The sequence below is a fragment of the Arachis hypogaea genome, chromosome 2 (genome assembly GCF_003086295.3).
Source record: "Arachis hypogaea cultivar Tifrunner chromosome 2, arahy.Tifrunner.gnm2.J5K5, whole genome shotgun sequence".
Lineage (NCBI taxonomy): Eukaryota > Viridiplantae > Streptophyta > Magnoliopsida > Fabales > Fabaceae > Arachis > Arachis hypogaea.
The window spans coordinates 70,688,865-70,760,953 of NC_092037.1; the positions used below are offsets into that span (position 1 = coordinate 70,688,865).

The 72,089-nt window shown below is 34.5% G+C and overlaps 2 protein-coding genes across 2 annotated transcripts; both read left to right on the plus strand.

The window, feature by feature from the left end:
• Positions 1 to 11,544: 11,544 nt before the first annotated feature.
• On the plus strand, positions 11,545 to 14,489 carry LOC112726770 (uncharacterized). The gene is made up of 4 exons (XM_025776292.1): positions 11,545 to 12,354; positions 12,766 to 13,357; positions 13,550 to 14,136; positions 14,304 to 14,489. Exons 1-4 carry the CDS (start codon positions 11,545 to 11,547, stop codon positions 14,487 to 14,489), a joined length of 2,175 nt encoding a protein of 724 aa, XP_025632077.1.
• Positions 14,490 to 41,632: 27,143 nt separating this feature from the next.
• Positions 41,633 to 58,299, plus strand: LOC112747626 (alcohol dehydrogenase 2). Its single transcript, XM_025795754.3, has 10 exons — positions 41,633 to 42,409; positions 42,513 to 42,649; positions 44,491 to 44,537; positions 55,542 to 55,873; positions 56,391 to 56,473; positions 56,717 to 56,792; positions 56,884 to 56,945; positions 57,060 to 57,155; positions 57,808 to 57,969; positions 58,053 to 58,299. Exons 1-10 carry the CDS (start codon positions 42,244 to 42,246, stop codon positions 58,167 to 58,169), a joined length of 1,278 nt encoding a protein of 425 aa, XP_025651539.1. The 5' UTR covers positions 41,633 to 42,243; the 3' UTR covers positions 58,170 to 58,299.
• The last annotated feature ends 13,790 nt before the right edge of the window (positions 58,300 to 72,089 follow it).

The following is a 72,089-nucleotide window of genomic DNA, read 5'->3' on the forward strand; positions in this document are numbered from 1 at the left end:
GCATATATACAAAATTGTATTACAAAATAAATAAAGTCAATAACTAAAAGAAGAATAAAAAATAAAAAAAGTGTATAAAAATTATATAATTATTAATTTTGTAGTAGTAATCACTCTTTTATTTAATAAAAAATAAAAAAATAAAAATCTTGGGCCAGACAGGCCGGCCCGCCCCGCTCCGCCAAAACCCACAAATTTAACGATGTGTGTTTGATGAATTTTTTTTAATTTGGCAGGTTTCAAAATCTAGATTGACCCGCTTTTTTTTTTAGTTTGTTCGACCTGTTTTATCATCCGTGACCAAATTTTTTTGTTAGACTGACTGATTTGATAACACTAATTTTAATATTGAATTCCATGTGAATATTAAAATACACTTGTCACAAATAAGAATATGAAAGAGGAAGCACTACAATTTAGGATCAACATAAGAAATAATATAGGTTATGTTACGTGTACACCAAAATCAACCTCTAGTATAAATATATATTAAAATATAAATACACATTGAAAATAAATTAAACCACACATGTATTTATACACAAATATATTGATAATTAATTTTAGTGACTAATTTTGATGTACAAATAGCATTTTTAATAAAATAATACTCTAAAAATATTCTCAAGGAATTTAATATTGGACATAGACATCCTTAAAAATTTAATTAGGTCTCAGTTCCTAAACTGATTCTGCCATAAGACCATTTTCAATAGAAAATCCATCCCAATTTTTATTTATGACCCACCTGTCATAAAAAATAACTTCACATCAGTTTTGCGTCATAAACAATAAACAGGAACTTAAAGCATCTCTCTCTTCTCCATTAGGAGGAACTAACTTTAATCCCTATTGTAGTCTTACTTAATTAATTAAGATAATTAAAATTAATATAATTATTTTTTATAATAATATTATTTAAATTTATAAATTTAAAAATAATCCACTGTTAAAAAATATTAATATTCAGAAAAATATATATATAACAATAATACACAATAACAGCTAATTTTTAACGACTAATTTGGTAACAACTAGTTTTGTAATGGCTAATTTTTTAATGTGGTTAACATTTTAAAATTTATAAATAAAAATAAATAATTCAACAAAAATTTATTTTATAATATGTAAAAATTAAATTTATTATTTTATATAAATAAATTTAATTAATTATAATTTAATATAATAATATAAATAATTATTCAATATTGATTAAATATAATTATTTATATTAATAAATTATTAGTCACATGTGTTTAACTATGGTTGGCTCTTTTTTTTCTTTTTTTTTTGAAGAAGCTTAGTTTCTTTGAATAGGGCTTTATTTGCCTCAAAAACTGTGAAGAAACTCAACTTCATTTTCTTCCCACGCTCGATTTCCACTTTTTGTAAGAGAAATAATGATTGGAGCTTTCACTTTATCACATTGGACATTCTCTAAAACAAATATATCCCTTCATTACTTTGACCTGTTAACAATTAATGGAGAAATTTTATGTGGTCGTTGACTAAGTGATGTAGTTATAACGATAACACGTGTCACTTAAGAGACAAATGATCATTTTACAATACAGTAAAAATGACGTTCTTTTTACGTAGCTCAAAATAACATATTTTTTAAGACATAATTGTCCCAAAAAGACCTCCCAAATTATTGAAATGGTGCGATTTCTCCTATTTGAGTATTACAAAAATAAATTATCATCTTCAATTTCCAAGCTTTTGTGTTTGAGAGAGCTACTTGTAAACATTACTAATAACGAATTGTAAATATTGCTAATAACGAGTGGGATAGCATGTTTAATTCCTAGCTATCAAAAAGTATGAGATGTTTTGGTGATAATTTGAGGGTTGACAATACTGCTAGTGTTAATAGAGGTGAAATAAAAAAAAAAAGAAAATATCCTAATTGCAAGTGCAAAACCTACTATAATCTTTAAGTCTTTCATTTTGAAAAATCTCAATAGTCTATTTTTTTTTGCTGTCTTTACTTCAAGGTAAGGTAATGATTTTTTTTTATGTAATTAGGTTGTGACAATGGTATTAAATTGATATTAGTGTATATATGTTGTTGCATTTGCAGATATAGTTACCATAATGTGATTTCTTTGTTTGGTTTGATGAAATTTTTGGTATGGAAGATAGTGTAGTTGAAAAGAGTGTTTTTTTTTTTCTTTACATATATGGATGAAGAGGTTAACACGGTTGTTCCTGATATGCATGTTAATAAAGAATTTGGTGCTGTTTTAAGTAAGGGAATGAAAGACGGAATGAATGAAACACTTGGACAAACTACCAGAAAAGAAAACCCACAATAAAGTTATCAAGATAGATGAATTTTTAGGAAATTTAGTGGTTTATTTATCAGTGCATTTATAATAGTTGTTGTAGTCATTCGCACCTAGCTTCGACTGGATTATCCACGAAGTTAAAGAATAATTCCTTCTCTAAACGGTTGTACTCCTCTTGATATCCAAAAAACACATACACACACACACAAATTTCAATAATAGAAAATACACAATTTTGTGAAGCTAAACCCTAGGAGTGTATATGGGTCAAGCCACACCGGGTTTGGCTTAACCTAGATTTGACCCGAAATATAGACTGGGTCTAATTTTTAGACCCTAACCCGATTTTAGACCCGATGAAACATACGCACGTTCGGGCCGGGTGAAAACTACTGGGTAAAAACTGGGTGAAAACCGAGTTTTTAGCATGTAAAAATTACCTAATCTCCAACCATTATTTCACAATTCACATAGTAAAATTCACTTAAAAAAATATAACAAGAACCAATCCTTCTCTAAAATTAAAGCATAACCATAATCAATACTAATATTGTCTAATAACACCAAATATTTAAATCAATACAAATAACACTATTATGCATTAGTCTAAAATCTTATGCATTTAAAACATAAAACATTAACTTATAATCTTATCATAACTAATAACACAAAATATTAAGATTTACAATATTTAAATTCCACATAAGAATAGCCATCATCCATCACTAATAACACAAAATATTAATTGTGTATGATGACCGGGCCACTGGGCCGAATTCGGGTGACCCGAGCTATGACCCGAACCCGACCCGAAATAATGACCGGGTCTATTTTTGAGACTCTTACCCGACCTTAGACCCGATGAAATCACACTAAATTAGTCCTTAAAGTGTTTGGGGCCAGATCGGGTCTTTAGGCCGGGCCGTGTACACCCCTACTAAACCCAAAATATTTATATAAACAAAATGAAAAGCACGAGAATTCTCAGTCAGATTTATTGTCGAATTTTTTCGTTAGTATTTCTATCAGATTTTTCATAAGAATTTCCATGGGAGAAACACCAATAATGAAATGTGAGATTTTTTGTTGGATTCTAAAATCTTCCGTAAAATCAAATGAAAATTTTCGCAAGAATAGCATTCGTCTTTGGCGTGAGTATTAGAGTAGGTATTACCATCGGAATTGGTAGAAGAAAACTGAAGACCAACACTTTTTTTGGTATGACTATTAGTGCTGGATTGGATCTGATGGTAATATAAACGTAGTATTTTATTAATAAATGAAATTTAAGTTACTATTTGAATTTTCCGATTGAAAATCCAACGTAATTTTAGGACTAAATAAATGAGCACAACTGTCTTCTTTCCCATTTTAGAATATTCTCTTCAACCTTAAACACTCCAAAAACACTCCCATTTTAGAACCTTCTTCCTCAATTATCCCTGGTGTCGCCTCCCCCATCCCTACTTAGTGTTGCAATCTACAAGCACTCCGGTGTGACCGTCATTACCGTGTTGTTTGGAGCAAATTTTTTTTCATCTACCACCACAAAAGGGTTCTCTTAGTGCTTGCTATGTTCTTCTTCCCCTCCTTTCCAAAAATAAACCCATCCTTTATGTTCTGCATTGCTGCTATTGCAGCTCCTCTGCCATTTGCACCTCCGTGAGCCTCTCTTCTACCTCTTCAACTCGAATTAAGGTAGGTTAGTTAGGGTTTCTTTTTTTCAAGATTTATTTTTTTTCTAAAATATTAGTTATTTTTATAAATTTTTATTATTTTCTATAATTTTAATTTTTTGTTCAATGTTTTTGGCCATCTTTCCTATCTCGTCAAGTTAATAATTTTTTTTACATTTTTATTTTTTATTTGTAATTTGAGTGTATTTTATTTAAGTTAGTTTAAGTTTTTTTTATTGGTTCTATCAAAAAAATTTTATTAGTTATGAAAAAGTTATAACAATAGTCATTGTGATTATTTAGTTTATGTTAATTTGATTTAACTAGGGTTTAAGAGTTGTTAGGTCTGTATGGGATAATTAATTAATTAGTTAGTTGGCTAGGGTGAATATGTTAATTAGGTCAAATATGTTAAGTTTGGTTATTTTTCTTAATGAAATTAATTGTAATGAAATTAATTAGTTAGTTTGTAGAACGGAAGTTGGAGAAGGTCTAGTGGCACCTACTTCTCGATTCTTTGTTTGCTAGAAATTTCATAGTAAAAAAGGGTTGCACAATAAAATAATTAGGACTCATTAATTGTTGAGAACTATTCAGATAAAGACACTTAAAATGTCTTTTTTTAAAGATTTTTTCAGTAATTAAAATTTAATACATGTAATCAATTAAATCATGTTATTTTTGTTAAAATTAGACTAGACAAATTGATTTAATCGAAAAAATGGTGAATCAAATCTTGAACTGGTCTAAATTAATATTATTTTTTTATAAAAAATGGCTACAATACTCTTATAATAGAGAATTATTAAAATACTCTTATTATATATATATATATATATATATATATATATATATATTAATTTTAAAAATTTTAAATTCTAATCCTACGATAGAAAAATAAAGGACTAAAATTTAGGATTCTCAAAATTAATATATATAATAGAAGTATTTTAGTCATTTTCTATAATAGAGTATTATAGTCATTTTTTATAAAAAAATAATATTAATTTAGACCAATTCAAGATTTGATTTACCTTTTTTCGGTCAAATCAATTTGTCTAAACTAATTTTGACAAAAATTAACACGATTTAATCGATTATATGTGTTAAATTTTAATTATTAATAACCTAATTTGTTTGGATTAACTTTTTGTGAAAAATGCAAATGTTGTTCGGTGGAGATATCTAATTTAAGGGGATACTCTACTGAATTATTATGGAATAAATTTAAAGTTCTAATGTCATTATTGTGTTGTTGAACTTTACCCTGTTTAGATTAGAAAAATTGATAACATTATTTGGTGAAGGTCTCTTATTTAAGAGAAAATTCTATTGAAATTTTGTTAAAACAATTTCCTTTTTATTTTGCACAAGACCAATATAAGACAGAATTGCAGATTTGGACCCTGGCATCCCAGCAGAGTGTCGAGGAAGGCAACGAGTCAAATAGTGTTGTTGTGGTGGATCAGAATGCGATATGGCATAACATTGTTTGGAAGTCATACAAGAATACATTTACAGAGTCTGATCCTACTTTGCCTGTACTCTTTAATCCAGTCTTTTAGCTTCATCCTCCTCGGCTTCAAGTGCTCCTCTAGCATCTCTAGAGACCATGTCGAGTTGTGTTCGCATGTATGCGATCTCACCCAGAGCCTGAACGAGTGAGGATGACAGATCAACAAGGATGAGGACCATATTCGTGAGTTGCTTGCTCACCTTGATCAACCCGAGTTAGTCTGGCGTGAGAAAGAAGAGACAATGGAGGCGGCCCATTCGAAGATTCTAAAGGACGAAAGGAGATTCGCAAGAAGAGGTAGGAGATAGCCGCCTACTACGAGATTATGCGAGCCAGACCAAGCTCAGAGGTGGAGTCGTTATCAGCAGTAGTGTCGCTACCACAGCGCAGCAGCATGATGATCAGGATTGGCAGGAAGACGACGTCGATGACTATGTTGACCCATAGGATGTTTATTTTGAATAACTAACATTGTTAGTTTTATCTGTATGCTTTAGAATAGTTGACATTGTTATATGTGTGGTTTACAATAATTTAGATCTTATATTTGTGTTATTCGTATTATTAGTTACTGTTTTGATAAAAAATACAATCGATTTTTAGATTCATTTAAATTGGATCTACAATTATGTTCAGGTCACAGGAACATTAAATTATAATGAAGTGAAGAAGGATGAAAACCCTTCACCGAATAGGACAGGTACCATAACTACCAGCCAATAGAGGCTCAGGTAGTCATTGAAATCAGTTCAAAATGTGTTCCGAAGCCAAGGTTCAAATCAATTCCTCCTTCGAGCCTAACCCAGTGTCGGCGCCGCCTAAAATTTTTCTAGCTCTGTCAGAGCTGCTGTCAATTGTCTGCGAGTCTTTTCCACACGTTAGAGTAGTATCTAATTCTGAAATTTTCTTGGGAGTGGGAGTTTCGGTCTCTATCTTTGTCTTAGTGAGGAAGCTTCGTCTGCCTTCCTTGTCGAATCTTCTCTGCTCGTCGCCGCCGTATGGTTGCAGCGCCAGTGTGCGAGTCAAAGTAGGGAGCACTTGACAGATTGGGCAGCTGAGGCCGAGAAGAAAGAAGAAGCTTGAAAGAAGATAAAGCTGTGAAAGGAACAATCATGACCGATACAAAATAAGAGTCACCGGAATGCGTTTGAGAAGGTGGAGCGCTTTGTATCTTCAATAGGGGTAGGTGAAGGAAGTTACGAGAGGAAAAGATTGGGTGAAAGGAGAACTGTTTGAATCTAAAATTAGGCTGGGTTATTTTTCTGTCGAGTCGGATTTGTCTGGCCTGCCCAAGATAAAAAAAATTGTGCATGCATGGACATAGCAAGTTTACTATTACGCATAATATATTATTGGAAGTCACTCGGATAAAGATGTCAAAAATATCTTTTTTTAAATATTTTTAATAATTAAAATTTAATCGATTAAATTGCATTATTTTTATTAAAATTACACTGAATAAATTAGTTTAACTAAAAAACTAATAAATAACATATTAAACTGGTCTAACTTAATATTTTTTAATAAAAAATGATTATAATATTTCTATTATAAAAAATAGTTAAAATATCCCTATTATATATATATTTTAAAAACACTAAATTCTAACCTTATGACAGCAGAGAAAAAAAATGCTAGAATTTATGACTCACAAAATTAATATATATAATAGGAGTATTTTAGTTATTTTCTATAATAGGGATATTGTAATCATTTTCTATAAAAAATAATATTAATTTAGACAAGTTCAAAATTTGATTCACTATTTTTTTGTCAAATTAGTTTGTTTGGCTTAATTTTAACAAAAATAACACAGATTAATCGATTATATGTGTTAAATTTTAATTATTAAAAAATATCTTTAAAAAAATGACGTTTTGAACGTCTTTATGTGAGTGGTTTCTTATATTTTTTATTAATCAACTTGAATTAGTCTGGTGATTAACTCACTCGTTTACTCAAGTAAGTGATAGATTTTTTTGGTGACTGAAATAAATTAAATAAAGAAAAAAACAAACAAAATGAGGAACTGCTTAAATAGAGGGATAGTCCCGTTTAAGACTACTCTTAAACTCCTCCCAAGGTGAAAGAAACTCCACATGCAAAAGTTGTAACTTCATCGCCATCTTTGCCATAGTATCTACCACCGTATTTACATCTCTCATAATCAAACGAAAGTCAACATGCCAATTCCAATGCATGATATCTCTTATTTTGAGCACCAATAGATTAATAAATCCAAAACCATCTTGAGTAACAAGATTAAATGGAGTTAATACTCAAATTGGCCCCTGAAATTTGACTCTCGACTCAATTTAGCCCTTTTGGTTTCAATTGACTCAAATTGTACCGTGAAATTTTGACCCGCGCCTCAAATTGGCCCTTCTTATGTTTTCCGTCACCGGAGAGCTGACCTGGCAATTTTAAATGACACCTGGCAGTATCAAAACAACGCCGTTTTACTATTGGCGCCGAAATGTTTAGAACGACGTCGTTGACATGAAAAAAGGGGTTAAATGAAATCCAAACAGTAACCACTTTTGAAGTGAAACCCCATTGACCCTTTCTCTTCCTTCTCTTCCCGTCGTATACGTTCCCTTCCCTTCAGAGAAGCACCATGGATGTCTCAGTAATGGAGGTTTGAAAATTTTCCTACTTGGTTCGCTTTCCATTGTGAAGATTAAATAACTGGGAGTCATCTTTTGAAAAACAGGTTAGTAACAAAAACGCTACTCTCAACTTTCATGCTCTGTTTTTTCTCAAAATGTTGGTTGTGGGTTGTTTTCAATTTTTTCAGTCCACTTCATCAGTGTAACTTTGGGAGAATATGGTTGATTATGGTTGTTGATGATAATAGAGTTTTTGTTTGTTAGGGTTTAATTTTTTTGCATGTGTGTGACTGTGATCAACTGAATCGTTCAGTTCTTTGTCCGTTTGAGCAGTCTTTGATTCTTCATATTCTATTTTAAAATAACAAATTTACTCCTTCATATCCCACTACTAATGAACACACCTGACAAGTTTGCTTTCGTGTGTTTCCTTGTTTCTTCTTGTACTATTGTTTACAAGAGTACTGATATAGTGTTAAGAGAGTACTGCATTATGTAATGATCATAACAAGAATATAATTTTGATTAAAAAATCATATTTTTATACATGTACTTTAAAGGTGTGATTACTAGTTGGAATCTTTGAGGGAATGAATGACTTCATAATTAAAGTGGAGTCTATTTTATTTATCAAGAACCCTTCCTTTAAAATAACAATTTTACTCCTTCATATCCCATTACTAATGAACACACCTGACAAGTTTGCTTTCATGTGTTTTCTTGTTCCTTCTTGAACTATTATTTATAAGAGTACTGATATAGTGGAAAGGGAGTACTGCATTATGTAATGATCATAACAAGAATATAATTTTGATAAAAAAAATTCTGTTTTAATACATGAACTTTGAAGGTGTGATTACTAGTTGGAATCTTTGAGGGAATGAATGACTTCATGATTAAAGTGTAGTCTATTTTATTTATCAAGAACCCTTCTCTTAAGCTGTTAAATGGGAAATGAAATGGATTTTTTTTACTTCTGGTGTCTGAATTACTCTGCCATTAATTATCCTTGTAAAAAGCATAATCCTTCATGTTTAGGTATTTCAGACACTTGTGACTGTTAGTTATGTAATTGATTGTGTGAAGATTTTAATTTTTTTGTTCTATTTTGGTAATCAGTTGTGAAAAATATTTGCCCTTTTATTTTCTTGTCATTTTTTTAGATAGGACAATGAGTTTCTCTTATTTGCTTTTCTACTTAAAGATTGAAAATAATGTTCATTGGTTTTAACAATAATTAAAACACAAATGAAAATAATATGTTTTGTTGAAAATTTCTCTGTTTATTATTATTATTATTATTATTATTATTATTATTATTATTATTATTATTATTATTATTATTATGGTTAAATATCTCTGGTCTCTTAGTCCCTATTCATTTTGGCCATTCATTTTTTTGTGAGAATTTTGATTTTAGTACTTTGTACATAGTTTTGTTTTGACTAGGATGAGTAATTCTTTTGGTATCTGTTGTTTGACCGATTCTTTCAGTGAACCTTGTAAAATAGCTCTATATTATTCTTGTTGTGTTGTTATTATTTTAATTTTACCTTGAATTTTGTGGATTGAAATGTTCTTATTATTGTTGTGTGGGTTTGTATGATTGTTGTATTCAATGTTCTTATTTTAATTTTGCCATTTCATTTGATTTCTTTTTTTATTCCTTGGATTGTTTTTTAACTCTAAATTAAAGTGAAAGTGCAGAGCTTTAGTTTTTTCCAAATTATGGATGAATTTTATGGTGTGCCTGGTTTTGTAACTGCTCCATTACAATGGAGATGAGATAGTTTCAATGATGAGCCTATGATGTGTAATGGGAATTCTTAATGCGTGTGATTACTTGGCCAAGTTTGGGGTTTAATGCATTTTGAACAGCAAAGTTGTAATTGTATCTAAATATTATTGATTTTACTTGTTTTATTCTTTCATGTTTAATGATTAAGTATTGTACGAGACAAATTGAAATTAAACCAAATATCTGTCTTTAATAAAATATTCATATTTTATAATGGTAGCCAAAACACTTTTAATTGATTAAGTTGTTTAATATATTAGAACTAAGCCCCAACTGAATTGTCTGTAATATTTTTTTATTATTTTCAATTTATTGAATTTAGTGTTGTTTTTAACCATTGTGTCTCCTGAATCTTATTTATAGATGGATGAAGGTATAACGATTGTGTATCATCATGGAGGCAGTTTTGTTACCAAACCAAATGGCAGTTTGGTTTATGACAATGATCATACTGATGAGTTGACTGGGCTGGATGAGGACGTATTAGATATATTTTCACTAAGAGACTACTACAAGATCTTAGGTTATGATAACATGGTTGAGTGTTGGTGGCTTGTTCCTGGTAGACCTATGAAGAGTGGACTGCGAGCACTAAGTCATGACAAAGAGTTAATAGAGATGTGTTTCTATGCAAAGAACAATGGGGGAACAGTGCACATATACTATGAGCATGGAGTTTCCCAACCCCTGGTAGAGGAAGAAGCACCTGAATTGATGGAGCTAACACCCAATGGCACTGGTGCAGAAAACGTTGTCAAGGAGACCACACCTAACCCAAAGAATGATACACCAACCATTCCATCCCATATCAAATCATCCATCAACAGCACAAGTGAAGGCCCTTCCAAAGAGGCATCCAAGTCCCTACCAGCATCTGCTTCCATCCCCCTGGTGAAGGAGAAACCCCAACCAAAACCGCACCTAAACCCACACCTAAGCCCAAGCCAGCACATATGGAGAAAACTAAGCCTACACCTAAGCCCAAACCTACACCTAAGGAGACACCTAAGCCCATACCCAAACCAACACCCAAATCAGCATCCAAGCCCAATCCAACACCCAAATCAGCCCGCAAATCTAAAGCCACTTCACCCAAATCAATTCATACTGCAACTAGATCCTCTGCTAGACTAAAAGGAAGAGTAGTGGGACAAAAACAAGATACTGGCAGCAAGAAAACCTATATAAGCCTCGATGACAACAATGATAGTGACAGTGATTCACATGACTCGTACGAATCTGCAGAAGACAGCCTATACAAGCCTGGACCACAAGACAGTTCTACTGAATCAGATATTGAAGGTGGTCTTTCGGCAGCTAGGTTGAGGGAATTTAAGTTGAAGCATGCTCCAGGTGCTGCCTGGAAGAAGGGCAAGGAGAAAATAGTAGAAGAAGATGACGGTTTGGTTGTGGAGAATTCCGATGAAGAAGTAGATTGGGCACAAGTGCTGGGCAACAGAGAAAACAACCAAGAATTTTATGATGCATATGATCCAATTCACGATGATTCTGATGGAAACGATTCTTGGAAGTCTGAAGAATTGAAAACCCCCCAAACTCAGATGAGGAGTGGAGTGATGACGATGATGCTGATGATGTGCACCCAATCTTCTCCGAGGGTGGCCGATTTGGTGAACTAAAGCTACAAGTTGGAATGAAGTTCAGTAACAAGAATGAGTTTATGGATGCTGTGAGAGAATTCACCATTCAAGAGGGTAGGGAGATTAAATTTAGAAGGAATGAGAGCTACAGAGTCAGAGCTATTTGCAAGTGGACAACTGGAGAAGATGAGGATATGGTTAGATGTCCATGGGTTGCTTACGCATCCAGGGATTCTGAGGAGACATGCTGGCAATTAAAAACATTTAAAAATGAACACATATGTCCTAGGATGAGCAAAAACAGGGCAGCCAACAGGAGATGGCTTGCTGGCAAGTTGGTAAAGAAATTGAGGAGGTATCCGAGCTTAAAGCATAGTGAAGCTAAAGCATATTTCAGGAGAAGGTGTGACCTGGATCTAAACAAATCATCACTAACCAGAGCTTTAATGGATGCAAGAAATATTGTTTACGGTGATGCAGCTGCCCAGTACGGTTTGGTTAGAGATTATGCAGAAACTCTACTGAAGAGTAATCCTGGTTCAACAGTAAAGATTGGTACATATCTTCAAGGGGATGATCCTATATTTGAAAAAATGTATGTATGCCTGGATGGATGTAAGAAGGGTTTTAAGGCTGGCTGCCGCCCACTAATCGGACTCGACGGAGCCTTCCTGAAGACTCGGTTTGGTGGACAAATACTCTCAGCAGTGGCTCAGGACGCCAACTACCATATATATCCAATTGCGTGGGCAATCGTTGATGTTGAGAATAAAGAGAATTGGAGGTGGTTTTTGGACCTGCTGCTTGATGACTTGGGTGACTACATGGCTAACAAATGGGCTTTTATGTCAGACATGCAAAAGGTAAATGAGTTAATGTATTTGTATAATCAATTCATATATGTTGTCACGATTGTGATTAAAAAAATTTATTTATATAATCAATTAAAATTGCTGTGAGGACCGTGATAAAAAAAAGATTTATTTGTCAAATCAATTTACCCTTGCTGTGAGGACTATGATTAGTAAATATATTTGTATAATCAATTCCTACTTGCTGCGAGGACTGTGATTAGTAAATTTATTTGTATAATCAGTTCATACTTGCTGTGAGGACTGTGATTAGTAAATGTATTTTTATAATCAGTTCGTACTTGCTGTGAGGACTGTGATTAGTAAATGTATTCGTTGCGAGGGTCTGTTTGATGTCACTTAATATATTTGGGGGGTCTGTTTGAGGCACGATAATGGAAATTTCATGTGTTACTTTTTCAGGGTTTGGCTTCAGCAGTAAAGGAGCTCATGCCCAATGTACACCATCGATTCTGTGTCTGGCATCTCTGGAAGAATTTTAATAAACAGTGGAAAGAGCAGGAGTACAGAGGACTATTATGGGACTGTGCTAGGGAAACAACTCGCCATGGTTTTGATCAGAAGATGGATAGGTTAAAGAGACTCAACGAGGGAGCTTGGGCATATTTGGATAAGTGGCCTAGAGAAGCATGGACTAGGGCATATTTCCGTCACGATCAAAAAATTGATAATATATGTAACAATGCCTGCGAGGTTTTTAACTCGAGGATCAAAGAATACAGAGCTAAGCCAATAATCACCTTGTTAGAGGAGGTTCGGATGTTTGCGATGCGGTCCATTGCAAAAAACAAGGTTAAGTTATCCCACCATGTTGGTAAGCTCCCACCAATCCAACATAGTAGATTGCAGAAAATCCGAAAAGAATCTCAAAAATGGACACCGATTTGGAGTGGAGATGAAGAGTATCAAAGATTTGAGATCCACGGTTGGCCTACCAACATGGCTGTTGACTTGGGAAAGTGCATATGCACCTGTAGATTTTGGCAAATAACAGGTACTGAGGTCTACAATAATTTCTTATTTCTATATGTTTGTATCATTTTATTAAACATAGTTTAGATTAGATAGTGACTGCTTTATATTCATTTAAGTGTTGTTATTTGTTTTACTATTTTATTTGTCTCTGGTGATTGATCTCTATTTAAATAGATTGTTGGATAATGTTTAACCACATCTGTCTTCGTAGGCATGCCATGTGTCCATGCATGTGCAGCCATCTCCAAGATAAATCGAAATTCTGAGGATTTTTGTCATCATTGGCTGACCATGGAAGCCTATAGAGAGACTTACAAGCACTCTCTCAATCCAATACCAGGACAAGATCTTTGGGAGAGAAGTGAACAAAATAGGCCTCATGCACCTAAAATGAAGCGAAAGCCAGGGCCGATAATCCAAAAAAGACGGAAGGATGCTGATGAAGAGCCATCTAGTGTTAAGAAATCAAAAACTGAAACCAAGTTGAAGAGGAAATACAAAGAATTCACATGTACTTACTGTGGTACGAGAGGGCATACAAAGAGAAGTTGCTCTCATAGGAAAGCTGATGACCTTGCTAGTGCCCTTGTTAGTGCAGCAGCGGCTGTAGTTGCAAAAGAAAAAGGTTCTAAGGCTGGAGAGACTAGAGATCCAGCAAATGCTGCTACTAGTAACACTCAACCTGCTGAGATTAATGAAAATGCTCCATTAGCACCAGGGGAAGGTGTTGATGATGCAAATGCTTCAGAGATTGATCTCACCCAACCCACTTACTCACAGCCAGAAAATCAGGAACAGGTAGTGATTGGTTTCTAATATTTGATTAACTGTTAACTGGTTTGTATTGGTTTATAATACATGAGTAAATGTTGGGTAGATCCAATTGATTGATGCTATTTTAATAATATATTGACTGGTTTTTATTGGGCTGTATTGGTCACTAATTCTGTTAACAATTTCAACAGGTCCCTCCATCAGACCCACCTCCACCTCCACAACAGGTCACAAGGCCTGACAAGCTGCAATCGAAAAGGAAAAAAATTTTCAATGTGGACCCAATGCAAGGAGCAACTTCTGGGACAGCTGCACGCTTGGCAGAGTTTATGACATTCGTCCCCACCCCGGGCTTCAAACCACCAACAACAAAATAGAAAACGATTTGCAATGTTGACTAGAAGTTGAATAGAACATATTTTGTAAAGAGCATTTGATCAAGCTATGCTCATTTGATATTTTGTTACTATGTTATGTAGAGTAATCTGTTTTGGTTTAGGATATTTAAAACTATGTTATTTAGGGTATTTGAAGTATGATACAGATACTGCTATTGCTAATGCTGTGATATTGACAATGATTAATGACTTTGAATTACTTAATGAATTACTTATTTCTGAATCCTCTGTCAAGTGCAAGAACCACAAAAGGTTTTATTAGATTTTCTTTTGTAACTAATGGAAGTGCATACTACATATATCATTATCAGAGCCAGCTCTTGATTTGTCTTCATATACAGACTCAAAACAGTTTTCCCAATTTGAACAAACTATGCTCTTCTGATACTTATTTGGTCATAAGTTATACCTCATCTTTTGTATAATCTCACTTTTAAAGAATTTTTACAAGATATATCATTACCAAGAGAACATAAAATTTTATTTCTATTTTGTCATTAAATACATAACAATGCTTCATTCACATAACTGACATCATAGTTACATATATTTCATCCTACCTAATCCATAAGTTACAATCACAATTCCAAAAATAATAACAAACAGACAACATAATATTCCACATTTTTAATATTCTAATTTCAGCTTCAACTGCACTAATTTTCCATCCCAGAGATATTTTCCAATGGTCTTCACTAACTGAACTTTCATTTCTCCCAACTATGGCTTCTTCTTCTTCAACATCTGCCCATTTAAAAAGCCACACCATCTCTTACCAGTAGTCTACAACACCAAAAATCCAAAAGAAAAAAAAATTGAGAGGAAGAACAATTACAAAACCAACAAGCATTTGAGGAATAAGACACACAATCAGCTTGCAACAATTTAACCAACTTACATTATAGTTAGAACATCCATAGAATGGTCTTTCTGGATTGGAATCTGTCCCAAACCATCGAATAATAGGACGCAACTCACAACCAAACCAATGCGGAACCTTTCCACCTCTGTCACCTCTGTCACGATGTGCATTCTTCACCCACCCACCATGCGAACGAGCTCTACTAGAGCTACCTGAGTCTTGGCTGCTGCTTCCTAACATTCTTCTCAACTCTTCGAGACACTCTTGCGATTTGGGGAAATTGGGACTTCTAGGTTTTATTTAAAATTTTTAGGGGTTAAATTGATGCCTTCAAACATTTTGCCATGTCATCTAACTGCAAGGGTGCCAGGTGTCAACAAAAATTGACAGCTTAGCTTTCCGGTGACGGAAAACGCCAGAAGGGCCAATTTGAGGCGCGGGTCAAAATTTCAGGGTACAATTTGAGTCAATTGAAACCAAAATGGCTAAATTGAATCGGAGGTCAAATTTCAGGGGCCAATTTGAGTATTAACTCGATTAAATGCTTCCACACAATCCGTCTTACAAATAACATCTCGTTGACCCACATCCCAAGCTAAGAGATATCCTCTCCAAATAGCAAACAATTCTTCTTGAAGAATACTATTACTTTCAATCATTCTCAAATACCTCCTTTGCCAGCTCCCATTACAATCTCTAATAATACAAGCAAAACCAATACTATCATCCGAACCAAAATAACTAGCATCATAATTAATCTTAAAAAGTACTAATAAATTGGGGATTCCAAAAATTATTTAGAGTAGAGAGAATGGACATAAATAAATGATAGATTAATCTTTAAAAAATACCAAAAAAAAATATAATACTGTTTATTTTTTTTTTGTTGATAAGGGGGATTGAAATCATTGAACTGTTTATTCTGATTAGCATTCGTTAAATATAGATGTGGATTACTTTAATTTACATACTTATATTTAGGTAAGAAAATATTACATGTGACAAATTTGAAATGAGTAAAGAGTACAAATATTATAAAATTTGAAATTTAACATATCCCTCCTCAATTTGTATCTCCCTTAGGTTCCAGAAACCTCATGAGATTTAATAATTTACCCATCTTAGTATCATTCTAACGTAACTAACCCTTCCTTTAACCTTTTCTTGTTAAAGGTTATTTTGACCCCTTTAGTTACACTAAAGGAGGCTTGCATTGGTAGTGCGAATATAAGTAATATAGTTCTCATTTAAATAACAATTAATATAGTTCTCATTTGAATATGTTACCTATTTGACGATCTTTGTGATCTTTGTGTTAAACCTTACCCAGTTGGCCGTGGATGGACAAGGAAGAAGGTAGCATATGGATAATATATATATTGCAACTGCACTTGTTGTATAGGATTAGTAAAGGAATTACATCGATAGCTAAAATTGTTGGCCAAAAATAACATAATTTAACTAATTATTTTAATTTAGTATTTTAATAACATATTTTAATTCATATTTTTAAATATTGATGATTAACTAATAACAAAAAATAATAAATTCTGATAGTCTTTTAATATTTTTTAAAAATTTTTTAGCACTAAAAAAGATAACAAGACAGACACACTTAAGGATTTTATATATTACTTTATTATCACCAAAATTCAAATTTGGGCAACATATTTAAAAAGCAATATATTTAGCCATTCAACTAAAGTACTAGTTGTCCATAAATGTCTTAATAACAACAAATAAGTCTATAACCCAGAAGAAAGAGGCATAGCGTACATGTCTATAAGACCCAATTTAAATAAACTGCTTAATTAAGTCTTTTTTTTTTAAAAATAGTTTAAATAATAAATATTTATATTAAAAATAATTTATAAATAAATTATTTTGTGTTTAATTTTTTAATTCTAAAATTGTTTATTTTAAAAAAAATATAATAAAAAATTTTTATTATAAGATAAGTTATTTTTTTAAATTTTTTTTATAAACACTTAAATAACTTCTTAAAAAATTATAATCTAATTTTAAAAATTATATTTTTCATTAATACTATTACCTTTTTATAAGTCAAAAAGTACCCTTTTCAAATTTTTAAACGGGCCTTAAATCGTGTCGGCTCAATTCCATTAGCTGAATCTATGTAATAGTTAACACCGTCACACAACTAAGGCTCACTACTCCCTCACAAAGCCAAGCCACGAGAGGCATCAGGATGCCTGCGACGCTGCACCCTCAAAGTGGGACAAAGAATCTACATTTATTTAAGACACTGCCACAAGGAGCAGGATTTTCTATACATCTTTACAAACTTCATCTGTACGGAAAGGAGCCCGTGATATTAATGTCATAGTATTTCTTTTTACATTAGAGACCAGCACAAATACACTTTTTTATTTTCTATATTGGGGAACCGTTGGTGTATAACCACGTTATGGTCGTCCATGGTGCTTCACGCAGATGTGACGGCTGCGATGAAGAAATCGGACGGACCGATTTATACAAGCAAATCGGACGGTCCGGATTCGGGGCTGGGAGGGTACACAAATCGGACGGTCCGATTTGTGCCCCCAGTCAGGTGTCACGCATGCAAGTGTTCCCCAAGGTGAATCTAGCAACACTTTGGTGATTTTGGTGCGCCCCCTCCCCATTCTGTTTCACTTTCAGCAACCAAATTCTCTCTTCCTGCAACCCCACAAGCTTCTTCCATGGCCTTCCATACATAAAACGTAAAGGAAAAAAAAATCGGACCACTTGTTAACAATGCCGAGAAGAAGAAGAAGAGTAAAAGATGTTAATCGTCCGGACCTCCACATTGCTAATTATCTTGATCATCCTAATTATGTAAGTTTTTATTTTATTTTAAAAAATTTTATTTTAATTAAAATAATAGTTATTATTATGTTAGAGATTAGTAATTTATTATGAAGATGATGTTAGAAATGAGTGTAATAATAGTATTTGAATATTTTAATCTGATTAAAATAATTTTAGAAATTAGTAGTATACAGAAATTAGAAAACTAGTGTAATAATATTATTTAGAAGGAAGCATTATACATTATAATAATATAATAAAGTGATTATTGTTATTAGTAAGATAATTAAAATAATGATAATAATAATAATAATACTGTTATTAAAAATGGAGGTATGTATCATAAATAAATTAAAGAGTTAATATTAGTTATTATGACCGAATTTATAGGAATAATAATAATAATAATAATAATAATAATAATAATAATAATAATAATAATAATAATAATAATAATAATAATAATAATAATAATAATAATAATAATAATAATAATAATAATAATAATAATAATAATAATAATAATAATAATAATAATAATAATAATAATAATAACTGATACTGATTGTTTAACTATTTTTATTATAATATGACACTAATAGATAGATAGATTAACGTGTGATAATGAAAATCATTTAAGTAGTAGTAATATTGTTAGTAATAAGTAATTTTTTTGTAGTAATAATATTTATTTATGATGATTAAGCATTCGTAGGAAAATAGTAAAATAAATAAATATTATGATTTAAAAATTATTAAGTTAACTATTTTTGTTATAAGTATAACATAAATATTTAATAAATGATTAATGATTGATTTATTGTTGTATGTATGTTGTTAGAATATAATTGAATAGTTACTTTAGTATTAGTATATAGTATAATAGTTTTTTATTTAATAGGTATTTTTATTGGTTGTGGTTGTGATATGTTTTACTGGTTATTTGGTAATGAAAGTTTGAGTTGATAAATAAATTTAATTTGTTAATTATTTAATATTATGTTTGTATTTAGGGTTCTCGAATGTTGCAATGTAACCAGTATATGCCGCCGGATCGGTACAATCCAATAGTGGAAGGGTATTTACGGGACACAAGCTTTTATCATGTTTCACAGATTGGAGTTGTCCAATGCCAGCCGGCATTGGTTAATGCTCTGGTCGAGAGATGGCGCCCTGAAACACACACGTTCCACTTTCCGGTTGGTGAGTGTGCCATGACACTGGAGGATGTGGCTTTAATTCTTGGTCTGCCGACGAATGGTTTGCCAGTTACGGGACCGACACTGAGCAGTTATGAGGCTTTAGAAACTGAATGCCTGGGCCAGTTTGGTGTTGCACCTATGAAGTCAGACTGCAGGGGAAGTTTCATCAAGTTGGTTTGGTTTCGAACATTGAAAGATCGATTAGTGTTGGTTGATGATATCCAGATTCAGAGGTACGTGAAGTGCCACATAATGTTATTGTTTGGGACCGTTATGTTTGAAGATAAGTCTGCATCAGGGGTGCACTGAAAGTTTCTACCATTACTCCGTAACTTTGCGGAGATCATACAGTTCAGCTGGGGATCGACCTACCTGGCACACCTGTATAGATCATTGTGTAGAGCAACTCGGGTCGACTGTAAGGAGATTGATGGTCCGCTGACACTGTTGCTTGCCTGGGCTTGGACCCGTCTACCATTCATTGCGCCGATTCCAAGCAATCCTCAAATCTTTCCGATTGCAAATAGGTAAATTTAATTACTAAACGCTTTTAAATAGTGTATTTTAAATTGTATCCATAAATGTAAGTTAGCGACTCGCTTGATGTCAGGTTCCATAACTGGAAGCGTCAGAATCGGCCTTACAGATTTCGTACCCTTGAGACCTATAGGAGAGATCTGGATGTTCTGCAAGAAGGACAGGATTGTTGTAATAAATAAGTAGTTCTTTTCGTTTAGCCGTATTATTATTCTGTGTGTAATCCTCGGTTACTTGCATAATGTGTGCAGTTTGTTTGGGAGCCTTATGCAATTGGAAGGACCGATCCGGAAGTGATTCCTCCTGACATCCGTCAGCATTCTGCTATTTGGAGTGCCACAGTTCCACTTATATCTTTTGAATGTATTGAGTGGCATGCATCTGATAGACTGAGGAGGCAGTTTGGCTTGACTCAGGGTATTCCTAATCAGGAGCGAGACCTAGGTGAAGCACACGGCGAAGTTCTGACAGGTCCGAAGAATCAAGATTGGTTTGGAACCCACTCATCCTAGGTTATGCAGTGGACGAACCGGTATAGTCTAGTTCTTGTCGATGACACGGTGCCCTTACAACATCAGGCAGATATTTACTTGCATTGGTACCGAGGTACATTTGGTGACCACTTGCAGCTGTCACAGATGGAACCGCAAGATAATCAGCCCGGTGATCCTATGCGTAATCAGGAGAACCAAGAACCACAATCACCGCAACCACCATCGCCACCGCTACCACCGCCCCCTCACAAACACAGGCACAACAAGAGCCTGAGCAGTTCACTCCATACATTCCTGACATGCATTCTGCGGATTACCTGACTCCACCAGTATATCAGCAATACTGGAGTGTCCCGCACCAAGAATCTAGTGAACAGGGTTCTTTTAGCCAGCTACTTGGGTTCTGGCTCCTGCTCCAGGTTACTCATATCCAGCTTACAGAGACATTTCCACCGGTCAGATGGCCCAACCGAGCGGGATAGCTCCAGGTAGATTGTCATTGGATACGAGACCTCGACAGCACACTTCCTCTGGTACATCCGGAGGTAGATTTTCTGTTGACTCTAGTATGAGTGATGATGCCACAAGGGGTATCATACAGAGTGGCATTGATCGTCGTGTTCCGATGAAGTAAATATTTAAAAAGATTTGGTTTTAAACATGTTATATTTAAAGATGATATATTTAAAAAGAAGGAATTATGTCTTGAATTGGAATTGTTAATCACGTCATACAATAACGTCACATACAAAAGTCATACAATATATACAATACTCAAAGTCATACACTAAATCGAGTAAACGCTATGGCCGGAGCTCTATTGCGTGGTCGCACCCGGATTACTTGGCCCACCACGTTGCCGACATCTACTACGGCTGTGGCCCTCGGCCCCGCATTGCTTACATCGCCTAGGACCACGCATCCGAGTGTCCATCTCATTCAAGAACTGGGTCATCCTTGGACGACCTTTGGATACCCGTCTTAGGAATGGATTACCTACGAATCGAGGTCCATGATAAACAGGCCATGTTGTCGGATTCCCGAGTGGCCTAAACCTAGCCCTGTACACTCGTCGAATCTGGTCCATCTTGTAGACATCATGTACATACAGTTGCCAATCAAGACGTTGGTTTGCACAACAAGCAAACACATGTCGACACGGAAGCCGGTCAACTTGGAACTCACCACAGTCACATCGTTGTTGACGGAGGTCCACTGTATACTCCACACCACTAGGACACTCACGCACTTCGAATACCTCATTCTGTGGGTCAAAGCAACTAACTTGGATGTTACCTGCTGCCCGCTGATTTGCATGTAGTTTGGAAGTTACAAGCTCAGAGAACACATGTCCTGCATTAATTCGAGCCTCAGCCTTGGCTCTTTTTCACGTGAACAATTCATTAAGCCTGTAAAATGTTACCTTAACAAGTGCAGTGACTGGAAGATTGCGAGCCCTTTCAATACCGAGTTGATGCATTTCACTAGATTGGTTGTCATATGACCCCATCAATATCCCCCATCAAATGCCAAAGCATACTGCTCATGCGGAATTCGATCCAACCAGTTGGTATAAGCCTCACCCCGCTCACGTAAATGCTGATAACGCGTCTTGTACTCGCGAACTGTTCGCGAGTAACCTGTCACATAAAAAAGGGCCCACCATAAGAAACGTTCATCATAATAACTGAGTCCAGGAGTAAATGTAATCGTAAATATCATATCAATGTTGACAATAAGCTTCTGCAGATACGGAGCCTTGAATTTCCTCAGAAAGTTGGACTCTATGTGTCTGATGCAAAACATGTGGAATGCTCTGGGAGGAGACCAAGCTCCATGACTACGAGCAATAGCAGACCTAATGGAGTCGTGTCGATCGGAGATAAGGCCCACACCGTCACGTGTCACAACATGCTGTCGCAAGTTACTGAGAAAAAAGTGCCAAGCCTCAGATGTCTCTCCCTCAACTATGGCAAATGCAATCGGCACGATGTTGTTGTTGCCATCCTGTGAGACTGCAACCAACAAACAACCCTTGTACTTTCCATACAAATGAGTTCCGTCTACCTGCACTATTGGCTTGCAATGTCTGAAGGCTCTAATACAAGGGTAATAACTCCAGAAGACTCGGTTTAGCACACGAATATTTGGAACCAAGTCATCTCCCTGGTACGCAGGCATTGTTTCAAAATGAACAACTGCGGATGGCTCCTTGTGACACATGGCCTCAAACCATATCGGCAAGGCTTTGTACGAAGCTTCCCACCCTCCGAAAATTGACTCCACTGCCTTCTGTTTAGCCAACCTGCTTTGCGATAACTAATGGTGTAGTTAAACTTTGACTGTACTTCCGCAATCACTGATTTCACCCTAATAGACGGGTCAACTTCTACCAACGGCTTTATTGCTTCTGCAACTGTGTTGGAATCCAGCTTCGAATGATCTTGAGAAATGGTGGCCCTAGTACAGGTGTGACAACCGTTGTACCTCCTTATCTCCCAACAGAACTTTCTGGACATTTTGCTCACCCTGATCAGTCAATCACATCCTGCACATACTGGGTGCATTTAGCATAGAATGTCGTCGGTTCTGACTCATGCACCCGATAATCTACACCTCTGCGGATTGTATAATCTTTCATCGCCTTAATTACTGCCTCCCTAGAACTGAATTCCATCCTCACAGTAAATTCACCATCCGGCATAAGGGAAAGCTCTGCTGCAATAACATCACAAATTTTAGAGTTGTCAGAACTAATAATGTAATAAACTAATAAGCACAGAACAATGGAAAACGTACTTCTCAAAACCGCTCCGGTCGAACTGGCCGCTCCGGTCGAACCGGTCGAACCGGTCGGTCCGGTCGAACCGACCGGCCCTGTCCAAGTGTCTGCCCCAGTCGAATCGGCCGAGCAAGTTTGATTCAAGCACCAATTTGACTATATTAAACGTTAAACAATTACTACTATATTTTGCCTATTTACCCTTATCTTAAGTATTTGTCCTAAACACAAAACCCATGCACAAATCATACTATCACAAATCTTAACTTAAATTAATGGCGCACCTGCATTTACATATTGAGGATACTCCGGTGCATGCATGGCATCCAAATCCAACGACCGCATGAAACTCGGCTCCACAAACGGCTGCTGATTTGCTAGTGCATTTGCCACATCCGCTACATCTGCCACCACAGCCTCGTCAGCTTGATCTTCGTTTTCACCCGGATTAACGACCTTGTAGTTACTTTCGAACTCTTCTTCACTATCACTGTTGTAATCTTCCAATTCAATATCTCGGTCCGCTGCAGATTGCTCGAACTTAATATACAATTCGATAAACGTCATTCACAACTGACTTTCAAGATACACTGAAAACATTTCTTGCATGCTCGCTTCATCGGTCACGTATTTCGTTTGAAATTGCACGAACCCACCAAAGACAGATATAGGATATCTGTACAGAATACATGACACTCTCCTAGATATTTTAGAATCCATCTTCTCACATATGACCCCTTTTAATTTTTCAAATGACAGTGTGAATGGAATAATAATATCTAACGTATTATCACACACAAATTTCACTCCTTCTAATGTTTGTTATAAAGTATGGCCATCATAATACACTTTTAATCTTACTCTATCATCCATGATAATAGAGAAGAAGAGATCTACAAATAAAGAAGAAAAGATCTGCAAAGAAGAGATTTAGAGAGTTGTAGCAACGAAGAAGAAGAATGAAATGAGCTGCTCAGATTCGGTGGGTGCATCTATATATATATACCACACTCAAATCGGACCATCCGACCGGATGTATGGCCATTCGAAATTTTAAGAACAAAAAAATCGGACGGTCCGATTACCAGAAAGCCCGCCCAAAAAATTTTCTTTACCCATAATTGCTGGGTCCGATTTTGGTGAGCAACATTTTTTGAAATAGGCCCTCAAATCGGTTGGTCCGATTTCCATGGGCAAAAAAACCCAACACCCTTCCGCATGCTATAAATCGTATGGTCCGACTTCCATGCATGCACCATCACCGCGCACAAATCGGATGGTCCGATTTCTGTCCGATTTGTGACCCTCACCCCCTGCAAGAAATCGAACCGTCCAATTTCCCTCCGTCAGATGACCGCCGTCACACACTTGTTAAATACTACTAACCTCCATAAACGGACGTTACACCAAACCGTGCATCATATCCAAAAAAATTAGCCGCACAAATAAGATTGAAATTTGTATAATCATTAGGCCTCCATTTCATATGCATCCATTTTTTTATTTGATGAATTAGCCATTATTTCATATTAGATATGAATACTCTGTTGTTTAACCTTAAAAATAAAATCACTAAAAGAAAGTGATCAAAATAACGAAATATATATATATATATATATATATATAGAGCAAAATAAAATAAAATACACCCACACAGACTAGACAACACAAACCTAACAATAAAAAGGGAGAAAAGGGTGAAGCTGCCACTAAAAATATTAAATAAAAATTATTTGTGAGAAAATTAAAACTAATCCAAAACATTTAAAAGTTTATTTATTTTGCATTCATTAATTGTTATTAAAATTTAGAATAATTAGATAATATTAAATATAATAAATATATAATTATAGATATTATATAAATAAAACTATAAACATTAAACTAAATTAAATGAATTTAAATTATTATTTCCTAAACATTATTGTACATGATAAGATAACCCCCTCATTAATACTTTCATAAATAGACAAAAGAAAAAACTAGTTAGGCCGGCTAGGCTAGGCTCATCTTTCATTTAATTAGTATTAAAAACTATACCCACATAACCATGACTAAATTGCTTTAAAACGAAAAAATTAATAAAATAAAAATTAAATATTTAATTATTTTTAAATTAAAATAACAAAATTTACACATAATTAAATTATAAATTTAATAATAATTACTTTTTTATTTTATTATTTTATCAATCTTCTTGCTCTAAAAATCATTTTCCAATAATAAAAATGGCCTTTATATGATTTGCACCATTCGTATTCCTATAATTAAGAAAATGGCTTAACCTTTTATATATATATATATATATATATATATATATATATATATATATATATATATATATATATATATATATATATATTAACACAAAAAAAAACAATATATAAACCTCTAAACAGGTTTTAGTTTGATATTTAAATCTTTAATAAATTTTAATGACCATATCAATTTTTTTTGTTAACAACTAAGCATTTATGTTATAAGTTTTAATTTGGTCTCTAAAATTTTAAATATTTTATTTCAATCTTCAAAAATTTTAAACGTTCTATATCAGTCTCTACAAATTTTAAGTAGGTCCAATATTAAAGACTTTAGTCATTTTCAGAAGTTCTTAAAAACTTTATTAATGTCTTTATGAATAATCATTAAAATTGATTTATTTGTTTAAACACTTTTAAAAAAATCTGACATAAAAATACTTTGTCATCTTAGTTGATTCCATTAACGAAAAAAACTTTTTTTTAATAGTTAGTGTTGATCGAAAATATTTTCGATCGAAGATATTTGTCAGATCGATATGAATCAAGTATAATTTTTCGAGAAGGCACATGCATAAGTATAAGTTTAAAAGTAGTCAACATTGATTTGAGTTTCGATCATTTTGTCGATCGAATGGGGTTAAATCGAATAAGGGATTCGATTTGAGAAATCGACTAAAGCGTTCGAAGAACTGGTTGAATAGAAGCGGGAAGGTTAGTAGTTTTCATTATGCAAGAAAAACATGGGGAATATCTACAATCACGCAGCGGAAATAGTTACCAAGAGTGATTGTATTTCAAATTCATAATTTCTTATTTAATTGTAATTAATTGTAATTTAATTAACCGTTATGTAAGATAGCCTATAAATATTGTGAAGTGTTAGGGAATAAGGGTTGGAACCGTTACTCAGAAAAAACACTATAAGCATTCTCACATCCCAACGAATCCCTGAGATTGCAATCGAGTTACACTTTCTGTAGGGTTCGTTCCACCTTCTTCTTTCAATTTAGTCTTTCTGTAAACTTAACCGTTCAATTAATTTTATTCACGAAGTGTTCTTTATGTTCCTTATCTAATTTATCTTTCTGCGTTTTCATTCCTTCTGTTACAGTTCTTTGATTTAATTGAAGGTATTGTTATTGCTTTTTTCTTTTAATCTTCATGCAAACCTGTCCATTTACTATTTATTTAGTTTTCAAAACTTTAATTTTCATGGACTAAAGAAGGCAAATCTGAAATTGTCAAAGCAGATTCGAGTCTATATGTCGAACAAATGCATGTCGATTTTAGGATATATAATCATAAATTGAAGCTTTTGAATGTTGATCGATCTCTGAATCCTTATAATTGTGAAGGGTGTTATCTAACTTCGGAGGGACTTTCGGTGAAGTTGCACTATCCAGATATGCCTTTCGAGCCGACGGGTTGGGATTGTCTTTCTTGAAGACCTCGAGAAAGAACTATGGACCAGGTTGAGGAAGTGTCTAACTACCTGGAAACATTGCATAATTATTTAAGTAATTTCCAAGTTTTAGAAAATAAAGATGACTCTTCTGATAAAGTTGGATCATATAGAATTAGTACATTTACTAGTTATAGTATGTTAGATTTGACACTTCCAGTCGAATTTAGTTATAATTTCCCTATTGATTGTAATGAAACTAATGATGTGAGTCAGGCTGCCGATTTAGTAGCATAGGCTCATTGTGTATAAAATAAATATAATGATGATTTAATCAAAGATCAAGTTTTTACTATTTCTAATGATGCTATTGATTTTACTTTCGATTGTATTTATGATTTGGAGCCTTTGGGATTTGAAAAATATTCAATCGAAGATGATCATTATAAATTATTTGAATCTCAGGATCCTTTAGAGGAAATTAATTTGGGGACTCATGATGGCGTTCAAATTACATATATTTGTAAACATATTATTGATCCTTTTCAAACTGAGCTTTTCAATTTGTTACATGAGTTTAAGGATTGTTTCGCATGGGACTACCATGAAATGCCTGATCTTGATCGTTCATTAGTAGAACATTGATTAGTATTTAAACCCAATGTTCGACCTGTGAAACAAACCACAAGACGTTTTGTTCCTAAAATCAATGTGAAAGTTAAAGAAGAAATAGAACGCTTGATCAAAGCAAAATTTATTCGAACTGCTCGATATGTGGAGTGGATATCGAATATTGTTCCAGTGATGAAGAAAAATGGGAAATTAAAGGTATGTACTGATTTTCGCAATTTAAATAATGGTACCCCAAAGGATGAAAATTTTATGCCAATTGCCGATATGTTGATCGATTCTGCATCAGGAAATGAAATTCTTAGTTTTATAGACGGTTATTCTGGATACAACAAAATTTTTATTGTGGAAGATGATGTGGCTAAAACTGCTTTCCGTTGTCCTGGAGCGTTAGGTACATATGAGTGGGTGGTTATGCCTTTTGGTTTGAAAAATACTGGGGCTACTTATCAACAAGTAATGAATGCTATTTTTCATGAATTTATTAGAAATTTATGGAAGTATATATCGATGACGTGATGGTCAAATTAATTTCTGTGAGTCAACATATAGACCACTTACGAAAGGCATTTCTGACTATGAGAAAAAAGGATTAAAAATGAATCCTTTGAAATGTACTTTCGGGGTATCGATTGGAAACTTCTTAGGCTTTGTTGTTCATAAAAAGAGGATAGCTATTGATAAAAAAAAAGCAAATGCAATATTAGCTTTATCCGCACCCAAATTGAAGAAAGAAGTACAATCGTTTTTGGGTAAGGTAAATTATCTTCGAAGGTTCATTTCGAATCTTTTAGATCGAACTAGGGTGTTTGCACCTTTAGTAAAATTAAAGAGTGGTTCGAAATTCGAATGGACCACAGAACATCAGTTAGCGTTCGATTCAATCAAAACATATTTGTCTAAAGCCCCAATTATGACAAGTGTTCGTCCATTTGAACCTTTAAAATTGTACATTACTGCATCTAAAAATACTATAGGGTGTATGTTAGCCCAAGATGATGAAGATGGTCATGAGAGGGCAGTTTACTACCTTAGTCGAGTTCTTACTGATATCGAAATAAGGTATTCCCCAATCGAAAAATTGTGTTTATCACTATATCATGCTTATATGAAATTAAAGTGTTATATGGTGGCTAAATCGGTGAAGATTATAGCACAGACCGATCTTGTTAAGTACATGCTCAGTTTTCCTATGTTAAAGGGACGTTTGGGGAAGTGGATGTTAGCATTAACAGAATTTGATTTACAGTATGTCCCAGCCAAGGCTGTTAAGGGATAGGTCATTGCAGATTTTCTTGTAGACAATTCGAAAGATCTAAATGACCAGGGGGCAAATATAGTTGATGTTGAGGTTAACTATTGGAAATTGTATTTTGATGGATCTGAGCACAAAGATGGTACATGGGTTGGAATTCTCATTATCTCACCGGAGGATATCCTGTCAGAGTTCTTGTTCGAATTAAAGTATCCTTGCTCTAATAATGTCGCTGAATATGAGGCTTTAATTTTAGGTTTCGGAATTTTAATCGACAAGGGAGTTTTAGAAGTTCAAATTCTAGGGGATTCACAGTTAGTTTTAAAGCAGTTGTCAAAGGAATTTAGATGTAATAATGAGATGTTATAAAAATATTTAGTAACTGCTTGGGAGTTGTTAACGTCTTTTCAGAAGGTTTCTTTGGTGCATATCCCTAGAATTCATAATGAAATTGCCAATGAGTTGGCTCAAATTGCTTCGAGGTATCGTATTGGTCCAGAAACTATTAAGAAGTTATCTAGTATCCATCAAATTTTAGTACCAGCGAATGAAAGAGAAGTGTTGTGTATGGATGAATGGGAGGATTCTGATTGGAGAAAAACTATTGCTCAGTATTTAAAAGATCCCAATACCGTAGTCGATAGGAAAATAAAATTACGAGCAATAAACTTTATTTTATTGGCCGATGAATTATATAAAAAATGGATCGATTGAAGGTTGATGAGATGTTTGAGTCGAGAAGATCAGAATATTGCTTTGGGTGAAGTTCATAATGGAATCTGTGGTGCTCATCAGGCAGGAAAGAAAATGAGATGGGTGTTATATCGTAATCATGTATATTGGCCATCTATGATAAAAGATTGTATTGATTATGTAAAGGCATGTCAAGAATGTCAGAAACATGGTTCGATACAACAAATTCCAGCAGCCAAATTACATTCGATAATAAAGTCATGGCCATTTAGAGGTTGGGCTTTGGATATAATTGGTTTGATTCATCCTCCTTCATCGAAACAACACAAATTTATTTTGGTGGCTATTGATTATTTCACAAAATGGGTTGAGGCTATTCCGTTAGTAGAGGTTGGTCAAAGTGAGATAATTGACTTTATTGAGAAAAATATTATCCATCGATTTGGAATTCCTCAAACGTTAAGCACTGATCAAGGAACTATGTTCACTGGCCAGCGAATTAAAAATTTTGTGGCTTCAAGAAACATTAGTATGGTTACTTCGACTCCTTATTATGTACAGGCTAATGGGCAAGTAGAAGCAGCGAATAAGATATTGATAGGCTTGATTAAAAAGCATATCGGGAGTAAGCCTTGAACATGGCATGAGACTTTGAGCCAAATATTGTGGGCCTATCGAAACTCACCAAGAGGTTCGACAGGAACTTCACCTCATAAATTGGTATATGGCCATGATGCCATATTACCATTGGAAATTAATTTGAATACTTTAAGAGTATCGAAACAAAATGATTTACCAGTCGATGATTATTGGAATGCAATGTTTGACGAGTTAAATGAGTTAGATTCAGAGCGAATCTTGGCACTTGAGACAGAAAGAAAGTGCTGTTCGAAGTTATAATCGTCGAATTAAAGAAAAATCTTTCAAGATAGGTGAATTGATTTTGAAAGTTATTTTACCGATGGAAAAGAAATCGAGATTTTTGGGTAAATGGTCCCATAGTTGGGAAGGCCCTTTTCGAATAATAGGGACATATTTTGAGAATGCCTATCAAATTAAAGATATCGAGTCAGAAAAGGTGATTAACTCGATCAATGAAAAATACTTAAAACTCTTTTATTGTTGGCAAACTTAGAAGTTCAACATATACTAAAGTTCAGAGAATGATGAGTTCAAGAGATTCAGATAAAGAAGGAAGAGTGAAATTTAAAAGTGTTACTGTAGCCGTTACTGACAAAAGGAATGCAAATAGAGGTAACTTCGTGAAAAAGATGAAGTGGTAGGAAGAGGAAGCGCAAGTCTCGGGAGACGTGTCGAGTGGATCAATCGTAATGGGAGTTTTAATGGTAATTATTGTTGATTTGGGAACTGGCGTTTTTGGATTAAATGCTTTACTCTTCGATAATGATATCGAAAGCAATCATATTAATCCAAGGGACAATTTGTTGATCAAAAATATTTTCGATTGAAGATATTTGTCAGGACGATATGGATCAAGTATAATTTCTCGAGAAGACACGTGCATAAGTATAAGTTTTAGAGTAGTCAGCGTCGATTTGAGTTTCGATCATTTTGTCGATCGAATGGGGTTAAATCGAATAAGGGATTCGATTTGAGAAATCGAGTAAAGCCTTCGAAGAGCTGGTTGAATAGAAGTGGGAAGGTTAGTGGCTTTCATTACGCAAGAAAAACATGGGGAATATCTACAATCACGTAGCGGGAACAATTAGCAAGAGTGATTGTATTTCAAATTCATAATTTCTTATTTAATTGTAATTAATTTTAATTTAATTAACCGTTATGTAAGATAGCCTATAAATATTGTGAAGTAGTGTTAGGGAATAAGGGTTGGAACTTTTACTCAGAAAAACACTCTAAACATTCTCACATCCCAGCGAATTCCTGAGATTGCAATCGAGTTACACTTTCTGATCTGTAGGGTTCCTTCCACCTTCTTCTTTCAATTTAGTTTTTTCTGTAAACTTAACCATTCAATTAATTTTATTCACGAAGTGTTCTTTATGTTCCTCATCTAATTTATCTTTCTGCGTTTTTATTCCTTCTGTTACAGTTCTTTGATTTAATTGAAGGTATTGTTATTGCTTTTTTCTTTTAATCTTCATGCAAACCTGTCCATTTACTATTTATTTAGTTTTCAAAACTTTAATTTCCTAACCGCATTTTATCAATACATTTGTTTAATCGAAGACGCTTTGATGCACTTTTAAAAAATTGGTACTCGCACAGAGGAATAGGTTTCTCTCCCAGATCACTAGATATCAAATTACCATCGATTTGCTAAAAATCGTTAGACACTTTTCTAGCATTTTAAAAAAATTAGAGAGTATTTTGTTGTTAACAAAAATAGATGTTATTTTTGAGTGTTTTGATAATGCGAGAGTAAAATTAGTAGTTAACTTAAAATTTGTTGAAACTAATTAAAATGTTTAATTAAAAATTTATTAAAGATTGATTTAGGATATTACTTAGTATTAATTAATCCACACTTTTTTAATTTATATTATGATATTATTTAAAAGTGATCAATGTGTAAATAATAATAATAATAATAATAATAAACGTAAGATTAGTTTATATGATAAATTTGTAGTTTAAAAACTTATTAATTGAACCATAAGTATAAAAAAGTTTATGTGGACAATCCCGGCTTTACAAAGCGATCGTTAAGACATAAGAGCCAACAATTTAACTTAGTTCATTCGTTAGATTCTTGTTCGTGGTTTCATGCATCTACAAGTTGGTTATGCTCAAGATTTCACTTATGATATAATTTAATCATCTTATTATCTCAATCCAAAAATTTACCATTGGGTAAATATTAAAATAGTCATTGATTTTAGAAAACACTAACAAAAATATCTTTATTTTGTATAACAACAAAAATATTCTTAAATATTATAAAACTTGGCAAAAACAAACAACTATAAAGAATATTATTCTTTTATTATTGACACAAAATTTTTATATTTAGCAAATCGCTAATGTATTTGATATAAAAATTTGTAGAAATATTTAAAAAATTATTTAAAAGTAGATTAAAAAAATGGACTAAAATTCAATCTTTAGATTTTTTTGTAATTTTAACAGTATTCTTGGTTATTGAAAAAAAAGAATTTAGATCCTCTAAAGTGAGAAAGTTGATAAAGTAATAAATTGAAGAATTAATTACTATTGATTTTGTAACTTTTATAAGATGTATGTTCTACTATCTTAATTTAAGAGTGATTAATTTTTCACTTTAGCATTTTACTAACTGTTCGGTTGTTGGTTTTCCGGACAAATCGGGCGATAATTGGAGGGAGTGAGAACGCCTCGACCACGGTCGTGCTAGAGTCGGGTTTGCCGAGTAGCCGAGCACTTGTTGTGGAAGGAGAGTGAGGGGGTGCCACCTGCAAAGACACTCCGACGCTCTAGTCAGCTAATGTGCAGGCGGAAAAATGGTTAGGTGGGAGAGTGTGACGTACCTTGGGGGAAGGGCAGGTCCTTCCCCATTTATACTGTGTCAGAGGTGGGCCCTACAAGGACAGGCCCACCTTCCTCGAAGCTTCCTTATAGCTGCAGTAGAGAGCTGTCAGGGACGCGTGTCCAGGTCGAGTGGTGAGCTGCATATGACCGACCGCTCGGGTCGGGTATTCAGTGGGTCGGGTCGACCCGTAAGTGGCCTGGGCCAGGCCGTTACAGTGCCCCCACGCGCCGTTAACCGACTGTATGGGTCGTTGGAGGCGAGTTCTCTGTTGTCGCGAGGTCGATCGTTCGTATGAGGGACGCGCCGCTCGCATGCGTGCCCGTTCGTAATTCGGGGCGTTCTTTTGTCGCCTCGTTTCTCGCGAGGGGCATTAAATGCTCATTAAGGGTCGAAAAAACCCATGCGTGCAAAGACTGTTCTGCCCCTAGGCCTTTCGTGCTTCCACTGAAGCGGTTTTAAACAGTTTTACGTTTTGTTCTTCTTCTGCTTGCTTTTCTGATCATATTGCCTATTCCTTCGTCCTACGATCTCATCACTTAGAAGTTCTTTTCATTGCTCCAGTGTGCTTCGTCCTTATTTGAATTTTCTCGATTCATCCAGGTAACTACTTCTTTCCTTTCGCTTTAATGGTTGTTTGCATGTTTGTTATGATCATTTTTCCTGTGCTTGCTCTTTTCTTGTTGTTCATGGACGCATTTTCATGGATGCACTTTCTTTTTGTTGACTGTGGTGTGTCATGGGGGGTTTGTGTCTTTGTTCTGGTCTCGGTTTTGTTTGGTCCCCCTTGTGGTCACGGCACGTGGGGTTTCTTTGGGTTTTTCCTGGATTCCGACCTCACGGACTAACCGCGCGGTGCCCCCACTGTAGGTATGCCTCGTGTCGTTAGCCGAGCTTCTAGCTCCGCCGCGGGTTATGACCCGTATGCGTGGGTGGTTTCCGACCTCAGGAACTCTCCCAATCAGATGGGTGAGGAGGAGCTTACGGAATTTCGCCAGGCCGAATATCTCTGTGGGGGTACCGACGAGGAGGCGAACTATGATGTTTATGTCCCCGCCCCTCACGAGCGGCTTTATGAGATTAATTTCAATGCCCCCCGGGTTGCCGATTGGATCTGGTTTTACAAGGCCATGTTCACTCAGGTTGGGGTCCGCATCCCCTTTTCCCCCTTTCAGATGAGCCTCCTAAACCGAATTTCGGTGGCACCATCTCAATTACATCCGAACAGCTGGGCATCCATCCGCTGCTTCGAGATGGTGTGCGAGTACTTAGAGCTACCGATCTCTGTCGACCTCTTCCTCTTTTTCTTTAATCTAACTAACCCTTCGAATGAGGGGAAACACAAGAAAGTGTTCATGTCCTTCCGGTCTGCCCAGGGCCGGAGGATCTTTGGTTTGTTCGAGGACTCCTACCACGGGTTCAAGGACAAGTATTTTAAGGTCCACCCAGTCAAGGGTCGTCACCCTTTTTGGTTGTCTTTGGAAAAGGAGCGCCTCATCCCGACGTATTGGAGTTTCTGGGTGGGGTCTAATCCTTTTATCAAGGTTACTTATAAAGGGATGTCGACTGTGGATCGGCGGATAGCCGACATTTTGTGGGCGGTTCTTGGGAGAAACAATGTGAATCCCCATCTCCTCATGGGTAACCGGGAGGCCGCCCGAGATTATATCCGTGAGTTTCTCTTGTCATGTAGTCGCTTGTTTAAATTTTCCATTGCTGCTTCCATTAACTTGTTCATTTTTCAATTTGTTCTGTAGTGGGGCTTTCTGCCGAAGTGACCGGCATGGATAACTTGTATCAAACCTTTCTTCAGGATGACGAGGGTGAGGAGACTGGAGGACAGCAGGCGACGGTTCCTCCAGAAGTGCCTCCTCCCGATGTCGACGCGTCCGCAAAAGCCGCCACCCCGACTTCTGCAACCCCGATTCCTCCAGAAATTCCTATTCCTGGGCACTCGTCTTCCTCTCGTCGGGAGGAGGAGGAAGAGCTGTCCGTCATCCCCATTCCCAAGAGACAGAGGTCCCAGTCTAGTTCCGAGGGGGTTTTGACTGTCATGGAAAGGAATTTTGACGCTGGGACGTTCATAGACGCCCAGCTGCTTCCGGGCACAGAGGATCATTTCCATGGCACCGACCTCTCGGGGCAGGCTCGGTGGATGTACCGCACCCTCCTTCGTGGCGCGGCCATAGCCCAAAAGGCTGAGTTTGAACTTTCTGGTATGGCCTCGCTTCGTCGGAAGCTTGAATCTGCCGTTGATGCCAACAACAAGTACAAAAACCAAGTTAAAACGCTTTAGGATCAGTTGGTTGAAGCGGGGAATAAGCTTGATGCTGCCGAGAAAAAGACTGCTTCGGCAGAGGAGAAATTGAAGACTGCCGATGCCTCTGTATCTCGTCTAACGGAGCAGGAGATGACCTTGAAGAGCCAATTGAGTGCCGCGCAAAGTCGGGTGTCCGCTCTAGAGAAAGAGCGAGACGAAGCGGCGGCGTCCGCCAAGGCTGCTCGGGAGGAGGCCGAGTTGTTCAAGCGGAAGCACAAGGAGGTTAAGGAGCTGGGCAAGAATGCAATTTTTGTGACTGAAGATGCCCTCAAGGCTCAAGTGAAGATTGTTTCTCCGGACTTCGACGTGTCGGCAATTGGTATTTTCAAGACCATCAAGGATGGGAAGATTGTTGATATGCCGAAGAAATAGTGTTTGTAATATCGAATTTTTTTTTGTTGAACCATTGTTCTACGACTTTTGGTGCCCGTTAGTGGGTTTATGGGATCGTTTGCCCGTACGTTTAATTCTTGTTTTACTTTGCTGTTGATTTACTTTGCGTTTCCGTTTACTCGCGTTGGCCGTTTATCGCGTGCGTTCTTGTTATGGTCGTTTATCATGTTTTTGACCTGAGGGGCTCCCGGGGTGATCAGTCCCGAGGCCGCGTATCCTTGCTTTCATAGTGGTCGCTCAAAAAGTTAGAAATAATGAGATAACATAGGCAAATATAGCATGTGGCAATTGGGCAGGTTCAATCATTGTAACAAAGACATTGAAGTGCTATTACAAAATAAATGGCTTAGGAATAAAACCTTCTTAAGTTATATGCATTCCATGTCCTCGGGACTTCCTTGCCGTTGAGTCTTTCTAGCTTGTATGCTCCTCTCCCGATTACCTCTTTGATTCGGTATGGTCCTTCCCAGTTCGCTGCTAGTTTGCCTTCTCCCGGGGCGGATGGGCCGATGTCATTACGCCTCAAGACGAGGTCGTTTTCCTCGAACTTTCTTTTGAGCGCTTTGGCATTGTAGCGTAAGGCCATTCTTTGTTTTAGCGCCGCTTCAGCTAGATGGGCCATTTCCCTGGTTTCTTCTATCAGGTCTTTCTCGACAGTTTCCTCTACTCCCTTCAGGAGTAATCGTGGGCTCGGCTCCCCGATCTCTACGGGTATCACTGCGTCTGACCCGTAGGTTAGTCGAAAGGGTGTCTCTTTAGTGGAGGATTGCTCGGTTGTTCGGTAGGACCAGAGGACCGAGGCTAGCTCGTCGGCCCAAGCGCCTTTCTTGTTATTCAGCCGCTTCTTGAGCCCTAGCAGTATGATCTTATTTGCGGACTCGACCTGCCCGTTTGTCTGTGGGTGTTCCACCGAGGAAAATTTCTGCTTTATGCCCAGGCCGGTGAGGAATTCTGTGAACTTCTTGTCGGTGAACTGTGTCCCATTGTCCGAGATGACGACTTCCGGGATACCAAATCGTGTTATGACTTGTCTCCACATGAATTTCCTGCAATTGGAGGAGGATATGCTGGCCAGTGGTTCGGCCTCTATCCATTTTGTGTAGTAGTCGATAGCGACTATGAGGTACTTGACTTGCCCCGGGCCGACGGGAAAAGGTCCTAAGAGGTCGACTCCCCATTGCGAGAACGGTCGAGAGGACGTTAGCAAGCTGAGCTCAGAGGCTGGTGCACGATGGAAGTTGGCGTTTTCTTGGCACTTGACACACTTCTTAACGAATTCCTTGGACTACTGGACGTGCTTCCGCCTTGACGGCTAAATGATGCGAGATGATTTTTGGGTCTATGCCTGGCATGTCGGCTGGCGTCCAGGCAAACAAGTCCCTATTGGCTCTTATCATTTCGACCAAGGGCTCCTTCAACTCATGCGGGAGGTTGTTGTTAACGAACGTGAATCTTTCCTCTTCCTCGCCGATCCTGAACTTCTCCAGATCCCCTTCTGGTTCCGGTCTGGGTTTGTCGTCTACTCTGGCATCTAGGTCGGCTAGGAACACACCGGACGCCTCCTTGGACTTCTTTCTTAGGGAGAGGCTGGCATTGTCACAAGCGACCGCCGTCTCAAGGTCTCCTCTTATGGATCCTATAGATCCGTCATCGGTAACGAACTTCATGACTAGCAGCTTTGTGTTGATTATGGCCTCGAAATCATTGATAGTCTTCCTTCCCAGAATAATATTATAGGCGGTGGAGTCTCGGAGGATCACGAACTCGGCCATCACCGATCTCCTGCCCTGGGATTGTCCTACTGAGATTCGCAGGGATATTATTCCGTCTGGTTTGATGAAATGGTCGCCCAATCCGATGACCCCATGTTGGTGAGTCGTCAGATCGGCATCCCTTAATCCCAGTGCGTCGAATACGTTGCGGAACATGATGTTCGAGTCCGCTCTCGTGTCAACAAGGATACGTTTGACGAGACCGGTCCCCACTCGGGCCGTTATGACCATGGGTGGATTTTCCGGGGCGTCGTCAAACCATTGGTCTTCTGGGCCGAAAGAAATGAATGGAGGCTTTTTAGAGTTTCGCGTCGACGAGGAGGAGATCGACAATATCTTTGCGTCTTTCTTGTGTGCGGATCTGGATCTTGGTGCGGCGTTTTTGGCCGTCACTACGTTTATCACAGTGAGGCCGTGATCTCCGCCTTCTGGCTCTTGTCGCCGCTTTGCCGAACGGGTTTTGCCTTCTTCGTCTTGGTCGCGGTAGCGCCTCCTTGGCTCCCTGATTAGGTGGGAGAACGCTGCTAGTTTACCTTCCCTTATCGCTTGTTCCAGCGCATCTTTTAGGTCAAAACAATCCTGCGTTAAGTGGCCGTAACCTTTGTGGTAATCGCAATAAAGGTTTTTGTTCCCTCCAGTGCGGTCCTTGAGTGGTCGGGGCTTCGGCAGGATTCCTTTCTCGGCTATTTGTTGGTAAACTTCCACGATGGGAAGAGTGAGTGGAGTGTAGTTGGTGAATTTCCCGACTCGGGGGAATGTCCTTGGTGCCTTGCTTGGCGCCTCTTCCCTGGTTCGTTCCTTTGGCCTTTCCCCGTTGTCCTGTTGCCGGGTTTGATTGTAGCTGGACTGCCGTTTGTTGGCAGCCACAACTCGGCTGACTTCCTCGTCATTTATGTACTCTTTGGCTACCGTCTGGATCTCATGCATTGTCCAAACCGGTTTCGTGGTAAGATGTTTTCGGAAGTTCTCGTTGAGGAGGCCGTTCGTCAGGCAAAGACTGGCCACCGAATCGGTTAGGCCATCGATTTCCAAGCATTCATCGTTGAACCGGTCTAGGTACCTCCTGGTCGGTTCTCCTTGTCTCTGGGTTACCCCTAGAAGGTTGATCGGGTGCTTTGCCTTCGCTATCCGTGTTGTAAATTGGGCCAGGAATGCGCGGCTGATGTCCGAGAAACTGTAGATGGATCCCTGCGGGAGGCCGTTAAACCACCTGATCGCGGGTCCCGCTAAGGTTACCGGGAAGGCACGGCATCTTACCTCGTCCCCCACTCCCTCCAGATTCATCCTGGCCTCAAAGGCCGTGAGGTGTTCTAGAGGGTCTTGAGTTCCGTCGTACCTCATGTCCGTCGGTTTGTCGAAGTGTTTCGACAACCGGACTTCGAGGATAGATCGGTGGAATGGGGTGGCGCCCATTATCACAGGTTGTCGTGTTCTCTCGGATCTCCCGTCCCCGTCTTCGCGATCTCTTGCCGCTCGGCGGGTTAACCTGCCTCGGGAGTAGATGATCGTGTCATTTTGTCTTCTCGGGATAGGAGACTCCTCGCGCGTGCTCTCCGCTTCCGTTCGGGATGCGGAGGTACGCCGCGGGCGGCTTCGGTGGGAGTCTTCCTCTTCGCTTTCGGGGGATGGGGTGTAACTGGGATCAGTGGTTCGTCCGTCCTGGTCCCGGTCGGCCAACTGTCGCTCTAGGTTCTGGACCCTGTGGCGTAGCTCCTGCATTATTATGGCGCTGTCGCCGCCCGTTCCCCCGAAGGGTCGTGTCCTCGTGTGCTGTTCTGTGTGTTGTCGGGGGGACCTCCGCCGCCCCCTTAGCGAGGCGACGGAGGCTGCCCCCTCCGCTCCGGCTGCTCGGGCTTGGTCTCCGGGACCCAGCGCGACTTCCATTTAGGCGGTCCCCACAGCCGGCGCCAATGTTCGGTTGTTGGTTTTCCGGACAAATCGGGCGATAATTGGAGGGAGTGAGAACGCCTCGACCACGGTCGTGCTAGAGTCAGGTTTGCCGAGTAGCCGAGCACTTGTTGTGGAAGGAGAGTGAGGGGGTGCCACCTGCAAAGACACTCCGACGCTCTAGTCAGCTAATGTGCAGGCGGGAAAATGGTTAGGTGGGAAAGTGTGACGTACCTTGGGGGAAGGGCAGGTCCTTCCCCATTTATACTGTGTCAGAGGTGGGCCCTACAAGGACAGGCCCACCTTCCTCGAAGCTTCCTTATAGCTGCAGTGGAGAGCTGTCAGGGACGCGTGTCCGGGTCGAGTGGTGAGCTGCATATGACCGACCGCTCGGGTCGGGTATTCAGTGGGTCGGGTCGACCCGTAAGTAGCCTGAGCCAGGCCGTTACACTAACTTCCTTCCTTTAGAAAATCTTTGATAAAAAAAATACAAAAAATTCTAATTTGCATAAAATTATTAAATTTTAAAAATAAAAATGTTTTATTCTTTATTATGTTTGCAAAAAAATGATATAAAAATCTTCTCTAAAACATTTTTAAAAATATATATTTAATATTGTGTAATTTTGTTATATTTTAAAATAGTTTAAAAATATTTTTGTTATTAACAAAAATAAAAAATATTTTTATCAATAATATTTTTAAAAATTAAAAACAGTTTTAACCGTTTATCTTTTAAATTTATTATTTATTCCTAAGTCAGAAATTGGAATTGGTCAACGAACAGGTATCATCTAAATATGGTGATTTGCTTTTTGAGATGTGTTAGTTGTGAACTTGTGAATTGTGATGTATTTTTTTGTTTTTATAGTATCTTTCGGTTCGACAGGTCAATAATTAATCCGTCGCGAATTTAAACTTTATTTAAAAATTTATTGTTGATTAATAAATTACTACATATATAAATTAAAATAAAATTAAATTCTTGATTTATTTAAACAATTAAATAAACTAATTATTCGACTAACTCAAATTTGTTCCTCACGTATTGTCGTATTTATTATGCGACCCCTCTCTGGCGATCTTCATTAGCTGTCAACATGGGTCTTCTGTCTTCATGCAACCCCTAGCCTGTCCGTGAGGCAATATTAGCATGCAAAATTTATAGCGCAGCTGAACTTAAATGAAATCCATATTATCATCATTATTCAATCTTGTCTTTTTTCTAAAGGATTTAAATATAGTGAGTTTTATGGTGTCTTTGTTATGGTGTCTAAATTGTCTAACTTTTTTTTTAAAGTAAAAAATAAAATATTTAAAATAAAAAACAAATTATATAAAATTTATTAAATATAATTTATTTACTTCTTTTAGTAACTTAGATACAAAGTGTTAGACACCATAACATTTACCTTTAAATATATGTGTGGGACATATATATATAAGTTTAATTATAATATCATATAGCTAGTAACTTTTTATATTTATTTTTCAATTAATAAGTTTTCAGATATTAAAAATATATTAATAAAATTCTTATATTAAATACAAATGTCAGATTGGTTAATGTGTTAAATATATAGTAGTAGTATTTGAGTCCTTTGAACAAAGAAAATCTCATTAAAACATTTTTAATTATATTTGGTATATACTAAAATTAGTCATTAAAATAAAATATATTAAAATATAAAATATATATAAAAAAATAAATTATATATATTTATATATAAATACATAATAACTAATTTTAATGTGTAAATAATAATTTTTAAAAACTTTTATCCTAAGAGTAGTTGGACTGAGTTTTAGGTTCCTATTAATATAACAACTAAGTTCTTGTTGTAAGAATTTTTATTGTGTATGATATAGAGAATAATATTATCTATTTATACTAAATTGATTATAAAATTTAAAATAGTTAAAATAATTAAATTTTTTAAATGATTTTATTAGAAAAGGATAAATATAACAAATTTATAAAAAATATGATATGATAAAGATAAAAAATATAATTCAGTAAATTCATGTATACTTGTAAGGTCAAACATATATTATATATCACAAATTATTTGAAAATTAAGTAAAAACAATATACAAATTGATTAAAATATATTGGTGGACATTTTTTTTTTGGTTCTAAAATAGTACATAAAACGAAGAAAGAGTACTAAGAAGGATTATAAGAGAGTCCCTTCTAAGAATTTTACAAAGCTTATCCTAAGGTTTAAAGAAATGTGTCATGAATTTTTAGAAATCAAATCATGATGAACACACCGGCCTAGTATGAAGTATCCCTTAAAAGTTATTAATTAAGAAAGTGTCTAGATTAGCTGTTTCACAAATAACATTCCGGGAACTGCATTTTCAAACTAAAATAAATAATACATTTCCAGAAATTATATTTTTGATAATATATATTATATTCGGAAATTACTTATCTGTTTAGTGTTACAAGTGGTTTGAAATTGTTTTTAATAAGGATAAATAATAATAAGATATGTTTGTTTATTATATATATTTTTGGGAACAGAATTTTAATTTTTAAAGTAACCTCAATATATATCGGTAGAAGAATAATAATGAGCTATTTGATACGATACATAATAAATGAGGAATATAATAGTAATTTTACATCTTAGTTTTTATGAGAATAAAATTTAACATATATTTTAGACAAAAATTACATTTGAAAATAAATCCTAAAAGTCAAATTTTGAAACTTCAACCAAACATGAAAATAATATATTTTCATAAAAAAATTAATAATGAATTAAAATTTCTTAAATCCAACTTACACTTAAAAGTTTCTTTATGATGTTGTGTTTTACGCTTTTCCCTTTTCTTTGGTTAGGTGGTTATATATAAATATAGGTAAGGAGAAGAAGAGAAAAGGAAGCATATGATCAGCTAAGTAGGCACCTTTAATTTTAAATAGCTTGTAAAAGAAAATGCATAGTCTTCAGAAGCAACGAAGTTTATTATTTCAGTACCTGCGTTCATCATCAAACAGCAACAATATTATTCATAATTCAAAAATGATTCTTTCATCTTCTTCTTCTTTATTATTAGCCTCTAACTTTTCTTCCACTGCAGGCAAGGTCATTCCTTGCAAAGGTATGATAAAAAATAATTTTTTTTTCTGAAACTTATTATTATTATTGTTGCCCTTCATTATAACAAAATATTTTTTTCTCTATATATATGAATGAATATGCAGCTGCAGTTGCATGGGAAGCAGGGAAGCCATTGGTGATTGAAGATGTGGAGGTTGCTCCACCACAAGCCAAAGAAGTAAGGATTAACATCAAATATTCATCACTTTGCCACACTGATTTATATTTCTGGGAATCTAAGGTTAGTATTTAATTTCTAGAACATTCAATTCATATATGCTAAGCTTTCTTTAAATCTTCATGAAACTAGTAGTCTAATCCACCCAAAAGTAATTTGATTCATACCGTCAATACTTGTTTTTTTTTTCCTCTGACATATGCTAAATATTTGGTTGTTAATATATTTCGGATTTTTGTTTCAAATAAATAAAATAATTGTAAAAGTTATGAATTTAGAGGCACTCATAAAAAATTACATTTTTTTATTATTTATTTTGTAAGATAAATAACAAAAAATTTAAGTTTGCATGTATTTAGTTCGTTACGAGATAATTAATAAGATTATATATTTTTTTTAAATAATATCTCGTTGATAGTACAAATAAAATATATTTATAATTATATTATTTAAACTGCTAATAGAATAATATGGTATTTTACAATATGGTTTGGATTAATTTAAATTGTTTAATTTAAATCAACATGAATTCATAAAATAGTAATCAAATTTAAAATGTAGATTGAATTCACGCAATCAATCATAACCATTCGTAGAAATTAACAAAATTTAAAATGAAATAAATTATGTAGTTGAAAATTAACTTCCTCAAATAATGCATTGCAGCTTGATAGTCACACATTGCAATTTTTCCGCTTACTACTAGCACGCGTAACTCATGTCTATTGAAACCTCTTCTAAAAAATAGTTTAAATTTGTGAAAAAAAAATCCGTACAAATTATAATAATTTAATTGAATAAAATTAAAAAATAAATTTAGATTAATATAATAAAACTTATAATTTCCTTTAAATAAAATTAGATTAGATTGTAAATAAAAATTAAACATAATTCAAATTATGCTGAAAAATATAATTTTATCTCGTTGACAATATAAATAAAATAGTTATGTATCTCATGAACAAATAAACTATGCATAAAATATTTTGTTATTTCATTGGAAATTCAAACGAAATATTTATAACCATCTTGTTTTTTTATGTCAGTGAGATAAATAAATAAGTAATAAATAAAAAATATATAATTTTTTATTAGTGTGTCTATATCTGTAAATATTATATTTATTTTATTTATTTAAATAAAAAATTCATATATATTCCCTAACAATATGCATCTTTTTATAGACTTTCAGTCAAAAGAGATTTATGCATAGATAATTATAGATAATTAGATATATATGTAATTTTAACATCTCAACTTTAATTTAGTAATTAGTACGGTCACCTGAAATATAATGCTAATCGCAAGTTTAATTTCTCTAACATAGATCTAACTTGTCAATGTATTTGTTTGGGTGTTATTATTTTAATAAAAAAAATCTTTTTCAATAGAAAAAATCTTTTTTTATTTTTTAGTGTATTTGACAAATTTCGAGTAGTAAAGTAAAAGTACTAGAAAAATCAAAAAAATATCTTTTTTGAAAAATTATAATTTACATTTTTTTAAAAAATATTTTTTTCTTAAAAAAATATTTTTCATGTAATAAATAAATAAAAAAGTACTTTTATATTATTATATCCAAACATAATTAATAAATAAAAAGATTTTTTTATGAGATATCCAAACATAAAATTACTTTAACTTTTCTATAAAATCTTTTAAAAAAAAATAACTCAAAAAAAAATCTTTTCTAAAAAACTCAACCAAACAATCCCTATATTTTGCCTAAAACGCTTTCTGTCTTTTTCTACCGATTATGTTGCCTGCTCATTTATATATGTTTTAAATGCAATTATTGTCAAATAATAAATAAATGTTAACATTTTATTCTTCTCCCTTTTTTTTGGACGTGATTTCTAACGTACGTATAACTAACAATTTCTGCTGTGAATGAATGTGATCAGAGCGTACCACCAGTATTTCCACGCATATTAGGACACGAAGCATCTGGGTAAGTTGTAATCAATTTGATGGCTCCTGGTGCCATTAATGCTTCCCCACCATGAATACATATTGAATTAGAAAAAAAAAGGTCATTTAAAAATATAAAAAAATAGTGATGATAAATCATTTGAAATAAAATATTTCTAATTTATAATTTTATAAATAATGTAAGTTTAAATCTTATAACTAATTAACCCAAATTACTTACATAAATGATATTATTATATTTTTTTTCTCAAACTTATTACCAGTTTACCACTCAAAGAAAATAAAGGAAACTTTCCGATACTCATTCAATTATTCAGAAATCAGAACATTTGTTGATTCATAAAACACCCAACTGTGATACATTTGCTTAACTTTATATAGACAAAATCTGTAAATAAAATAATAAAGACAATAAGATATCTTTTTAGTGGTAAAATCTAACTAAACTAGTATTTAGAATTTGTTAAATAAAAAAAAATAGTCAAATTTGCACTACTAAATCCGCAGATTTTGGTGGGACAGGCGGGTAGCTCCTCGAATAGAAAGTTTTTTTTTATTAAATAAAAGATGAATTAGTATTATATAAATTAATAATTATATTATTTTTAAGTATATTTTTTATTTTTTATTATTTTTTATTATTAAATTTATTTCATACTTTAATATATATGTTTAAATTATGTGACTTATTTCTTAAAATAAAGATGATTCTATTGATTAATATTATTTTAAATAATTTTATTGAAATTAAAAATTTATAAAAGATATAATAAAAAAATTGTATTATAACTTAATTATTTTTTTATTTGTATTTATTTTTAATTATTATTTTTTAATTATTTTTATTTTTAAAAAAAGAGTTAAGTGGACTAGTTCCTATCCTACAATAATGCTAAGACAGGTTATAACATTTTAAACCCACTATTAACTTGGTGGGGGGACCGCCATTTTTTGAAGGAGGTTTGCTACACATACAAGTCTTTTTGGCTTATAAGTCTTACAAGTTGGCATAAGCCCAATAAAAAATACGTATTACACTCCCACCTTCAAGAGTAAATAAACGCACGTTATTCAACCACTTCCTGTTTCCAAAGCGCGCTACTCATCATGCATTATAAATGACTCTTCTTTTTCTTCCTCCATGAAAACAAGTTTCTTGCCAAATTTGAAGATAATGGAACTTCAGAAATACACCCAAACGATTACAGAAATACATCCAAAGGATTACAGAAATACACCCAAACGGTTACAGGAATTCACCCAAACGATTATAGAAATACACCCAAAGGATTACATAAATACACCCAAAGGATTACAAAACTACATCCAAAGGATTTAAGAAATACACCCAAAATTCGTTGAAGTACACCTTATGCATAATTCAGAACTCTTTCTCTTTCTCCTCCTCATCTTCTACTGCTTCTTCTTCTTCAAAAACGATTTCAGAGCTTGATGTCAAAAAACAATGGAAATCGAGAATAATGAAGAAAGAAAACAGAGAGAAAAGCACGTAAATGAAGAAGGAGAAAGAGAAGGCAAGAAACGAAAGAAAAGAAGAAGAAGAAGAGGAAGAGGAAGAAGAACATGCAGCAAGAAGAAGAAGAAGGTGCAGTGAAAATGTGCAGTAACGGTTGAAGAAGGAGAAAGAAAAGGCAAGAAACGAAAGAAAAGAAGAAGAAGAAGAGGAAGAGGAAGAAGAACATGCAGCAAGAAGAAGAAGAAGATGTAGTGAAAACGTGCAGTAACTGTTGAAGAAGGAGAAAGAGAAGGAAAGAAACGAAAGAAAAGAAGAAAAAGAGGAAGAGGAAGAAGAACGTACAAGAAGAAGAAGAAGGAGATACACTTGTAAAGACTTGTATAAAAAAATGTTTGTATGTAGAGAATTTCTCTTTTTGAAGAGGACTTGGCTGGATAGGCTACCCACTTTGCCACCCACCGTGGAAGTTTGCTCTCAAGTCTCAAGTTCACCAAAGTCTACGGATTAAGCGGTGTGAGTTAGTGCGAAATTTTTAAATTTGACGGTTTCACATTTTCCGTCATACCTATTTTTGTTAGTGATATATGCAAGCCGGTCTAATAGATTTCGGTCCATTTTTCAGCTCTACTTTATACATACCGCACTATGTTAAATATTTGATTTTAGAGTAGAGAAAAGATTGAGAAATGAAAGATTTGCAAGAATAAAATTTTAGAGTGTGTTTGATTTTAAAAAAATGTTTTTATTTTCAAATTTTCGATTGTTTTAAATAATTATTTTTTAAAATATGTAAGTTAAATATAAAAATATCTTTAAATAAATCTAACTAAAATGACTTTTCTAATTACAAAATAAATTAACTTTTTATAAATATTACTCCATATTTATTGATATATTTTGTAGTTTGCACCTAGTTTGGTATATAATAATCTTCACAAGATATCAAAAAATGCAATAATTTGTCTACATAATGTCCATGTCTATAATTTGGCGACATTTATTCTGTAGTAATTTCTTAAATTTGTGCCTTTTGAGTTTTGATTTTCTTGAGTAGCATCTCAATTCCCATTCTGATTTACTCTTGAGTCTTTACTCATTTGTTATCAAGGAGGAAGAACAAAGAAAAAGAATCGTATCTCTTGTGTTTCTTTATATACACACAAATAAATCATAAAAACTGGTTTCATTATTATTATAAGGGAACCATTCAGATAAAGATAAGGGCGGAGTTATATTGTAGCAAAAGACGACAATGACTCTTTCTAATTTTAATATTTTACATATAAATTATATGTAAATTTCAGTTTAGTCCCTTCTCAAAATTTTATTTTAGTCTTATTTTATTATATAAATATTTTTGGCATCTCTCTAATCTTTTATTTAGCTCCGTCCCTGAATAAAGACGTTTAAAACATCTTTTTTTAAAGATGTTTTTTAGTAATTAAAATTTAATACATATAATCGATTAAATGGATATGTCTAAAACGAGCTCAACAATTATGTGCTTATTGAATGAGTCACACTTATATAGGCCATTAGATCTTATTAGATGAAAATCAAAGGCTAATATAAAAGAAGAGCATTGATAGACTCTAATAAATATAGAATATCCTAATACATAAATAAATGTTTTAAATGGCAATACTTTAATACACAATACTTTAAACGACAACAAAATCTTTTATTCTTAAATAATTAAATATAAAATATATGAATATTTTTTATTTATTAAAATTAATTATTATGCACATTTTTTTATAATATTAAATAATTATATTAAAATAATATTGTAAACTATAACTAACATAAAAATATAAAATAATTAAAATTTTATTTTATATTACTTAATAAATAATTAAATTATTATATTTAAAATTTATTAACTAACTACGTTTATTAAAGATATTATTATATAATATAATTTTTTATAAAAATATTTTAAAAATATAATTTATTTAAAATATTATATATAATACATGAAAATATTAACTTTTTTATTTTTTTCAATTTTTTTAAAAAAACATAATAAATAATATAATTTTAAATACATACCTAAATAAAAAAGTTAATATTTTCATGTATTATATATAATATTTTAAATATATTTTATTTTTACAAATATTTTGATAAAAAATTATATGATATAATAATATATTTAACAAAGTAATTAGTTAATAAATTTTAAATATAATAATTTAATTATTTGTTAAGTAATATAAAATAAATTTAATTATTTTATATTTTTATATTGTAGTTTAAAATATCATTTTAATATTATAAAAAATTTTGCATAATAATTAATTTTAATGAATAAAAAATTTTATATTTTTTGTATTTATTTAATTTATATTTTTTAGAACAAAAAGTTTCTACCTTTATATAGTAAAATATGGGATAATCTTCTTATAATATATATATTAAGAGTGGCAAAACGGGTCGAGTCCGTCGGGTCGACCGCCGAACTCACTAAAAAATGTGGGTCGGACTAGGATTTAAAACCTGTCAAATTAAAAAAATTTGCCAAACCCGCAAAATTTTTATGCAAAATTTTTTATAATATTAAAAAATTATATTAAAATGGTATTTTAAATAGTTATACTATAACAGATTTAATATGTTTTCTGATTTCAATATTGTTATATGATTATAATTATTTAATATATAAAAAAATTATTAGATAGTATATAATGTAGGGGTCGCAATGCTGGCCGACTCGCCCCGCCAACTAAAGTGGGTATAAAATACTAGCCGTTTGACTTTATTTTTTTTGAAAAATAAAATTAATTAAAATTAACAAAAAATAAATTAAACAATTAAATACAAATAAAAAATAGTCAAATTATAATATAATTTTTTTACTATCTTTTTTTTTTATTTTTAACTTCAATAAAATTGTTCAAAATAATATTTGTCAATAGAACCATCTTTATTTTAAAAGATTCGACCCGTTTTACCACTCCTAATATATATATATATATATATATATATATATATATATATATATATATATATATATATATATATATATATATATATATATATAGGAAGATTATCACATATTTTATTATATAAAGATAGAAATTTTTTGTTCTTAAAAATATAAAATAAATAAATACAAAATATAAATTTTTTTATTTATTAAGATTAATTATTATACAAATTTTTTTATAATATTAAAATGATTTTTTAAGCAACAACATAAAAAAATAAAATAAATAAAATTTATTTTATATTACTTGATAAATAATTAATTTATTATATTTAAAATTTATTAACTAATTATTTTGTTAAACATATTATTATATAATATAATTTTTTATCAAAATATTTATAAAAATAAAATTTATTTAAAACGTTATATATAATATATGAAAATATTAACTTTTTTATTTAGATATGTATTTAAAATTATATTATTTATTATATTTTTTTAAATTAAAAAAATAAAAAAATTAATATTGTCATGTATTATAAATAATATTTTAAATAAATTATTTTTTAAAATATTTTTATAAAAAATTATATTATATAATAATATAGTTAATAAATTTTGAATATAATAATCTAATTATTTATCAGTAATATAAAATAAAATTTTAATAATTTTATATTTTTATGTTACAGTTTAAAATATTATTTTAATATAATTTTTTAATATTATAAAAAAGTTTTGCATAATAATTAATTTTATTAAATAAAAAATACTCATATATTTTATATTTATATATTTAAGAATAAAAGATTCTGTTGCTGTTTAAAGTATTGTGTATTAAAGAATTGTCATTTAAAGTATTTATTTATGTACTAGGATGTTCTATATTTATTGGAATCTATCTATACTCTTCTTTTATATTAGCCTTTGATTTTCATCTAATAAAATCTAATGGCCTATATAAGTGTGACTCATTCAATAAGCACATAATTGTTGAGCTCGTTTTAGATGAGTTAAACCTCAAAATGGTCCCTAAGATTAGCGTTTTGCACTAAAATCGTCCCTAAGATTCCAATTGCACCAATTACGTCCATGAGATTGAAAAAAATGCACCATATTAGTCCCTGACCTATTTTTCATTAATGACATGATGACATGGCATGATGACGTGAACTGTAAGTGAGACTGTCACTTCATGATTTGACCACGTGTAATAGTATGATGATGTGGTGACCAGTGACACGTGACATGCTGACGTGGATGGTTGTGCCACGCGTCACAATGTTATTTGGCCACGTGTCCGGTTGTGCCACGTGTCGCAACAGTATTCGTCCACGTGTCATCTATTATGCCATCGTTGTATATGCACCAAATTAGTCCCTCACTTTGCACTAAGTGACTCATTTTAGTCCCTGAAATTGAATGTCGTGCACCAAACTAGTCACTTCACCGATTTTTCTCATTTTTTTAAATTTAAAATTTTAATATCTTGGATACACTAATTTCAATTCTATTTTTTCATATATCATTTAAATACAAATGCTTTTATAAAATTTTTTAAGATTTTTTTTAATTATATAATTTTTTTAATAATTTAACATTGATAAATTTTGTAATATATAAGTATGTTATTATAAAAAAATAATTATATGATTGATTAGACACATTTTTTTCATAAAAAAATATGTGTTTTTAACAAGAAATTAATAATTAAAATAAACATTTTTTTCTTATGAAATACACATTTTCGTTATGTATAAATGAGTTAGATTGAAGGAATTTCAAGCACCCTCACTACCATCTTTGACCTCTACAGTCTAGACGAAAGAGGTCGGAGATGGTAATGAGGGAACTTGAAATGCTTTCACGTCAACTCCAAGACGGCGGCTATTAGAGGTATCTGCAAGAAAAAAAATATTTTATAAAAGTACTGAAAGGTCGAAGATGGTAGTGAAGGTGTTTGAAAAGCCTTCACGTCAACTCCAAGTCGGCGATTAGGGTATTCGCAAGAGAAATTTTTTTTTATAAAAACACTTTTATTTGAAGAACATGTGAAAAAATAGAATTGAAATTAATACATTCAAAAAATTGAGAATTTTGAATTTATAGAAAAAATGAGAAAAAAATTGGTGAATGGACTAGTTTGGTGCACGACATTCAATTTCAGGGACTAAAATGAGTCACGTAATGCAAAGTGAGGGACTAATTTGGTGCATATACAACGATGAAAAAATGGATGACACGTGGACAAATACTGCTGCGACACGTGGCACAACCGAACACGCGGCTAAATAACATTGTGACACGTGGCACAACCATCTACGTCAGCATGCCATGTGTCACTGGTCACCACATTATCATACCATTACACGTGGCCAAATCATGAAGTGACACGTGTCACTTACAGTCCACGTCATCATGCCATGTCATCACGTCGTTAATGGAAAATAGGTCATGGACTAATATGGTGCATTTTTTTCAATCTCAAGGACGTAATTGGAGCAATTGGAATCTCAGGGACGATTTTAGTGTAAAACGCCAATCTCATGGACTATTTGGGGTTTAACTCCGTTTTAGACATATCTCGATTAAATTATGTTATTTTTATCAAAATTAGGCCAGACAAATCAATTTTACTGAAAAAATGGTGAATCAAATCTTAAACTAATTTAAATTAATATTATTTTTTTTATAAAAAATGACTACAATATCCTTATTATATATATTAATTTTGAGAATTCTAAATTATAGTCCTTTACTTCTCTGCCGTCGTATGGTTAGGATTTAGAGTTTTCAAAATTTATATATATATATATATATATATATATATATATATATATAATATTTTAGTCATTTTTTATAATAAGGGTATTGAAGTTATGTTTTATAAAAAAATAATATTAATTTAAACCGATTCAAGATTTAATTCACCATTTTTCTATCAAATTTATTTGTCTGGTCTAATTTTGACAAAAATAACACATATTTAATTGATTATATGTATTAAATTTAATTATTAAAAATATCTTTAAAAAAAGACATTTTAGATGTCTTTATTTGAGTGGCTCCCATATTACAAATATGCATCTGTATTTTTATTCTTCACTCTCAATCTATTTTCAAAATTCTCTTAGAAAAATATTGAAAACATTTTAACATTTTCAAAAATTTTTATTATTTTAAAAAATATTTTCTTAATTCGTTTTCAAAAAATATAACCAAACATATATTAAGTTTTATTTTTTATTTTCACATAAAATAAAAACTAAAAATAAAAATTATCAATAGTCTAAAGAAGAAGTTGAATTTAGGTTACTTTTTCATCCTTTTAATGTAGTCACCAAAATAGATTTAAAACTTAGTTATTGTAGTGTCTGTTAACATAATTATGTAGGAGATAATTTATTTTTTCTCATAATGATAGTATAAAAGACATAGCAAAAAAGAGAAATTTGTACCATTATATATCTTGGTTCAGCCATTTAATATAATGTGATTTATATTTACTCTCCACCATATATATTTTTTACTATAATTTTCAGAAATTACAAACATCAATTTTTTAGAATTATTTCTAATTCTATCGAGAAACACTCACCTTTCAAACCAAGCTTCTTTTGGTTAAGTTCTGTGTCGCCTAGACTACAACACTAATTAAATACTTTTTCGATTTAGTAAGAGAAGTTTCTCATATTCATAACATAAAATAGAAATACATCAAAAGAATTTGACATATTCAATGATTTTTTTTTAAATTAAATTCTCTTTGATTTTTTTTAATGACTTTTATTAATATCTCACATTTTTTTTATTGAAAACAAAAAAAGATAAACTAAAAAAAACAATGAATAAAATGAAAGAAAAGATGAATGTAGCAAAAATCTTATGAAAATTTAGAAAACGATGCCCTTACTTTTTGCCTTTTAAGTCTTCGCTAAATGCTCCTTTTATATTTCCAAAATTTGAAGCTATCCACAGTGACAATTTCTACACTCTAAAGACAGGGTCGTAGTTGTCTTTCTCCTTTAGAAAAATGAATGCAACAGCAGAGGTAGTGAAGATGCAAATATGACGTGGACACAAGGTGGCAGTGATAGAGGTCATAATCATAGTTATCAAACCGGACTAGACCGGTCGGTTCGATCGGAAAACTGGTGAACCGGACCCTTAAATAATCCAGCTACAAGTCTCGATCTATACAAAACACACTGGGTTTTTGTGTTTCTTTCGGTTTCATTGATAGCAGAAGAGCCTTACTCTATAGGATAGGGGCACTAGCGCTTTATTTAAAAAAAAAAGTAAAGGGGCCTGAAAACGTAGGAAGTTCCAGTCAAAAAGCTTTTTTACGATTATGTTAGACTCAGTCCTTCGCCTAGCTAGCCTCGGTGAAAACCGGAGTGAACCGCACATTGAAACCGGACCGGTCAGACCGGGCACGTGGATTTTAAAAATTTTTGACACTGCATCACCTGCAAGATTCGAACCAGGCACTCCTTGGAAAATAAAGGAATTTGTAACCACCAGGCTACCATGCTTTTTTGGTTTTTTTGATGCCTTTTTATAAATATATTATAACTTATTAGACATATCCTAATTAATAACTTTATCTTATTAACTCTTTTATTCATGTAAAATTTAAAATCTCCTTACATTTTTGTCTTTTTATTCTAATGATTAATTTTATATTTAATTTAATTAATTTTTTATTTTATATTTACTCACTTAAATTAATTATTTTTTAATTTTACATAATTATTAAAAATATTAAATGTTGTTAAATATTCTTTAAATTAAAAAGATAAACAAAAATATTTTATTAATCATACCATATTTTTGTTATTGATAATTATATAATATTTATTAATATTAACTCTTTTTCAACATATATTTGATTAATATAATTAATTAATAAATTATTGATATATTAAAATAATTTAATTTTACATAAAAAAATTTTAGTATAAAAAAATTAAATTTTATATAATTATTTAATTATAACCGAGTCAACCGGTTCAACCTGTGACCCAACGGTTGAACCAGTGACCCGGTGACCCAATAATCTCACCGAGTTAATTACCGGTTCGGTTCTGATAACTATGGTCATAATTGTGTTGTCTTTGCTGTCTTTTGCTGTTTCTTTTTCTTCTTTATGTTGGTGGTTATTTGTCTTTTGTTGTACTGATCAAATCAGCACCGTTGAACTATTTCTTTGGCTCCAAGAATTAATTCTTTCCCTCCATCATATTTTCATTTGCAAACTTTGGTGTCAAAAATAAACTCACTATTTCTACTTGCTTTTGTGCTATGCCTGAATATGTGATGCTGTATAATGCTTCTTGCTTTCCTTGTCCAAACTGTAGCTGTAATACCCAATTTTCTGTCCAAAACTAATTGGCTTTATTTCCTTTGGGCTGTGCAACTTTTTTTATATGGCCTACACAAACATCACTAATCAAATAACACTTGGGTTAATCAAGTTGGGTTAATCTAGTGGTTAGTTTACTAGTCCGTTTAAATAAGTATTAGAGGTCGAATCCCTTCTTGTGCATGCCGCAACTCATGGCCAATAATAAACCCTTAAATGAAGTTCGGTACTACGACGAATTAGTCCTTAACTTACTGAATTGAGAAATACCATGAAAAATAAAAAAAATAACACTTGGATTTTTTTAACTCAACCAAATATGTTTGTCATCATAAAACGTAATATTACTGTTTTCTAAAGTCAACAAAAAAATAACTAAACCAAACACACCTTTAGCTTCTGAAAATGAATTCCAATTTAGAATGATGCATGAGTCATGCTTTGCTTGTAATACAAACTTGGCTTATATACATGAGTACACTAACTTGCCTCACTAAGTTAGTTAAGCTAGCCTCGCTAACATAATAATTAACTTATATTTTCAGACAATAACGAACTTCATATTACCAATTCTATTGTGCCAGGTTGCAGCTATGCTAATTAATTGACTTTCTAATCCTGACCACACACATCATCTACCAACATAGCGAAGGATGTGTATAATGAGGTGGGGAAAAAAAAATCAATTATAGTGTATATAAGATAAACAAATGTTTAATTTAAAATTTTCAATTCAGAATTTAGTTCATTAAGAAAAAGAGGAAAAGTGTATTAATTAACTTCAGTGAATAAACATTTGTCATAAAACTATTCATCCCCAAATTTAAACCGGTAGAAAGAGGCAACATATATAATTATATCTCTAACTCTCTCTGTTCTTAAATAAGAGTCTCTTTCAAATTCTCTTGATTTTTATATAAGTCTTTTTTTTTTATTTGTCTTATGCTATTTTTTTTCATTTTTTTTATTCACCAAGAATCTAACTCTAAATTTTTCAGAGATAGAGATATGATACTATGTCATGAAATCACTCATTTAAAAAACTTAAGATAATAAAAAGAGACAATATATATACATGACTACTAATGTCCGAGAGAATTTACGAAAAGAGTTATATGTGATTAATTAATTTATTTTTTCTCTTATATCGAGTATGAATTATTATCTTGTGTGAATTTCTTACATGATTTTAATCCCGAGTGATCTCTCATTGAACTGGATTACTAACTAATTTTCTATTACTAAGCAGGGTTGTGGAGAGTGTAGGTGATGGTGTATCAAATCTCAAGCCTGGTGATCATGTTCTTCCACTATTCACTGGAGAGTGTGGGGAATGCCCAAACTGCAAGTGTGAAGATAGCAACATGTGTGAGGTGTTGCGAATAAACCCAACAAGAGAGGGTATGATAAGTGACGGAAAATCAAGGTTCTCTACTATAAAAGACAAGGAACCTATAAGTCACTTCCTTGGCACATCCACTTTTAGCCAATACACAGTTGTTCATTCAGGAAGTGTTGTTAAGATCAATCCCACACTTCCTTTGGACAAAGCTTGTCTCCTCAGTTGTAGCATCTCAACAGGTTCTTAACCATTTTAATGTATCACACATTATAAGAACAAAAATACTATGTACATCAAAATTAATTATTATATATTTATGTATAAATATATATGTTGTTTAACTCATTTTTATACTAATGACTGATTTTGATATGCACTTAACACTATTGTTAGAAGAAATATGCCCATAGCTATCGATATAGTGACTAACAAAATTTGGTCACTAACGGTGACCAATTAATTATTCATGAGTCAAAATATTTGGTTACTAGATCGATAACTATTCTATAGACTAATTATATTTGGTTACCTTTTTCTCTATCAAAAATTTCTTTTGTATTGATTTGTTTTTATAAATATGTAATAATTTTTTTGTAATTTTTTATTAAACTCATATATATGTATATATATGTTGCGAAATCATTTTTCTAGGATAAAAAATAAACAAACTCACCCAATACATCTCTGAATAATAGCTGAAGTATTTTACTGTTTTGTTTGTCCAAAAATTAAGACAGAAAATTTTAAATTTTTCAGGGATAGGATCAATTCTCAATGTTGCCAAACCAAAGAAGGGGGCTTCAATAGCAATATTTGGGCTTGGAACTGTTGGACTGGCTGTAATATCTATTTAAATTATACTATAACGATTTTATTTATTTCAAGCTAAAAAAAGATCTACTTCAAGTTTAAGGACAAATGAGAAAAATGGTTGAGATTGCCAAACTATTCTTATAATTTTTAGATAAATAAATTTTTACAATTTCTTAAGGCTTTTTATGTTTCAAAAAATATATACTAAATTTTTTAATCAATTTAGAATTATAAAAATTCTTATAATTCTCCTATGGTTATACGATTAGGCAGCCGAAGGTGCAAAAATTGCTGGAGCATCCAGGATAATTGGAATTGACAAGAATCCCAACAAACTTGAGTATGGTAAGCACGCATATTGCTGCTAACCCAACAAACTTCACAAGTAATTTCTGACCTGAATCATTTTTTCTTTTCTTTCACATCTCAATGCCAGCCAGGAAATTTGGACTAACAGACTTCGTAAATCCAGAAGAACATGAAAGACCAGTTCATGAGGTAAAAAAAAAAACGAAAAATAAAAAAGAAATCTTTAAGATATTTTTCAATTAGCTCATTTACAATATTATTATTATATCATAATTGCCAAAACCTTTGTTACAATCTATATAGGTCCTCAAAGAGATGACAAATGGTGGAGTTGATAGGTGCATAGAATGTACTGGAAACATTAATGCCTTAATGTCTGCAATGGAAGCTCTCCATGATGTATGTGATTTTCAAGGGATAGATCACATCATGTTGATATTTTTACATAATCTTGTTATTTTTTATGATGTTTTATTATTCATAAAAATGTGGAATTTAGATGTTACGAAGGAGTAACTAGAAGTTTAGCAAAATAAGTATGAGTGGTTGGATGAGCTCTAGGTTGATGAGGGTACTTGAAAAGAATCGTGATGTTTAATCTAGTAACGGAATAAGTAAGTGTTACATGATTTAGATGAATTCATACCAGATGGTTTTGATAAAGGAGTTATCAATATTGAAACAGAGACCGAAAGACTTAGATTGAGCGATAAAAACGGAAAGATAGAGACTAAAATAAGTCTCAATATTGTGTTTAGTGTAAAGTAGGAGACAAAGACTGAGAATGAAATAAGAATGAAACTCTAATTTAATTTGCACAAAAAATAAAGTTGAAATTAATTAATTGAAATAGGAATATTTTTATCCTTGGTTGAACCTTTGTAAGTTATAAACTGTCTATTTAAGCCGACTTCAAGCGATAACCATAAGAATTCATTCGCATTACTTGGTTGTTATCACAAGTACATACTCATTTGTACTCATTTTTTATATTTTCTCCTCAATTATGTGTATTTATAATTTATTAACTTAAAAAATTTGAAATATGCAGGGATGGGGTGTTGCTGTACTTGTTGGAGTGCCTAGTGGTGATGCAGTTTTCAAGACTAATCCCTTCAATTTTCTTAATGAAAAGACAATTACAGGCACAACCTTTGGGAACTACAAGCCTAAGACTGGCCTACCAACACTAGTTGATATGTTCATGAACAACGTAAGTACAATCAACTCAATTTCTTATTTCAATTTAAACTATACAAAAAGAAATTGAGTTATACACTCTTTTTTTTTTGGCAGAAATTGGAGCTGGGCAAGTTTATAACTCATAGAGTTCCTCTTTCTGAAATCAATAAAGCCTTTGATTACATGATCAAAGGACAAGGTCTAAGGACAATCATAGACATGAACGACTAGTGTTTTTTACAACTTTAGTCCTGTTGAAATTAAAGGAAAACTACTATTTGATTTTATATATATTTTTAAGTAATGCTATATTTATATACTTATATATCAGATTGATATTGGAAAAACAAATTTGCCGAGATGTGTCAGAGTTGACAATAACAAGTAACTTTACAAAGTAGGCAAGTAGCACTAGGGTGTTCATGGATCGGATCGTATCCGCAGATCTGCGGTAAATATCCGCATTCAATTTGAAAATTGCGAATACGATTCGATCTGCAAATTGATAGGACCAGATCGGATCCGATCCGCACCTTTGCGGATCGGATCGCGGATATATGCTCTACATCCGCGTATCCGATCCGTGGATCTGATCCGCACAATAATAATTAAAAAATAAATAAATATATGTGTTTGGTATTATATTTACTTATTTGTATATTTTAGTTAGTAATTATTATCCATATATTATATTATTTTATTTTTGTTATTTAGAAAGAATTTGATTAAAAATATTTTAAGAATAAATAAGTTCAAAAGTGTGAAAGAAATATTTTTATTGAATTTTTTATATAGAAACATGATTAAAAAGAGAAGATTTAATTATGCGGATATATCCGATATCCGATCCGATCCGCACATTTGCGGATCGGATTGGATCCGGTACTAAAAGGGCGCGGATATCATATTCGATCCGATCCGATAAAAATTGTGCAGATCGGATCAAATTTTCGATTATATTCGATCCGATCCGATCCGCGAACACCCCTAAATAGCACAAGCCACAAGCTTTTATCTAAAATCCGCTTTAGACCAATCATCTCAAAATGAAAACAAATCAAAATTGAATACCTTCAAGCCACTTCAGCACGTTTTCATATCACAAAATCAAAGTCTAATATTTCCTTCACAATTTTGGAATGATTAGAGCCTTTGGATTTCATTCACAGGGTTTAATCGCCGTAAAAAACAAAAGCGTTGAATACTGTTCGATTTTTTGTCGGATTTGATAAATTTAGAAAACTCCAAATTAATATGATAATGATCAAACATTATTAAAATAATTAATTATAAAATTATTAATTTAAATTTTAATTCATATTTGTTAATTAATAATTTTGTTGCTTGTAGATTTTGTTTTGGACCAAAAAAAATAACAAGCCTAATATGAAGTTAAGATTCACTCTTAATACAAAAATGTTTTAATTATTATAGCTGATCAATGCTTGGTTAGTTGGGTAAGTATATTGTTGAAACAAACCCATTTAAAATCTTTGCTACAAAGACAAAAGTTTGGTCCAAAAACAAAAAGGGGAAAAGCAAAGGTTGCATGTTTTCAACGGATGCCACTTTCACTCATTGAATGGATTTCAAAATTCAATTAACATGCATTAATAGCATTGAAAACATAAAAGAGAAAGTAAAAATTGATTTGATTGCCTTTAATGAGCTACACGCTACCAAACATGGGGAGTGTAAACTTAATTCATTTTTATTCCCTTTTTTAATTCATTTGAAATCTTTTTTTGCATTCTCTCTCTTCTCTTTCTTCTCTATTCGGTTGTCACTTCACAGAAAAGATGGAAGCAAAAACAAGCTATCAGAAGAAAGAAGAAGAAGCTAGTTGCAAGCAAGAAGCCATTGTGATGATGGCGTTAGGAAAAAGAAGGTCCACAGTAGGGTGTGGTTGAGATCTTTGCCACTTATGGTAAGAAGTGGTGAGAAAGTCTCAACCTCTCCATACACGAAAATGGAAGAAGATCCAACTCGGTCAGAGAAGAATATCCCTTGGGGTATGGCTCGTCTCTACTTTTGATCAACCATCACAGAAGGTAGCTACTGTAGCTACGTGGAGGAAGAGACAAAAGATAGAGCAGATGGAGCTGTCAAGTGATGAGCGGATAATTTATACGCTTTTTGGCATTGTTTTTAGGTAGTTTTTAGTAAGATCTAGCTACTTTTAGTGATGTTTTTATTAGTTTTTATGCAAAATTCACATTTCTGGACTTTACTATGAGTTTATATATTTTTCTGTGATTTCAGGTATTTTCTGGTTGAAATTGAGGGACTTGAGCAAAAATCTGATAGGAGGCTAAAAAAGGATTACAGATGCTGTTGGATTCTGACCTCCCTGAACTTGAAATGAATTTTCTGGAGCTATAGAACTCCAAATGGTGCGCTCTCAATTGCGTTAGAAAGTAGACATCCAGGGCTTTCCAGCAATATATAATAGTCCATACTTTATTTGAGTTTAGACGACACAAACTGGCGTTCAACGCCAGCTCCATGCTGCATTCTGGAGTAAAACGCCAGAAACACATCACAAACCAGAGTTAAACGCCAAAAATACGTTACAACTTGGCGTTTAACCCCAAGAGAAGCCTCTGCACGTGTAAAGCTCAAGCTCAGCCCAAGAACACACCAAAGTGGGCTCCGAAAGTAGATTTCTGCACTTAGACTTATTTCTGTAAACCCTAGTAACTAGTTTAGTATAAATAGAACTTTTGACTATTGTATTAGACATCTTTGGATTATCTTTTGATCCTTTGATCACGTTTTGGAGGCTGGCCATTTGGCCATGCCTGGACCTTATTCTTATGTATTTTCAATGGTGGAGTTTCTACACACCATAGATTAAGGGTGTGGAGCTCTGCTGTTCCTTGAGTATTAATGCAATTACTATTATTCTTCTATTCAATTTAGGCTTATTCTTATTCTAAGATATTCATTCGCACTTCAACCTGATGAATGTAATGATCCGTGACACTCATCACCATTCTCACTTATGAACGCGTGCTTGACAAACACTTCTGTTCTACCTGCGAAAGCTAGAGTATGTATCTCTTGGATTCCTGACCCACGATGCATGGTTGCCTCGCCTGACAATTGAGCCTCCCATTCCGTGAGATCAGAGTCTTCGTGGTATAAGCTAGAATCCATTGGTAGCATTCTTGAGATCTGGAAAGTCTAAACCTTGTTTGTGGTATTCCGAGTAGGATCTGGGATGGGATGACTGTGACGAGCTTCAAACTCGCGAGTGTTGGGCGTAGTGACAGACGCAAAATGATCAATGGATCCTATTCCGACATGATCGAGAACCGACAGATGATTAGCCATGCTGTGACAGCGCATTTGGACCATTTTCACTGAGAGGACGGGAGGTAGCCATTGACAACGGTGAAACCCAACATGCAACTTGCCATGGAAAGGAGTAAGAATGATTGGATGAAAGCAGTAGAAAAGCAGAGATTCAGAAGGAACACAGTATCTTCATGTGCTTATCTGAAATTCCCACCAATGAATTACATAAGTATCTCTATCTTTATTTTATGCTTTATTTATCTTTATATTCGAAAACCATTATAGCCATTAGAATCCGCCTGACTGAGATTTACAAGATGACTATAGCTTACTTCATACCAACAATCTCCGTGGGATCGACCCTTACTCACGTAAGGTTTATTACTTGGACGACCCAGTACACTTGCTGGTTAGTTGTGCGAAGTTGTGAAAAATAGTGATATTACAATTGTGCGTACCAAGTTGTTGGAGCCATTGAGATCACAATTTCTCAGAATATAGGCATACAAAAATCATGAGGTCTTTAATTAAAGTTGTAATGGGGCCAAGGTAAAGGTAAGGGCATATGTATAAGGCTAAGTGAGCTAATTTAGTGAATCCTTGATTAGTCTAAGATCTCACCTAACATACATATTTTGTAAAGCAAAGCTTTTTTACCTATTTTCCCATATTTTCCCCATATTTTTCCCACCTTTTATATTACATGCTCATATCTTAATTTTTTATTTATGTTTATCCCATGTGCGTCACTTTTTGCGTTTGGGGAATTCTTTTTGTATCCCCTTTATTCAAATACTGAAAAATAATTTTTTTTGTTACACATGGTAATTAAATTATTTTGACTTCACATGAGCATGCTTCCCAAAACTTGTAAAAATAAAAAATATATTTTTTAAATTCTTTTTAACTTTCTACCCTTTTGTTTCTATCATCCATGTTCCCATAAGGTTGCCACACTTACACAATACACAATTTCTATCTTAAACTAACCAAGGATTCAACTTGGGATTTTTATTTTGTTTTTCTGCTTAAGGCTAGTAATATGGTTATAAAACAAGAGGAGATTTAAAGGCTCAAGGGGGCTAACAAGGGTGATGTAGAAGGTAGGCTAATTTGGGAATGGTGAGCTAGAATCAAACAATGGCCTCAATCACTTTCTTGGTATGTATCTATATTCTATAATCGGACATATAGATTAAAACAAAGTAAAGAACACCAGAATAAATAAGAAGGGCGGAACACACAGGAATAAAATATTATGGTTTAAATGTAACCATGCAATTAAGCTCAAAATTCACAGGCTGTGTGTTTTCTAACTCCAAAATCATATATCACTTAAGTATGTCATGCAAGTAGAAATTAAGAGTTCCCATTATTCTCAATGTAATATATATTGGATGGCTTTAAACTTTTAGTGTTCCTCCTTGATGAAATGTTGTTAACTAACTAACATGTAATGCTATATATACAAGGTGTGTGGATTGATTCTGTTAAAGTCTCTAGCTTACTTCCTTTTTATTTTCAATCAAAGCTAAACTATCATATGCTAAAAAAGATAAAATATACTAATTAATCCACTTAATAAATAACTAGTAAACTAAGGTGCAAATCAAGCTAAAATATCCAAGATGTATACATATAGCTCAAAGTGCATAATGCAAAAAGTACAATAAAAAAGCAAAAAGAGAAACATGTGCAAAAATACAGAAAATGGACAAAATAAGAAGAGAGTTTGTAGTGGTTTACCAAAATAAATATATACCAGAGATGGCAACCTCCCCACACTTAAATAATAGCATCGTCCTCGATGCTCACTCAAGCTGGGTGTGAAGGAGTGTCATCTCCGGAAGGATGGGCTGCTGGTGTCTCGGTGGTGGACTGAGGATCTATCTGCTGTAGGGGAGGCTCTGACTGGATAGGAATCTCTGTATTGGCGGCCTGAAGCTGCTGCGGCTCCTCCTGCTGAGGCTCATGAGCGCTCGCCTCTGCCTCAGATGTGTCAGAAGGGGTGTCAGACTCAGAGAGGATGTCGCCGTTGGATCGGATCATCAACTTAAGGTGCTCATAGCGTCGCTTGTTGCGACGTTCCATACAGTCCAATCTAGCGAAGAGGCGATGCACCAAATGGTAGATGGGCTCAGGAGCAGGTGGGGGTGCAGTGGGTGGGGCAGGTGCAGCAGTGGAAGAAGAGGGGGCAGCTGAAGGTGTGGCTGTCTCATCGGAAGCGGGAAGGAATGGAGGTCTGTAGCCTAAAGCCAGAAAGTTTCTACTGTGAGGGATGAGCTTCCTACACTCCACAGCAGGTGGCCTCTCATCAGCATCCTCACAAGGCATGTCAGCTCGACGGCCTAGCTGAGTGACCAGATAAGGGAAGGGGAGGGTGCCTTGGACATGGACCCTGGCCATATAGTGCCGGATGAATCGTGGCATGTACAGGTCCTTACCTTCCATCACACACCAGGGGAGGGTGATCATAGCAGTAGGCAGCTCTGTCTCATGAGTGCTCGGCATAATAAAGGTACTCAGGATTTGGTGCCAGAGCCGAGCCTCATCATTCAAGTATATCCGCTTGATTCCTTTAGGCATGGTAATGTTCTTACCCATGACCCAAGGGACAGTAGGGTCAAGGGCTATCCTCTCCTTGACAGCATCCCAGTCAAATCTCAGAAAGCGTATGTCCTCTTCAGCCTTTTGGTAACCGTCAGGCTGATCTGACTTAGGCTGAAGGTGCAAAATATCCTCAATAGCTTCTTCAGTGACTAGTATCTGTTTCCCTCTTAGGTGCACTGCATCCAGGAAAGTCTTGAAATAATTGCAGTAAAACTCTCTTAACAGGAAGCATTTACCTCAGTCAAGTTTCTCTCCAAGAAGAACCAGCCACGTTGTTTGATCTGATCGGAGGTGTACTGCTGTAGTTCTTCGGGAATTTTCAAGGTCCGCTCCAGATACAGATTTCTGGAGGTAGCAAACACGGGAAACTTCAGCTCACAGTATCAGTTTGCAAACTTAATTGGATCATTGGCAGGGAGGAGCATGTCAGCCTTCTCTTGCGCGGTAAAGTATTTTTCCCGCCAGGAGTCATCATGCAGAAGCTCCAGGAGAGACATAGAGGATTCACCTCATTTCCGTTTGCCAGTGGTTGCCTTTCCTTTTCCCTTTCCTTGTGGCTCAGACATCCTGAAAGAAAACAAAAATCTAGGATATAATAAAAATGGGAAAACAAGTAGGCAGATAACAAGATAAGCACAAAGTGGCAAAGGAGCAGTAGGGTATGAAATGAGTTGAATAATGGTGCATTTTGGATTGCTTAGGAGTTAAAAAGCGGAGATGGTAAATTTCAAACCAAAATGTAATATAAATAGAATTCATGATGATTAGGAGCAATAATAATCATGCCATGAGTTAAGAAGTGGAAGGAGTTAATCAAAAATTAGAAAGTCAAGAGTGGTTAAAGTTGAAAAAGGGGTCAGAAGGCGAAAATCAGTGAGTTAGTAAAAAGAAAGTCAGAGTAAGTGGCATGATGATTGGTTCCTAAGTAACAAGAATTTCACAATTTGAAGCAACAGTCAACTCATATTCAAGCAGAAAAAATAGGATATTGATGATGATTCAGATAGATATAGAAGTAGTAAAAAGTAAAATCAAACCATCAATAAATCAATTTATTAACCAGGAGATCAAAAGTAATTAGAATGCTGGCCCGTGCACTCAAGAATAGGTTTGGGATGCGTGGAGCAGTTCAAAAATGAGAATTGCCAAAACCAATACTTGAATGTAGAAGTAAAAGTAATTTGCAGAAAATTGGACAGCATTCCGGCTAAAATTGGAAGTTCCCGGAAAACAAATAACAAGAATAGTTCATATGTAGGGAAATAAGGCTGCACAAATAGCAAGAATAAGAAGGAGCAGTGTAACAGCAGCATGTAACAGTTAAGAGCAACATATGAACAGGATCAACATCATAGCCAGAATAAATTGCAGAATAGATAAACAGATAACAGGAACGGTGCAATTATCAGGCCTAAATCCACTATCCAGATTCTAGCTACCTAACCACCTAGAATCCACTACAACATGCATATCTAACTAGCTTAATGATGAACATAAACAGAAAAATATGCAATTAACTAGGAATTGAAAGAAGAATGGCGTTCGGCGGAACCTGGTAGGCATGGGAAAGAAAGTGGGGCAGAGAGATGGCTGGTGGATGGTGGTGGTGGCTGACGCGGCGGTTGAGGACGGTGCGGTGGGCGTGGTGGTCGTGGAGGGGGGGTTAAGAGTGGTGGAGGGGAGAAGAAGAAAGAGATGGAAAAGAGAGAAGGGGGCATTGCGGTGGGGTCTGGGTGGTCGTCGGAGGTGCGACGGCGAAAGGCAGAGAGAGGGGGGTGGTTGTAGGGAAGAGGAAGAAGAAAGGGGTTGGGGGGCGCGCGATGGGTAGGGTTCGCGTCACAGGGGGTTAATAATTTGCGATCCACGCGATCACGTGGAGCACGCGGTCGCGTGGCTGGTGTGGAATGGGGTTGGTGCGATCGCGTGAAGCATGCGATTGCGTCTCTAGAGATCGTGCAAAACGCATAATTCTAGCGTCGGTTTAGTGCAACTCACTGTCTCCTTTGAGGTGGTGTGCAATCCATGCGATGCGATCGCGTCGCTCACGCTGTCGCGTGGGATTGGTGTTGTGCAAGTGATGTGGCCGCATCAAAGACGCGACCGCATGGGTCGTGTTGTGTAAAACACACAACAGCCGCACGATTCCAGCCCAACTTTCTGGACGTTGGATCTTTACGCCGATCTCTAGGTCACGCGGCCGCGTGAATGATGCAGACGCGTGGGGAGTGTTTTTTGCAAATGACGCGAACGCCCGAGCGATGCGGTCGCGTCACATGCCTTCTTTTTTTTATGCAGATATGCAAGGCTAAATGCAATGTTATGAATAGCATCCATGTTAAATAAAAAATACGAAATCATAAAAAAATCAAACAGTACAAAATAAAGAAATTGAGAAAGAAACGACCATACCATGGTGGGTTGTCTCCCACCTAGCACTTTTAGTTAAAGTCCTTAAGTTGGACATTGGATGAGCTTCCTGTTATGGCGGCTTATGTTTAAATTCATCCAGAAATCTCCACCAATGCTTGGAATGCCAATAGCCTCGGGGTCCCAAACAAGGTACGTAAAGCTTTTGAGCAGCTTCAAACATATTCTCAGGCTCCCGGGGTGATGACTGTTGGAATAGATTCCAGGATCCCAAATTCTACCTGTACACCCGTTTTTATCTTGATCTGCATTTCTCCAGTCAGGCGGTTTAGAAAGTAGATTCTCACCATGGTGACCAAACGTTTTTCGAGATCCATTCGATTGATCATGATGCCAATCCGTGCACTTGGAGTTGAAGCGTGGAACTTTATTGATCCTTGTGCACCAGTGATGAGCGGATAATTTATACGCTTTTTGGCATTGTTTTTAGATAGTTTTTAGTAAGTTTGAGCTACTTTTAGGGATGTTTTCATTAGTTTTTATGTTAAATTCACATTTCTGGACTTTACTATGAGTTTGTGTGTTTTTCTGTGATTTCAGGTAAATTCTGGCTAAAATTGAGGGACTTGAGCAAAACTCTGAAAAAGGCTGACAAAAGGATTGCTGATGCTGTTGGAATCTGACCTCCCTGCACTCGAAATGGATTTTCTGGAGCTACAGAACTCCAAATGGCGCGCTCTCAACGGCGTTGGAAAGTAGACATCCAGAGCTTTCCAGCAATATATAATATTCCATACTTTATTCGGAAATTGACGACGTAACTTGGCGTTGAACGCCAAGTACATGCTACTGTCTGGAGTTAAACGCCAGAAAAACGTCATGATCCGGAGTTGAACGCCCAAAACACATCATAACTTGGAGCTCAACTCCAAGAAAAGCCTCAGCTCGTGGATAGATCAAGCTCAGCCCAAGCATACACCAAGTGGGCTCCGGAAGTGGATTTATGCATCAATTACTTACTCATGTAAACCCTAGTAGCTAGTCTAGTATAAATAGGATAAGTTACTATTGTATTAGACATCTTTTTGACAGTTTAATCTCTTGACTGTTTAGCCTTTGATTATTCGGTCTCTTGATCACTCAGGGGGCTGGCCATTCGGCCATGCCTGAACCTTTTACTTATGTATTTTCAACAGTGGAGTTTCTGCACACCATAGATTAAGGGTGTGGAGCTCTGCTGTACCTCAAGTTTCAATACAATCACTATTACTTTTTATTCAATTCTCTTTTATTCTTATTCCAAGATATACGTTACACTTAACTAGATGAATGTGATGATCCGTGACACTCATCATCATTCTCACTTATGAACGCGCGTGATTGACAACCACTTCCATTCTACCTTAGGCCGGGCGCATATCTCTTAGATTCCCCAACAGAATCTTCATGGTATAAGCTAGATAGATGGCGGCATTCATGAGGATCCAGAAAGTCTAACCTTGTCTGTGGTATTCCGAGTAGGATCCTGGGAATCCGGAAAGTCTAACCTTGTCTGTGGTATTCCGAGTAGGATTCCGGTATTGAATGACTGTGACGAGCTTCAAACTCCTGAAGGCTGGGCGTTAGTGACAAACGCAAAAGAATCAATGGATTCTATTCCAACCTGATTGAGAACCGACAGATGATTAGCCGTGCTGTGACAGAGCATTTGGACCATTTTCACTGAGAGGATGAGATGTAGCCATCAACCAAGGGTGATGCCTCCAGACGATTAGCCGTGCAGTGACAGCGCATAGGACCATTTTCCCAAGAGGATTGAAAGTAGCCACCAATGATGGTGATGCCCTACATACAGCTTGCCATGGAAAGGAGTAAGAAAGATTGAAGGAAGAGTGAGTAGTGAAGTAGAGTTTCAAGAGGAGCACAGCATCTCCATACACCTATCTGAAATTCTCACTATTGATTTGCATAAGTATTTCTATTCCTTTTTATTTTCCAATTATTATTAATTTTCGAAAACCCATAAACCAATTTAAGTTGCCTAACTGAGATTCACAAGGTGACCATAGCTTGCTTCATACCAACAATCTCTGTGGGATCGACCCTTACTCATGTAAGGTTTATTACTTGGACGACCCAGTACACTTGCTGGTTAGTTGAACGGAGTTGTGAATTCAACTGGTGCCACAATAATGATTTCATACAAGTACAAAAGAATATGGATCACAATTTCGTCCACCAACCAGCTTTGAGTACGAGCCATTTCCTTCTTACTCTTAAAGCTGCAGAGAGCTCTAAGCTGGCCATCTGTTTCAAGCAAACCATATTCAAGTGGAAATTTGAAGATAAAGGTCAAGGATTTTACCCACTTGAAGTTTGTGTTGGGTGGTAGTGGCCTTGGGATAGGTGTTTCCAGTGGTTCTGTAAGTTCTGCTCCCTTGTAATCTTCTGTGAATTCCTCCACTTCTTGGCAAATTTCTTCCTTTTCAACCATGTCATGATCAAAGTCTTCGATATCTTCCTCGTCACTCGAGTCATAATTAGGAGGTTGAGAGAAATCAACCTCTGCATCATCTTCGTATTCACTTGGGGAAGATTCTTCCATCTCAAAGAATTCATTTGCGGATGCAAGTTCGTTACTAAGAGAACTTGGCTTGTGATCATCATCATCAAGGAAACTTGTATCTTGGGTTATTCCGTCCAGTTCTTCATAAGATATCTGCATTGGGGGCTGCGCAACATCCTCTTTAGCATCAATTGTAACATCCTTGACGGAATTCTCCACAACTCTGGATTCAGGTGGCGGTTCGGCATCTCCTAAATCTTCAACCAACTCTTCTTCTTCTACAATGACAGCTTCCTCTATTTGTTCCAGTACGAAGTTATGCTCTATGCTGTCCACTAGAGCTTCTAGTGTCTTTTTCGTGCTGTGTTCTTCATTAGATTCCCTACATGAAGCCATGGGAGTCTGTTGAGTGTCTGAACGTCTGAAAGATAATTGATTTATTGCTTGCTCTAGTTGATGAAGGGTTGTATTAAATTGGTTTACTGATTCTTCGAAGCAAACCTGTGATTCTTGGCTCAATGAATGTGAACATGGTGTATAGGGGAGTGGTGGTTCTTGGGAGTAATTGGATTGGCGTTGGGGTGGATAAGGATCATGTGGTAGTGAATGGTGAAAAGAAGCTTTTGAGTGTGGTGGTTCAAAGTTATGTCGAGAGGATGGTCTCTGAGCACAGGGTGGGGCTTGTTGGTAGTTACAAAGCGGTCCACCAAATCTATCAGCTTGGTATGCATTGTAGAATGGTCTCTGTCCATGATATCTAGGAGGGTGTTGTTGCCTAAAGGGGTGATCAGATCCTCTTGGCTCCATCCATCTTTGATTGCTTAGACCGTGATGCATAGTCTTGTTATGGCTTCCATTCCTTGCAACAAAATTAGAACCAAACTCAAAGCGAGAGGGGTGAGAATTCATAGTAGTTATCAGAAATAACAAAGGGAAAACAAAAACAAATGAACAAGTAAAAGAAAAATATTTACAATAACCAATAATAAGGCACACGTTTGCAATTCCCTGGCAACGACGCCATTTTGACGTTAGGATTTTTGCTAGTAAGAAATTTTTATAAAACTATAGTCGCGTTGTGAGTATAGATTCGAAACCAACAGAAAATCCCTTCGTACAAACGTTTTGGTTGTCACAAGTAACAAACCCCTAAATAAATTGATAACCGAAGTATTTAAACCTCGGGTCGTCTTCTCAAGAAATTGTAGGGAGGTATGTTCTTATTATTGGTTATGAAGATTGTAAATCGGGGTTTTAAAGATGAGGAATAAGTAATTTAAATGGCAGGTAAAATAAATAAATAACTGTAAAATAAACTTTTGGCAAGGTATGAGAAATTGGAAGTCCTATCCTAGTTATCCTTATCAATGATGATGAAAATTGAATCTTAATTCCACTTAGTTAACCTTTGCTAGTGCAAGGGAAGGTCAAGTGACTAATTAGTTTGATCTTCAAATCCTAGTTAATTCCTAGAAAAAGATTGGGATTATAGAAGTTCAAGCTAATTAGCAAAGATGGCGATTATCGATCACGTTGAGTCTAATAACTCCTGAGTTACTGATTTCTTAACCAAGACCAAAAGGAGAAAAGTAAATCTACTGGAATAAAAATGTCTTCAGATTGGGAGCAACAGTAACATAAATAAAAGAGAGTAATAATAAACTGAAATACCTCAAAATCATGAATTGATAAAGATATCAAATGTAACATGGGCAGTTATAGCCAAATAAAGAAGTTGAGTTGAACATAGAAATCCATAAACTAAATTGAGAAAACAAATAAAAGGAACATTGAACCTGTAATTGAAGAAGATGAAAATATTCCTAATTTCTAAAAATCCTAATACCTAAGAGAGAGGAGAGAACCTCCCTCACTAAAAACTACATCTAAACTATGAAAAGTGCTTCTGAAATTTGCTCCTCGATTGTTCACTTCATTCCTCCACTTTACAGCCCTTGGTCTGTGTTCTCTGGGCTTGGATCTGGGCCAAAAAGAGCCCATAAACTGCTGGGAACGAGATTTGTAATTTTTGGTGCGTAGCCTCTGTTAGGCGTCCGTATGGGACACGCGGTCGCATCATTTGGAGTTTTCCTTGTCATGCGGTCGCTTTAGTCATGCGTCCGCATCATATGCGTTTCGCTTATGGTGTGCGATCGTGTCAATCACGCGGTCGCGTCACTGCCATTTCGCGCTGGCATGCGACCGCGTCGTCCATGCGTTCGCGTCGCTGCCAGTTTCTTCAAAAACTCCATTTTGCGCTTTCCTTCCATTTTTGTATGTCTCCTTTCCATCCTTTAAATCATTCCTGCCTTAGAAGGTCTGAAAATACTTAACACACAAGTCATGGCATCGAATGGTAATAAAAGGTAATTAAAATTAATATTTTTAAAGCCTAGGAAACATGTTTTTCACATACATCACATAATAAGGAAGGGAAAGTAAAACCATGTAATTTCACATGAATAAGTGGGTGAAGGATTGAATAATTCACTTAAATTCAGCACAAAATATATCATAAAATATGGGTTTATCAGGTGAACCCTATGGAAACACCTATAATCCCTCATGGAGAAATCATTCAAATTTCTCATGGAAGGATCAACAAAACCCTCAACAAGGCTTTAATAATGGTGGAAGAAACAGGTTTAGCAATAGCAAGCCTTTTCCATCATCTTCTCAGCAACAGACAGAGAATTCTGAGCAGAGCACCTCTAGCTTAGCAAACATAGTCTCTAATCTATCTAAGGCTACTTTAAGTTTCATGAATGAAACAAGGTCTTCTATTAGAAACTTAGAGGCACAAGTGGGTCAGCTGAGTAAGAAAATAACTGAAACTCCTCCTAGTACTCTCCCAAGCAATACAAAAGAGAATCCAAAAAGAGAGTGCAAGGCCATTGATATAATCAAAATGGACGAATCCAAAGAGGAAGGGGAGGACATGAATCCGAATGAGGAAGACCTCACGGGACGTCCTCCAGACAGAAAGGAGTTCCCTATTGAGGACTTAAAAGAATCTGAGGCTCATATAGAGACCATAGAGATTTCATTAAACTTTCTTCTACCATTCATGAGCTCTGAGAACTATTCTTCCTCTGAAGAGGATGAAGATGTAACTGAAGAGCAAGTTGCTCAATATCTAGGAGCCATCATGAAGCTGAATGCCAAGTTGTTTGGTAATGAGACTTGGGAAGAGGAACCTCCCTTGCTCATAGTGAACTAAATACATGGGTTCAGTAAACTTTACCTCAAAAGAAACAAGATCCTGGTAAATTCTTAATACCCTGTACCATAGGCACCATGACCTTTGA

What these genes read in the sequence shown, in the direction of transcription:
- LOC112726770 (XM_025776292.1), top strand. Translation starts at nt 11,545, where the DNA reads ATGAAGTTCAGTAACAAGAATGAGTTTATGGATGCTGTGAGAGAATTC. An exon ending in TTATGTCAGACATGCAAAAG is followed by an intron (nt 12,355 to 12,765) that starts GTAAATGAGTTA and finishes TTACTTTTTCAG; the next exon opens with GGTTTGGCTTCAGCAGTAAA. An exon ending in AGCCAGAAAATCAGGAACAG is followed by an intron (nt 14,137 to 14,303) that starts GTAGTGATTGGT and finishes CAATTTCAACAG; the next exon opens with GTCCCTCCATCAGACCCACC.
- LOC112747626 (XM_025795754.3), top strand. Translation starts at nt 42,244, where the DNA reads ATGCATAGTCTTCAGAAGCAACGAAGTTTATTATTTCAGTACCTGCGT. An exon ending in CAAGGTCATTCCTTGCAAAG is followed by an intron (nt 42,410 to 42,512) that starts GTATGATAAAAA and finishes ATGAATATGCAG; the next exon opens with CTGCAGTTGCATGGGAAGCA. An exon ending in CAATGGAAGCTCTCCATGAT is followed by an intron (nt 57,156 to 57,807) that starts GTATGTGATTTT and finishes TGAAATATGCAG; the next exon opens with GGATGGGGTGTTGCTGTACT.